The 72,089-nt window shown below is 41.3% G+C and overlaps 1 long non-coding RNA gene across 3 annotated transcripts; it reads left to right on the top strand.

The window, feature by feature from the left end:
* Positions 1-39,955: 39,955 nt before the first annotated feature.
* LOC103099514 (uncharacterized) lies at positions 39,956-59,856 on the top strand. Of its 3 annotated transcripts, none has more exons than XR_459999.2 (6): positions 39,956-40,172; positions 46,324-46,392; positions 49,190-49,329; positions 50,782-50,847; positions 51,477-51,549; positions 59,442-59,856. It is a non-coding gene; the product is annotated as an uncharacterized LOC103099514 (long non-coding RNA). The 3 variants fall into 3 exon arrangements; XR_459998.2 differs by lacking the exon at positions 50,782-50,847 and adding an exon at positions 49,419-49,470; XR_459997.2 differs by lacking the exon at positions 50,782-50,847.
* Positions 59,857-72,089: the final 12,233 nt, after the last annotated feature.

The raw sequence follows: 72,089 nt of genomic DNA, 5'->3' as shown, positions 1-72,089 counted from the left end.
TTGGTTTCCTCATCTTTATAATGGGTATAACAACACTTGTACTCCCAATCTCCCAAGTTAACATAAGGGAAATCTTCTTTTAGTTGCAAAACTTAGTCTGAACTATTGTTTACTTCCAGGATGGTTTGCCCTTTCACGGAGTAAACAGGTCACCAGGCAGAGCTTAAAGACATTTAACCCTCCTCTCTATTTTGGAGGAAAGGGCTTCTCAAAGGCAACCTTACCCACCCTTGGTTAAGCCCATAACCCATTATTCCATGCCCCTCATTCACTGACCATGAATCCTCCTGGTTCTTCAAAAGATGTCCCCTTTCCTATTGGCAACTAGGTGACCAGTGGAGTTAGGAATACTCAAATTCAAACCCTGCTCCAAATATTTCACTAGCTGTGTGGCCTTGGGCAAGTCACTTAATCCATATCAGCCTCAGTTTCTTTATCTGTAAAATGGGGACAAAAGAAGCATCTAATCCATAGGGTTGTAGTGAGGATCAAATGAGCTCTGTGGAATTTAAAGTGTTCTATAAGTATTCACTTTTATCAGTCAATGAAAGATGAGAGGAAGCTGGATGGGAGGAAGCTCAGTCTGTGTTCGTCATGTGGTTAAAGACTGTAAATTTCTTGAAGTCAGTGTCTCTGCCCTATTCATACCACAGACCCCTAAAACATTTAGCACAGGGTCTCTGATGTAGTAGGAGTCCAATAGATGCTTCTTGAATGGATGAGTGGTCAGCCTAGATGTCTAGATGGAAACTTGAGATTTTAAAAATTGACTAGAGATTGGGCTGAATGAATCTCACAAATCTGAAGATAATTTTTTTGACAGAATGATGAGGGTCTACAGAGTTGTCCTTTGGTGCCCCTCCCATCTCTCAGTTCCTGGTTCCTTTCCTAGAACCTGACCCAGCCCCACCCTACATTCAGGAAAAGAATGACCTTGTATAAATGAAAAATAGACTAGGAGTTGGAGGACCTGGGTTCTCGCCCTGGATCTGTCACTAACATATTGTGTGACCTTAAGTGAGTCATTTTCCCTTTAGGACTTCAGGTTCCACACAAGATGAAGGAACTTGAACCACCTCACATCACCTAGCTCTGACAGCCTACGATGACATGGAAAGGATCCTGGCATTGACTTTTAATCCTTGCCTTCCTACTTTCAAGTCAGTGAGCCTCTGTGGACCTCAGTTTCCTTCTCTACAAAATAAGAGGGTGGAATTAACTAAGATCCCTTGGGATTCCACATCCTAGGATTCTAATTCTCCCTCAGGTGTTAGTTGTGCTCCCTTTGTCCAGTCTTTTTAAGTCATGTTCAGTTCTTCATGACCCTATTCAAAGATTTCTTGGCAAAGATACTGGAAGAGTTTGCCATTTCCTTCTCCAGTTCATTTTACAGATGAGAAAGCCAAGGCAAACAGAGGCAAGTGACTCCCCCCTGCTCATACAGATAGTTTGCCATTTCCTTCTTCATTGATTTTGCAGATGATAAAACTGAGGCAAACAAGATTAAGTGACTTGCCCAGGGTCAACCAGCTACACTTAGGTACCTGAGGCTAGATTTGAAATCGGGAAGATGAGACTTCCTAACTCCAGGACTGGTGCTCTATCCTCTGTACCACACTCCCTTTGCTGGGAGTATTTGCTTTGTAACAGAGGATTCAACCCAAAAGAGCGAATTTCTAATGATAGAATCTTTGATACTAGAGATCGACCAGTGAGGGGAATGCTTCTAGTCAGTGGGCTTTCTCCAGATCCCCTTTAACTACAAGCAGCTTCAGGACCCAAGACCAGCCCTGTGTAATGAGGGATAGGGGAAGGAATGAGATGCAGTAGTCTCCCTGGTGTTCATGCCAAGGCCAGGTTTCTGATGAAAGTCTCCAGGACCACAGGAAGGTGTCCAGACATAGCTACAGCCTTTCATTTCTTATTATATATACTGCATATAAAATGCATCTGTAATAAAGCCATGACAGGCACAGCGCTGGATAGATATGAAATAATAGGCAGGTTTGAGTGATGGGTCTATAACTTTGTTCAGAGGACCCCTGAGAGGGTGTCCTTTGCCACTAAGAGAAGCAGGGATTTAGCCCTGAGAAGCTAGGGAGGAGGAGAGCCTCAACTGGGAAGGATGGGACAGGTCTTCGCTCCTGTCTGCTTCTCTTCTTTTTCCCCTTCCTCTTCCTCTTCATCCTCTTCTTAGTCTTCCTCTCTTCTTTCTCCTCCTCCTCTTTTCTTCCTCCTCCTCCTCTTCCTCCTCTTTCCCTTCCTTTTCCTCTTTCTCTTCCTTCTCCTCCTTTTTCTCCTCTTCCCAGCAGTGGGGCCTTTTAATTAACTCTACTCCGCATGCCACCTCCCAAGCAGATGGGCCCAGGGGACCACACCCTCAGCCTGGAGTCATGGCATGGCATAACGATTATTCTGTGGGTGTGTAATAACTTGCTCTTTCTCAGAGGAGGGCCCGGAGGCACTCTGTATATAGTAAGCACAGGGAAGTTCAGAGTGGTTTATTACTAGTTACTCAAGTTACCCTAATCCCCATTCTGGGCCTGGAGACTCCCCCCCCCAGTTGCTAACTCTGGGTCCCCACCTCCTGGCAAGGTTAGTCATTCCAGATTTGCATGGAACCAGGAGCACTGGGGATAGGTCCATGCAGTGGATTAGGAGACAGGAGGCCTAGGAACAAATCCTAGTTAGACTCTCTGTTCCCTCCTCTCTAAAATTAGAGGATTGGATTCCATCTAAGATACCCTCTCAACTCTAACTTTGTTGGTCTACCCTCTCACCTCATTGTAACACCACCTGCCATCTAGTGGAATTTGGCAGAATCATGAGATGTATCTTCTCTTCTCTCTTTTAGCAAGTAGGGAAACTGAGGCCTCAAGAGGAAAGAAAACACCCAGTCTGAAATTATTTGGGGGAGAGGGATGTCATGTCTAGCACAAGCTAGTGAATGGGAAAAGGGAAGACCTCTTTTGGCCCCAAGATGGAAATAGACAGTTGCTTTGCAGTCGTTCTTATCTCCAGTGCTTCTTGACCTTGCCCCACATAAAATCACAGAAGAGTAGGGCTATAAGGGCCTCAGAAGTCATCTAGACTAAACTCTTCATTTGACAGGTGAGAGATGCCCTGATGTCATGGGGGAAAACTCCAAATTGGGAACCATAAAAGCTCGGTTCTCTCTCTTTAATTCAAAGATATTTTTTTCCCAGTTACATGTAATAATCTTCAACATACATTTTCCAAAATTATAAGATCTCAATTGTCTCCCTCCTTCCTTATCCCCCTTTGGAAGTGGTGAGCAATTTGATCTGCATTATACATGTATTATCATGCAAAATATGCTTCCAGATTGGTCATTGTTGTAAGGAAATACTCGCATGAAACCAAAACCCCAGAATAAAACCGTAAATAAACTAATGTGAAAAATCTTCTGCTTTGACCTGCATCCTACTCCAACAGTTCTTTCTCTGGAGGTGGCCAGAATTCCTTGTCATAAGTCCTTCAGAATGGTCCCAGATCATTGAGAACAAAGAGCTGTGCTCTTATACTGCTTCTACCAATCATTAGCTCTGTGCCCTGCCTCAGTTTCCTTACCTGTAAAACCAAGGCTTGGAATATGTGACTTCTGCAGTCCCTTTTAGTCTAAGTTCTATGATCTTATGACCTCACCAGCCCTTAATTTCTTCATCTGTATTATGGGGATAACATTACCAGTCAAATTTATCACATGGGGTTATTATGGGGAATAAGTGAAGTGACGGATGTGTGGGGCTATGCAAACAAAGTTAGACAAGTCTAAGTCTCTGAGGCCCAGAGAGGGCCTTTAGAAGCTTGACCAATGTCACATAACTAGGGACCCCAACTTCAAGTTAGAAGATGCTCAATCTTGAATGACCGCACATGTATAATCCATATCAAATCATTTGTCTTCTCAAGGAGAGGAGAGTGGAGGGAGGGAAGGAATATAGAACTTGACATTTTTTAAATGTTTTAAAATGTTATTTCCATGGATTCGAGAAAAAATAAGATCAGAATTAAAGGGGGAAAAGGATGCTCAACAAAGCCAAGAAGCAGTCCACAGTTCCCTAACTTTAGGGAAGTTTGAAATTAAGTCAAGACCAGAAACACTTATTATGTGCCTACTGTGTGCTAGGTGCTATAGTAAGCAGTGGGAATACAAAGCCAAGCAAAAACCAACTCTGCCCTCAAGGAGCTCACATTTTAATAGGGGAGACAATGCGCAAACAACTATAAACAAAATATAGATATTTCCTGTACATATATATATCATATGTATGTATGTGAGACCTCGACATATGTATGTATATTGTTGTCATTTGTCCTTCATTTCAAAGAGGACCAATATCATCGCAGGATGAAGTCTCAACTCTCGTGAATTAGAATTAAGCGAGGCAGAGCTGTACGAAGTGGTCAGCCTCACTCTCTCATCCAGAGTCATCCAAGTCCAGTGGTAAGACAAGAGTAGGGACTGGCGATGGCTTAGGATGTGGTGGGTGACCTCAGTGTCTTTGCAAGCTCTAAGCACTCCACAGAACCTGCTTCATCCACCTTTGTGGCCATTGAAACAAATTACACTCATCTGCCCATTTTGCTGGGAGAAGTCTAATTGCTTGGGGTAGACACCCACTCATTCACCAATGAGGTTTGAGATCTCTTGGTTACCCTCAGCTTGGTTTAGCCCAACTACTAAACTGATGTGTGGCTACTGTGTCTGCTATAGGTTCTTGGAGCCACAGGTGAGAGTTGAGTGACAGGTGAGCAACAAAAGTGGATGAGCAACCCTGAAATCACACCAGAGATGCCAGTCCTCCCTGCACATCCCACAGACCCCCTCAAGGGTTAACCCCAAAGGTTAACTTCCTGCCATAATGTATGTATATGAGTCCCCAGAACTGGAGCTAGAACCCAAGTGTGGTGACTGGGGCAATGCCCTTTCTGCTGTGCCAAGCAGTTTCCCCCCTTGAGAGTCAAAAACTCAGGTTTGGTAGCCCAGACCTCTTTGTTTTCCTGCAGTCTTCCTAGGAGGCAAGTACTCTGTTCCTGGAAAATAGAATGGGGCTGCCTCAGTGGTCAAGTTCTCCCTCCCTGGAGGTTTTCAAAACTAAGATCAAAGAGCCTCTTTTTGAGACTATTGTGGGTTTGGTTATTGGTTCAGCTATCTCTCAAGTTGGACTCTAGGACTCTGAGATTCCTTTCTCTGGGTCACAAATCTCTCCTCCTTGGGGGGAGGGATGTCCCAGAATCTGGAAAGTGAACAGCACCATCTAAGCCATTTTTCTGTCTGTAAGCTATAGGACTGAGGCCACAAGCTATGCCTCCCTCCCTTCTCCCCTATACCCGAAATGGGGTCACACCACCTGCCATTTGCAGCTGGAAAAAGCCTCATTTGGCTCAGCTTCCCTCAAAATGACCTAGATCCTTAGAAAATTACTGGTTCCATAGAAAAAAGTAGCCCAGATCCCAAAACTGTCTTCCAGTTCAACCCGTGATCCCATCCACAATGACCTTTGTGCTTAGTATCTCCACTTGACATCCGGACAAGACTTGGAAGTAGAGGATGAGAAACAGGGGCCTTACTTAGACTGGAACATCAGGACCTGGGCCTCAATCCCTAAATGAGAGCTGTAGTTACTAGTGAAATCAGATTCACAACGTGTTCAGTCAGAAAGGACCTCAGAGACCATCCACTCCAATCTATATACTTGAAAAAACCCAGCTCATCTTCATTTTCCTTAAGTGGTCCTCCAGCCTCTGTTCAAAGACCTCTAGAGAGAAAGGACTCCATTCCACTGCTCTAATGGTTAGAGTAGGGGTTTTCACCCTTGTTTCCAGCTGAAATGGGAGTCAAGATACCCATCAGGCATCCTGTTTCTGCCATTAAGTCAGTATATGACCTCCAATAGACTATAAACTCCCTGAGGGCAAGAAAGGTTTTCAAGTTTTTTTGTCTTTGTGTCACCATCACCAGGGACAGCTCCTCATTTATGGTGAGTGCTTACTAAAGGCTTGTTAAACTGAATTGAATTTGGGATCCAATTATATGGCTCAAGAATTTTGATCTATGACACTGTGGAGGAAGAAGAGAAAAGAGGAATGAGGAACTCGAGGCCCAGTAACTTTTTGATTTCTCCCAAGCTACATCTCCTGGCCCTCCTGCCAGCTCCACTGAACTCTCCATAGTGCCTGGATGCCAGACCAGCCAATGACATGAGAAACAGTAACTTCATCTTGGTGAAGGCCAGTGTGACTGGTGTGTCAGCAGAGTTTATCCTGAATGATCACTAACATGGAAATCAGGTTGCTGCCCTTCCTTTGAGGCCAACATCCCCTGTGGGGAGGCCACTGATTGGAGTATCTTCATGTTCTGAGTCTAGATAACTTAATTGTAGTGTCTCTCCCCATGGCTCACTTCCATTCAGGATAAAGGGACAGAGGCAAGTGCAGGCAATTATAAAGAGAGTTCTGGACTGCCCTGGAGAGATTCAATGAATAATAATCGACTTCCAGTTGTTAACATGTTTAAGGACTTTGGGACCCTGAAGCACCTAAAAATGTAAGGGACCCAATGTGCATATTTCATTTTCAAGGGCACACTGGGGAGTCAGAGGAGGGGCAAGGTTAGACTTGCTCTGATTTCCTTTCTCATTTTCAGGTGTTCTCCTGGGGGAACAACAGAGGACTTTACTTACTTTATGCTGTTCTATCTTCAGTGCTTCTCTACTGGGTGCCAGTTTTCTAGGTTCCATTTCAATCTAACTCTCCTCCCACACTCCCAGTTCCTATTTGACAGAAAGAACAAATCAGAGAGAAGTTCTAGCTTGTTCAAAGTCATAGCCAAGGAGAGCCAGAGCTGAGATTAGAACACATACCTTTGGCCAGCATGATTTTCCTTAAGAGGGCTGGAAGGGAGCCCCAGCCCTAGAATCACAGAGTCATCAGGACTATCCTGTGCCTGAGCAGGAAGGCTCTTATTCTGCTTGAAGATCTGAGAGGGGAAATTCAGTATTTCCTCATTGTGTCCCTTCTCTTGCTGGATAGCTCCAATCATTAGGGATGTTTCTTACAAGGAGGGGTATAAATCTATTTACAACTACCACTCTTAGCTCCTAGTGCTCAGGCATAGCATGAGACTCTCAGTGAAAGCTCCAGAGATTTATAGCAGGGGCACCATGCCTTTCTGGCCAATTTCCTGGATCGTAGGAAGACAGCTAAGTGCTCTGGATGTTGAAAGCAGGAACTGGACATTGTTGCTGAGATGGGATGGAAGGTTTCTGTGGCTGGCCTCTCCATGAAACTTTCAACCACTCAGAATAGCTACTTTTATCACACCAAGTAAGTTACTACCCAAAATTCACTGCTTACAGGTAACCCTGCTTGCTAACCTGGCATCGAGGGGACCAACATGGCCAACCTTCACTCTCACCAATCATCCTTAAGAGGAGGATTTAAGAGAGCCAAAGAATACATTTTCTTCATTACATCTACTCTCCCATTCACCCTCTGGGTTATCCTACCCTAGGTCCAGTTTGGCAACTCTAGGATAAACTTCTCAAAGTTCATTTGTTTATCCTACATGATATGATGCCATATTTTCATTGTTGCTTAGTTAAAAGAAGACTACCTCAGTTAGAAGAGTATTGGTTCTTAAGTCAGAAGACATGAGTTCAAATCTCATCTCTGATGCTTGGCATGGGCATTGTACTCCCAGAAACTCAGGCAGACTATTACCAGGGAAATTCCTTTGCTCCCTTACATCCTCTTGACTCCTAACCCAAAACATCTAATAACTACTATAAAACCCTGAGAAGATTCTCCTCCTTTGATACTCCTTTAGATTTAAGATGGACAGAGAGATGCACCTCCAGGCTACACCTCAATACTATCAGGCTGTATTTTAGACATCCATCTGTTCCCTAAAATTAAAGACTCTCTTATGAGGGTCATTCCCTACATCTCCAGGCAGACCCCAGTCAGATGACCAACCCCTCCAATGCCTGAGTGGTTACCACTCTAGAGTCATGTCCTCACTGTTGTAAAGAGTATAAAATCCCCAGAATTGATGTCATCTGGGGGGCAGCTTTTCCATCCATGCTGTCCTCCCAAGGAGCAGCCTTCCATCTTGCTGTTCCACCTGTATTATCCTCCTGGCCATTCTCAACATTACTTTCTAAATTAATACATTTCTCTTTTTATTTTTAAGCTAAGTTTTGGAGTCTTGCATTCTTGCAAAAGGTATCCTTCCCAAACCCCAGGGATGCACCTCTTCACCCCCACAACAATGTTTACTATATGTAACATTGGGTAGGTCACCTAACTTCTCTGGGGCTCATCTATAAAACAAAGGGTTGGATCAGATGGCCTTTGGAGTCCAAATCTATGCCTGTGATATTTTGTAATATCTACCTGGTTTACCTAAATTTGGGGCCCAATTTATTCTTGCTTTCCTTTCTTACTCTCTCACTCTCTGCCTCCTATATTAACAACCATAATAGGCACCTAATACGGGCTCATTGATTGACTCACTGACTGGCAGTTAATTATGTAGATTTTATATTCTTTCCATCCTCTAAGTCTCAGATCCAATGGGTGCCTCCTGCATGAAGATTTCACTGCTTCATACCACAACCCTCCTACCCCAAACGGAAAGTTTCCCTTTTCCTTCTAAGCTTTTTATAGAATTTTCTTCTATAATTTCACAGAAGCTCGAGAGTTAGAAAGGACTTTAGAAGCTATCAAGTCTAGGCCCTAAACAAAAATCCTTAGTACAAGTAGCCATCTGTTCTTTCTCTCAATATCATCTGAGAGGGTGTTCACTGCCTCTTAAAGCCATGTATACCATTTTGGGACAACTCTCATTGTTAGCAACTTTTCCCCTTATACACAGTCTAAATCTACCTCTCTTCCACATCTGCCTTTGGCACTTAATTCTCTCTTCTGTGGCCAAGGAAGACAAGCCAAATCTCTCCATCATGTGACAACCCTAGATACTCAAAGACATCTTCCGGGTCCATCTGTCTCTCCATCAATGCCCTACCACCAGCCTTCATCCAAAGCCTGAAGACTTTTATTACATAGCAGCATTGTTTTCTTGGTACTTTGGTGGGTAATTTATTTCCCTATTACACTAGAAAATTCTCAAGTCTCCAGAACCAGGGACAAAAATAGAATTTAACCCTGCTATTGTATGCCAACTGGTTAAGTGTGACTACAAAGTAGGCAAATTGAGCCCAGCACCAGATGCAAATAGGATTTAAAATAAATTTGCATTTAGGGTTAAGTGGGAATTTGAATTCTCCTTCAATATCAACCCCAAAGCTCAAACTATCTTTCCAGAGGTCATCATTGTCATCACCTGGTTAGCTTTGCTGCTATGGTAAAGTGGGAAAAGCTGGGGAAATATCAGGCCAGACCTTTGGAACTATTGTGTTGTCATTCAGCTTTCTGATTCTTCCTGATCTGATTTGGGGTTTTCTTACCAGATACTAGAGTGTTTTGCCATTGCCTTCTCCAGCTAATTTTACAGATGTGGAAACTGAGGCAAACAGGATAAAATGACCTGCCCAGGGTCACACAGCTAATAAATGTCTGAGGCTGAATTTGAACTTGGGAAGATGAGTCTTAATTTGAACTTGGGAAGATGAGTCTTCCTGACTTCAGGCCCTGCTCTCTATCCACTGTGCCACCTTGCTTCCCCTTTATAACTAATCTTTTTGCAAAAATGAATGTGAGGCTTCAGAGTGAAAGACTGGGGACTTCTGTGACTGAGGTTGCAGCATCTGTTGTCACATCTTTCTTCTCTCAATATTTTACATCTCTGGGTCTCAGTTTTCTCTTCTAGACAATGACAATAGCGAGAATGATACCAGGAGCATGAGTCAGACTTGGGATCAGGAATCAACTGTATAACTGATTATATGTATGACCTTGGGCAGGTTCTTTGATTTTTTTCCAAAATGAAGCCAACCTGCCTCTGAAGTCACATACCCTAGGTTATTCCATGGCTCTGCTACTTTCTGCCAGTCAATTTAACCTCCTTAAACTTCAGGATCCTTCACTCTGAAACAATGTGATTGAATTAGACTTCCAAGGTCCTTTTTCAACAGCAAATCCAGAATACTAGGTGCTGTCCAAGGTCCTTCCCAGTTCGAACTACTATGATCCTAAATCACAGAGTCACTGTAAGAATTAAAGGAAAGAATGAATATGACTAATATTAAAAAGAAAGCTCTACACCAAAGATTCTTGATTGGAGTCTGCAGAAACCCTTAAGGAGTCTGTAGGTAGATTTAAAAAGGTCCATAAAGTTGTGTGGAGAAAAAATTACATCTTAATTTTTACTATAATTAACATCCTTTGTAATTCTATTTTATGCATAGTGTCTATGGTCAGACACTGCCCAAGGGGCCTATGAAGCAAAATAGGTAAAGAACTTCTCTCCTATACTAACATCAATCTCTCAGATGATCATCCTGATTCTGGGGGAATGGAAACACCAAGTCAAGCCCAAAAATATGAAAAAGACTGAAAGGAGCAAAGAGCAGAACTCCTGACCCTTCTCTTGCCAATTTACTTCATAGTATAGTTTATTCATATATAGCACTTTAGATTTATGTTCAATTCACAACAATCCCATGAGGTAGGATCTAGAGCTAGTGAATGACTCAAAGGAAGGTGAAGAAGACCTGGGGTCTGACTCTGCCTCAGATATTGACTATCTGTGTAAACTTGGATAAGTCACTGAACCAGTCTGAGTTTATTTCTTCATCTGTAAAATAATACCACTCCCTTTTCCCCAGGTTTATAGGTGGTGTAGTAGATAGAGCATTGGGTTTAGAAGACTCAGAAACATGAATTCAAATCCAGTCTCAGACACTGTGTGACATTGAACAAGTCATTTAACCTACCTCAATTTTCTCATCTGTAAAATGGGGATAATAATAGGGTCTTCTTAAGGTTATTGTGAGGATCAAATGAGGTATTTGTAAAGCACTTAGCACAGTCCCTAGCACATAGTAGGCACTATATAAATATTAGCTATTATTATTGTTATTGTTATTATTATCATTGCCACTATTATTGTAAGGAGCCAACAGATGTAAAATATTCTACAAACTTCAAAGCTCTTTCTATATATGTGAGTTAATACTATTATTCCTTTTTTACAGTTGAGGAAACAGGCTGGAAGAGGTGAAATAAGATTGCTAAGGTCATGGTGCTAAGAAGACCAAATTCAAACCCAGGATTCCTGACTTCACATTCAGTGTTCTTTTCATTATACCACGCTTTTTTGGAAACATTAACACCTCTCCAGTATTATTAAGAGAAGCTGTGATATTGTGATAGGAATTGTAAAGAATACAAATGAGATAATAACTTTGAAAGCTGGAAAGGACCTCAAGTGTCTTGTCTTATAGCAGTATGTTATTCCCATTTTACAGATGAGGCAAATTTACTGCCTCCCCAGCCTATCATTCTTTCTGCTGCATCACAATCTTCTTTCTCCTTTAATTAATTTTTTTGATGAATGAAAATCTTCCTTCTCTTCCTTCCACACTAAGAAAGAAAGATAAAACCCTCGTTACAAAAATGTAGAGTCAAGCAAAACAACTCCCCTCCGCCCTGCAAAATTGACCAATGACTATATGACCAACATGACTATATGAAACTGGAGTCCATTACATCTGTGTCAGGAGGTAGGGTGCTATTTTGTCACGTGGCGTGTGTCCTCTGGAATTGTACATCACAATCTTCTAACATGGGGAAGTCAATTCCAGTAAAATCAGAATGTCCTTCTACTCAGAGAGGTGGAGTATTTCGGGGGCAGAATGTTGCATACACTGTCAGACAGTCACTGGATTGGCTGTTTTGCCTTTTATCCCTTGTTACATAAATAGTTTGATGCTAGAAGATGGTGAGCCTCTGGAAATTATTATGATAACAAAACAAAAAACATCAATTAAACTTTTTTTCCAACAGAGAGAGAGCTGTGCTTTCAAGGGTGACTGCCTCCATCAGGGATTCTGAGCCCAGGGATTCCTGGAGCACTTAAAAAGAAAGACCCGAACTATCTCTGGTAGCCCTCCTGGCCTGGGGAGGCAGATGCTGTAACTTGAAATCTGCAAGAGCTGGCTCTCTCTCATATATACCAAGTGGGTATGTTTACAGAAAAGTACAAAAAATAAAACTGCATTTGCAAGTGGAAGATGGATTGGAGAGCCAGGCTGAGTAATTAGCTAATTAGGGAAGCTGAATAATGAGCTAATTCTCAGGCTTTTATTTACTGAAAGGGAGTTTGAGGATGGCTCTGGATGGGAGCTGGGTGTAATCAATACCCACTCCAGCATGCCAGGCAGGGGGCTAATGGGATTGAGCTTGGAGGAGAGTATGGTGGCCACAAACAGCAGGCTCCAAGCCCAAGGAAGATAAAGGTCAGGGACACATTCTCAGTGCTTGGAGCTCAGTCACTGTCCTCCTCACTAGGGCCCTAGGATAGGCCAATTGCTGACCAGCTGTGATCCTTTTCAGCTTCATCAGGAATCTCTGGGGTTAGACTGGGCCTGACTGGCCTACCTTAGAGATGTTGTTTGCATTAGAATATAAGTTTCTTCAGCACAGGGACTAATTTTTAAATGTTTTCTTCATGACCCTCTTAGTTAGCTCAGTGCCTGGCACCTCGTAAACATTTAATAAATGCTTGTCAATAGCTGTGTGACCTTGGGCAAGTCACTTAATCTCAGTTGCATAGCCCTTCCCACTCTTCTGCCATGGAAACAATACTTAGTAATGATTCTAAAACAGAAAGAAGTAAGAATTTAAATATAAATAAATTGATTAATTAGAGGCAGAGACTACTAGGTGGCACGACCTAGTCAAGACCAACTCCTACACCAGAGTTTCTAGCGATTCAAACCATAGTTTCTCCCTTTCCTCAAGGGAACAGTCCTCGTACCCATTTCTAAAGCACGACGGGCTATACACTTCTGAAACTTGTGAAGTAAGCAACAGCCCTAAGAGAAATTAAGGGTCTTATTCATGGTCCCAGGGCCGGCAAGTTTCAGAGTCATGATATGAAACCAAGAATCCAGACTCCCATTCTCAGAGATTTTCCCACTATAACTCTCTGCCCAAAGGGTCTCCCTGGCATTGCCCCTTTGGGAGAATACCTCCTTGGCCAGGGTCCTTCCCCCTTTGAAGCTGAACTCTTCTCCTTGCCCTCCCCAACCAAGGGCAGCCCCACTCCTCCATCACCTGCACTTGACCAGCTATGACCTCCTTTTTTGTGCAATGAGATTTCTCCAAAGACAGGTGACGGTTTTCTGTGAACCCAAGATTGGTAGGGGTAAGGCAGAGAGCTAGGGTCCAGGAACTTGCTAGCTGTGAAACCCTTGGAAAACCAAGGAACCACTCTAAGTCTCAATTTTCTCATCTGTAAAATGAGGCTTGGGGTTGGACTAGATGGCCTTCCATTTATAGATATGGATCTGTGATCATATTCTCCATGATCCTGTTACCTCTATTCTCTTTTCCAGTGTTGGTTTCTCTAACCTTTACAAATCATCTCTCAGGTTCTTTAATACTTTTCTATTACTCTATACCGGAGGCACCACAAGGCGACTTCTCCATGATACTCTCAGGTACTGTAATCATATGACAACAAGCAAATAGGATGACTGGCAGAACTTGACCCTGCTTCTTGGGATCAATATTTGTTCAAAGGGTTAGGGGAAAATCATAAAGAAGGCTAGAATGCTAGAACCTTTGGGACAGGTGGTGCTGAAATTGCTTCTCTGACTTACCTGGAACAGGGAAGTGATGACCTGGGATTTTCTTCACATTGTTATGGGGCTTCTCGCTTATTGTACAAACATTACTGAACACCTCCCATTCACATGGTTCTATGGGGAATGCAGTTAATCATCACTGAGGGCTAGTGTGGAAGAGTGGCTTGAGAGCTGGCCTCCAAAGCAAAGGCTTAGGTTCCAGTCCTGCTTCTATGACCCTACTAGGCAAATCATTTAATTTCCCACAACAATTCTCCAGTACTTTAGTCTATATTGGTATAGGCTCTATATTGGCATAGGAAGTCCCTCACAAGAACTCTCTACACTGATGACATCATAGTCATCTCGAGTCAAGTCAAGAAGCCTTTATTATATTAGGTAGCTACAGTGTGCCAGGCACTTTGCAAAATGATGAGGACACAAAGATAGGCAGAAGTCAATCCCTGCCCTCAAGGAGCTAGAGTTCATAAGGGAGACAATATTCAAATAACTGTGTTCAAAGAAGACATATACCGTATAAATTGGAGATAAACAGCATATCAAGATAGCATGAAAGCCTCTAGTTCCTAGGGCAAATTCTGTGCTCCTGGCACAGATTAGGCACTCACTATGTGCTTATTGATTGGTTGATGGAAGAGTGCAGGTGAGAGGAACTGAGGTCTGAGTGAAGTTAGTGACAATGGATGAAGAAAGGAGGGGACAGATAACAGAGACCTTAACCATTCATTGAAGAGGGGCCAAAGATAATTCCAAGTTGGAGTAGGAGTGACTTAGGAAGATGGCAGATAGAGAAGTTGGTCTGTAAAATGAGGGGACCAGAGTTTGAAGGTCCCTTTCTGGCTATATGACCCTCTCTTTGGCTTTATAGAAGAGGCAGATGTTCTCAGGCAGATGGATTCAGTGTTGAGATTCCAGAATATGGGAGTATGGGGGCTAAGGGGCATAGGAATATCCAGGTAGAAACGTCTATCAGGCAGCTGGAAATTCAGGCTTGGAGCTCAGTAGGGACATGAGGACTTGAGACAGAGATCTGGGTATCACCTAAAAAGAAGTGATTGCTGAACCTGTGAGGGGGCCCATATTGCTAATGTGGGGAATATATAAATGGTGATTTTGAACCTTTGACTTCATTACCCAGAAGTCCTTAGTATTTCCCCAGATTCCCTATAATCTCTCCTGTGTCTCCACATTGGCGGGTTCACATTATTGGCATTTTACTGGCGGTAACTCCTCCCACATCCTCTTTTTTTTTTGGCAACAATAAGCAATGATGGTGGTGAGTGGGGATGGGTGAAAATGTCTAACCAGCTATGGGCATGTGGTTTTTATTTTCTATCCTCTTTATTCCTTGATTTCTAATGATCCTTAATAAACCTCATAAAATAGAATATTTTTATTATTAGAGATTATAATTAAATTTTTACAGGAAAGAAGAAAAGAGAGCTGAGGGGGGCTGCCTACATTAAGGGGAAGAGAGAAAAGGCAGATAGGTGATGAAGTGGATGGAGTACTGAACTTGGAGTTAGGAAGATTCATCTTTCTGGGTTCAAATCTGTCCTCAGACACTTACTAACTCTGCTGCTGTGGGTGAGTCACTTAACCCTGTTTGTCTCAGTTTCCTCATCTGCAAAATGATCTGGAGAAGGAAATGGTCAACTATTCTAGTATTTTTGCCAAGAAGGCTCCAAATGGGGTCACCAAGTCAGACACAATGGAACATCAACAATAATGAGAAATGGAAACATTCTAAAATAAATTAAATAAATTTAAAAACTCTGAAGCAAAAAGGAAAGAGCTGAATCAAAATTTTATTTTGGAGCTAACCTTTTGGGAGTTTTCATAGTTCCAGATCCTATTTAGTTCAAACTCCTCACTTTCCAGGTGACAACCCTTAGGTCCAGAGAGGCAAATGTTGTGCCTAAGGTCATAAAGGTTATAGTGGGTGGAAGAGTTGGGATTGGCCTGAGGTCCTTTGATGGGAAGTCCAAAGCTCTATCCATCACATCACATCTCATATTATTTTGTTTTAAGAATGGAAATGAGGAGACAAGCAAGGTGAGGTCAACTCTGTGGCAAAACACTTCACCCTGGGATTTTGAGGTTCAGTTTCCAACTCTATAAAAAGAAGAGGCTTAGACCAGACCTTCTCTAAGATCCTCTGAACTATGAACTATCAGATCAATGAGCTGAGAGTATAGAGGATAAACCAATGGATTCTAGAAGTCCCAAAGGAAGGATAATCTTGGCCCTCCTTTCCTCTGACTTCCATCTGTTCCTTGGCTACCCCACCCCAGCTCCTTCCCAAGCAGGAGCCACCAGCTGCCCCCTGCCCTGTGAAGAATGCGGTGGTTCTACCTGTCTTGCCTTTACAAATAGAGGCTCATCAGAAGCCATTAGTGGGGCTCAGGAGGGCCAGTGCCTGAGGGTGGGGGACTAGGGGAAGGTGCTAATGTGGGAGGGGGTGAGTGAGCCTGTAAGCACTGACACTTTACCTGCCTTCTTGGTGGTAATTAACCCTGTGCTAATGAAGTGAGACAGGAGAACGGGTGTCATAAGAAGCAGGCTCATCAAGGAGCTGTACCACCACTAATGAGGACATTCTGGGCTAATCTCTCCCTTGTATCCCCCCTCCCATTGTTTTACTATTGGTTAATTTCACTCTAATGTAGATTAATTGCCAACTTCCCACCTGGCCTGCTTTGGAGTTGAAGTTTGTGAAGTGTTGGGAGTTTTCCTTGGGGCTACGCCAGACCCTGGAATGGGGAAAGGCCTGGGAAGGGGTACTAGGCATCAGGGGCTAGGAAGACTAAAGCTCCCAGGTCCCACTGGGCCTAAACCCTCCCAAAGAGCCATCTAGTGGATTTGGAGAGAGGTTAGAGGGCCATAGATTTAGAATTGTAAGGGATCTTGGAGGCCATTTGGTCTCTTCATTGTATTGAGGAAACGAAGACCCAGAGAAAGGCTAAATGATGCCTGAGGTCACACAAACAGCAAAAGCAGGATGGGAACACAGAAGGGCTTCAGAGATAGGGATCCCTGCTACAGGGTCAGAGATCCAAGTAAGAGGGAAAGTCCTCCTGGGAGGATAGAGGGCAGAAGATCTAGCTCTAAGGCCATTTTGTCTATGGCCATCCATCCCTAGGCAAGTCTCTTCTCTCTGGCTTCCAATTTCCTTGACTGTAAAATGAGGACACTGGAGTAGATGTGTCCAGTATCTCTCCTCAGCTCCAAGATCAAAGGCTTAGGGAATTGTTTCCTTCTATCTAGCCCAATTGCTCTTGTTTCTGCAAGAATTCAGGAATGGAACTTTCTTGTTCTGTCCTTGAGGTCCTTAGAACACTGTTCATTGCTCTCCTCCTTTCCTGAGGTCCCTGATCATTCCCTTCCAGTCCTTTTCATCCTCAAGCTTAAAAACCCACAGGACAGTTTGGCAGTTTGTTTCTCTGTCTATCCAGCATTTCAGAAGAAATGACTCCAAACCAAAAAAGGCAGTGGTTGAAAGGAGCCTGAGGAGTACCCACACTCCTCCCCCTACTCCTGTCAATCATTCAATCCACCAAGATTCTCCGAGCCCAGAGCAGGACAGGAAACCATGGGAGGAACACTTTTAGGAAGTGATACCTGATAAGAAGATTCCAGTCCATGTATCAATGTGCAAGGGTAAGAAACCCAAAGACGACAATAAAACAGCCTCTGCCTTCAAGAAGCTTACAGCCAATGGGAGTGAGAAAAACAGCCAATGAACCGAAAGCACAATTAGTCAGCATTAATGAAGCACCTACTATGTGCCAGGCACATTATGCTAAACTCTAGCAATACAAAGGAGGCAAAAGGCAGTCCCTGCCTTTGAGGGCCTCACAGTCTAAAGGGAGAGACAACAAGAAAACAAAAATATACAAACAAGTCACGTAACAGCCTTGGGAAACAGGTAGCAGAGATAGGGATGAGACAAATCGGAAATAATTAACAGAGGGAAGGTACTAGACAACATTTTCTGCTTCAGCATCTTGTGCTCCCAAGCCAATGCTCTGTCATCTAAGCCAATTCCTGCATGATTCCAGTGGTTCTTCCATAAAACCTCCATGGAGGATAATAACAGTAATACACATACACAACGATTTAGCTTTACAAACCAATTTCCTCACAAGAGCCTTGGGATACAAGTAGTAGAAGTGGGGACTGGACCTGTGAGTTCATTGGCAGAGAGAATTCCCTCTACCAACTCATGTGTTGGCACCTTCTCTGCAATTTACAATCTCAGAAAGTGGCTGGGAGCACTAAGAGGCTGCTGGACTTGTCTAGGGTGGCACAGCTTTGATGAGTTTGCACCATCTCTTTTTAAAAAGAATTTTAATTCATTGATTAAGAATATTTTTCCATGGTTACATGATTCACGATTTTTCCCTCCCCTCTTCCCACATCCCTCCCAGAGCTGACAAGCAATTCCACTGGGTTATACATGTGTCATTTGAACCCAGCTCTTTCTGGCTTTATGGTGAGCTCTGTACCCACTCTGCCAGAGTGCCTTCTGAAGTAGGGCATGCCAGTAGTAATTTTCCTTTTTGACAGATGTGGGAAGCGATTCTCAGAGAGATTTAGTCATTTGTCCAAGGACATACAGCTAATAAGTCTCAGAGCCAAGCTCTGAAGCAACATTTTTCATTTCCCAGCACTGACTCTACTATGCCATAAGACCAGCTTTCCTCCTGTTCTTTTAATATTTTTGTGGCTACCTGTGCAACTGTCAGGCTGTCCATCTGTTTTCCCTCACTCTTGTTACATATGGAGGCCACCTCCTTTTCCTCTCATCCATATCCTTGAAACCACTTCAAGAATGCAAATCATTCCTGGTAACAGGCTGCAGCCTCCTGATGCCCAGCAGGCCTCTCTTCATTGCCCTCTGGGTCACCTGCAATTTGGATTCTTCTGAGACTGTGATGCTCCATGGTTCCTAGCCTTATGGCACCAGAAAGAAAATATTGCTGGTGAAAAGATGGGCTTTTGTGGCAGCAAGCAGCATGGAATCACCGTGACCGCTGGACCAGTTCCCAAATGTGGTCCAGTCTCTGGGCTTAGCCTCTTGTTTAATTCTGGACTCAGTTAACTTTCCATCTGCAGGATCTGCCCAGTGTTTATATAGTTATTGATTCACTCAATGGGCTGCTCATCCACCAGCATGCCATAAGCTGAGCTATACACATTCTTCAACCTCTAGTTTTTGACCTCTCTGAACTGCTAGAATAATCTCTTCTGGGTGGCCAAGATGGTCCTGTAGCATCCCAGAGCTAAGTGATGAGAATAATGATAACTGGCCACTTATCAAGCTTACAAAGCATTCCACAAGCATTTGAGTCCCATTACAACCACATAGGGTAAGTGCTTCAGTTACCAATATCCCCATTTTACAGGTAAGAAAACTGATACTTGGGAAAGGCTAAGTGATTTACCTAGGTCATACAGCTAATAGATTTCTGAAGCAGGATTTGAGCCTAGGTCTTCCTGAGTTCAGGGGTCCTTTCCCACAACACATTGTTTCTTACTGTAATCACTACAATGTCATCCAATAAACAAGAATATACTGTGGCCCATCACATGCCAGAAACAAAAATACAAAAATGAGACAATTCTTGGTCCTCAAAGAGCTTATACTCTTGGACCATCCACACATAAGAATTTCTGGAAAGTCCCAGTCTCTCATGAATTCTTCATCTATTTGGACTCTATGAGACATCCTTCATGATAACTTTAGAAAGAAAATGTCACCCTAGTTGATGCCTTACTTGCTACTGACCCCTGAACAATGTCTTCTTTGTATTTGCCCCTTCTATGATCAACCAAATCCATGGGAGATGCCATGTTGGAAAAGAGACCTTAAGGTTGTTTTACTTTAATGATCAATTTTTGTTTAACATTTTTTGCCTAATTCCCCCACCAAGTTCTGGTTTTATAGATTATTCACTTACAAAAATGAACAATACAGAAATGTGTTTTGCATGATAATACATGTATAACTCAGATTGAATCACTTGCTAGCTGGGGAGGAAGAAAGGAAGGAAGGGATGGAGACAAGTTCGGTCATATAACTTAGGAAAACTTATGTGGGAATTTGTTAAAATATGCAATAGTATTTTATTTTAATTTAAATAATTTTTACTTTAATATAAAAATAAAATAAACTTAACATGTTCCACACCCCCCCCCAAAAAAAACCAGTGATTTTCTTTCTGCTGCACTTCTCTGAGAATTGTATGACTATTCTGTGTGGCTTACTTTTGGAGTATGATCTACCAACGGCTATGTAATACAACATTTACATAGCATTTTCTTTGCAATAGCCCTATGGCTTCCTTCCTTATTCTTTCATCAAAAATGTCAGTAATACAGATGTAGGCCACTCTTGGAAAAATATTAAGGAGGTAAGAAAGAGGGTTTTGTCTTGGGAGCATGATTAAGAGAGGAATCCTTTGCCATGGACTCTTCAGGAGGTTACTAAAGCCTAGATTATAAAATAAAATGTATGCCTTGTATATCAGTGCGTAATACATCCTTCTTGACTGATTGATTCTCTTATCATGAGTGGCAGGGATAGAGAGTCATCAGATCCATCCCTGTGTATCCAGCAAAGAGCCCTCTAATTCCTCCTCCCTTATCTTGGAGATATGGCTATCGATGTCTTCTATGAGTGTGGAAAAGATATTTCTCACCTACTAAGGACTCGTGGTGATGAAAATTGTGCCTTAAGTCATCCTCACTCTTGCCTGCCCCATTTGTGACTAGGCTCTCATGTTTATGAAAGGAAGGCTGGGTAAAATGTGCAGCCTTTGTCCAGGAAAAAAAAGAAGACCATGGACTCCAATGGAAGGTCAAACATGTGGCTTTGGCCTCAGTGTTTCTTTATTATAACATAGAAATGATACTTTCCTGGGAATGAGTTATAGGTCAGCCATCAGTTCTCAACTCTGACATTCTATGAGACTTTGCAGGATGCTCATCTAAGCATGTGCGTGTTTTGTCATTATGTGTATCTTGCCATTAGTGTTGGTGTGGGTTTCCCATAGAATTTAAGAGGGAAGGAATCTTCTCTTTCCGTAGCTGCTGGAGCCTTGAGCTGGGGAAGAAGGTTCTCTGGTTGACAGTCCCACAGAGCCAGGGCTGAGTGCCAAGGCTGAAGGCAAATTCTCTTCCCTTGTCTCAGTGCACACATCCCCTCTCCAACTCCCATCCCCACCCCAGCCGGAAGGAACTGGCTGGTGTCCTGGAATCTGTTTCCTTTCTGCAAATCAGGCAGTGGTGGCCAGGTGGTCTTCCCCTCCTTTCTGACCTCACCAGGAGGCTTTCTGTGACTGTCTGAGACTGTCTGGGACCAGGACACCAGCAGGTCAAATCCCCAGATATGGAGATCTGACTCTCTCTCAATCAAGCAAGCAACGATCAAGTATTTTTTTCAGTATCTATCCAGTATCTATCAGTATCAGTATCTAGCCAGGCACTCTTCTAAGTGCTGAGGATACAAGGTAAAGGGAGGCAGTCTCTGACTCAAGGGACTTATATTCTAGTGGCAGAGCTAGCATCAACATATTTGTGTGTGTGTATACATGTGTGTGTGTACATAATATCGATGAATCCCAGGTAGTTTGGGGAAGGCATGCAGAGTGATGGAGGGGTGCAGGTGTCAGGAAAGGCTTCATGTAGATGGTAGGCTTGAGATGCAACTTAAGGAAACAGGGATTACAAGAGTGGGAGGGCATTTCAGGCATGGGGGAACAGCCAGTGGAATGTCCTATATACAAAATAGCTAGATGGCCAGTTATGGTGGCATCACCAAGTGTAAAAGGACTGGCAAGGTTTGGAGTTGGGAGGACCTGGGTTCAAATCTGGCCTCAGATACTTCCTAGCTATGTGACCCTGGGCAAGTCATTTAACCCCAATTGCCTAGCCCTTACTGCTCTTATGCCTTAGAATCAATACTAGGTATACCGTGTATTGATTCTAAGAGAATTTAAGGATTTTTTTCTTTAAAAAAAAGAATATTTAAAAGGTAGAAAAGGATCAGGTTACAAAAATTTTAATCTCAAAGATTATATTTGACTCTAATGGCAACAGGGATCCACTACAGATCAATACATCAATATAATACAGACTTGCTCCAACCTTTACTTCTGGTGACCAAGAGGTGCAGAGGAACAGGTCATTGGGATATCTTTGTCTTTCTCAAAACTTCAGAGCTGACCCTAGGCAAGACCCTGAAGTCAATGATATTGACTTCCCTGGACTCCCAGAATTCCCATAGGCATTGTCCCCATACCAAGGACACAGTCCTCTCAGCTCTCCACAACCTCCAACCCTTTCCTACCTATCAAAATCTGCTTTCAGTGATACATAGAAGTATGTAGGACAATTTATTTACATCTTTTCTTGGTTTTAGTTTCCTCGTGAATAAAATGAGAGGGATAGATTAGATAGCCACTAACGTCTCTTTTAGTTTAAAATATGACCACCACAATCTAAAGAACTGAGGTCTTTGTTAGGTTGTTTTTCAATCATGTCTGACTCTATGTGACTCCATTAGGAGTTTTCCTTGCAAAGATACAGGAACAGTTTGCCATTTCCTTCTCCAGCTCATTTTACAGATGAGGAAACTGAGGCAAATAGGGTTAAGTGACTTGCCCAGGGACACACAGCTAGGAAGTATCTGAGAGTGGATTTGAATTCAGGAAGATGAATCTTCCTGACTGCAAGTCCAGAGTTCTATTCTCTGTATCACCTAGCTGCCCAGCTAAACTCAGGCATACTACCATGTAAATGACTGACAACATAGTATCCTCACGAATGGAAGTTGATTTTATAGGTCATTTGGATGAAGGAAAAAAACCACGATGGAGTTTCCAACATTCTTTAATGGAATGGGACAGGTATTCTGAAGGCAGCATTAAAGGCTCTCATTCATACAACCAAATGAAATATTATTTATAAAGCATTTCACACAGTGCCTAGGACAGAAGAGTTGATTCATAAATAATTGTTGCCCTCCTCTTCCTTCTTCCTTACTGCTAACCCTCCCACCCAGCATATGGGTAAAGTCAGTCTATTGGGAATTGTAAAGAAATAAGTTTTCTTTGTATACCTCAGGACCCTTGGAGAGGACTTCTGAATGTAATAATAGTCCTTGTGCTGTGCACATTTTTCTGAAATAATTTCCTAATCGGGAGGGTGGGCCATGGCAGAGGCTTGAAATTGTGGGAGGGAAGGAACTAAGGCAGGGCCAAGTATGGAGGGAGAGAAGCTGAGCACTTATTTTTATCTATCTATCTATCTATCTATCTATCTATCTATCTATCTATCTATTCATTCATTCATTTATTTGTTTATTTATTTATTTGATTTTTTTTAATTTGGTCATTTCCAAACATTATTCATGGGAAAAAAAGATCATTTTCCTTCCCCCACACACACCCCACCCATAGCCGACACGCGATTCCACTGGGTATCACATGTGTTCTTGACTCGAACCCATTTCCATGTTGTTGGTATTTGCATTAGAGTGTTCATTTAGAGTCTCTCCTCAATCATATCCCCTCCAGCCCTGTAGTCAAGCAGTTGCCTTTCCTCCATGTTTTTACTCCCACAGTTTGTCCTGAGCACTTATTAAAGCCTTGAAATGGGTTAAGGGAGGGAAAGCAGAAGAGGCATAGAGCCAGGGGCAAAGGTTCTGGGCATCAAGACATACTTGAGAATTTTGTACAGCCATTTGAATCGGTCAATTAATGTTCACATAACAGAAAAGAATACTAGATTTGAATTCTATACCAGTCACTTACTTGCTAGGTACCACCCTTGGCCAAGCCATTGGCTAAGCCTCAGTCTCCTCATCTATAAAATTGGGGTGGGGAACAGTTGGACTTAATAACCCTTAATTCCTCTTCCATCTTTGCTCCTCTTTGTTTCATTTAGATAACTGAACACATTGATTATGCCATAAATGTAATTCTTCCTTTGCAATATTCCTTGGTAGGTTAGATTTTGAAAGGGAAGGAAAAAAGTATACATATATGATCCAAGAGATATCCACAGTGAAAACTGGGGCACAGAAAGGGACAAGATTCAGTGAGTCCAGAAGTGGTCAGACTTACTTAACCATAGAAGAGAAAAGGTTAGAGACATAGTTATAGAATAGAAATGGGACATGGAGATCATCTAGTCTCACTCTCCCATTTTACAGATGAGAAAATTAAGGCCCAAAGAAATTAATTCAATTTTACAAGATCCCAGAAACAGTAAGTGGTACAGCTGGCTCTTAAAAACATAACCTTTCGAGACTTCCGGTTAAGATGGCGGCTTAGAGAAAGCTGAAGTTCAGATCTCCGGAAAACCCTTCCCGACCGATCTCAAACTAGAAGCTCCTAAGGCGCCGAAATTCAAAACGATCAACAGCACAGACCCTGGGAACCCTCCTCCTGGACCTGGACCCGGTTCAAAAGGTACGGCTCCCCTTAAAAGCCAGAACCCGAGATCCCTCGGACCTCAGGGGTAGGAGCGCAGAGTCCAAGGCTCCCGGAAGCGGCAGCCGCGCCGGGCTCAGAGAGCAGGGTCTGAGGAACAACAACCCTCAGGGTCTTCTACCCAAGTCCCAGTCCGGGTGAAAGTTACTGCCTGGGGCTTCCGCTGCAGAGAGCCGGTCGGTCTGGGTGAAAGTTACTGCCTGGGGCCTCCGCTGCAGAGAGCTGGTCAAAACAACAGCAACCCTCAGGGCGGGCAAGACAGCCTCACGGGCTGGATCCTGCTATCCAAGTCTCAGTGAAAGTCTGTGCTCTTGGAGCTTGGGGAAGCGGCAGCCCATCCCCCCGCAGGCCGACGAAACAGCCTCACGGCCAGCGATTCTGAAGGCAACTTCCGGAAATCGAGCCAGGGGGAGAGTGTGGCTTCGTGGTCCGACCCTTCCATTCCAGTTCCAGTGAGGCATATTCAGTTTAACCCAGGGAAAGCTCATAGAACCATCTGCCCAGGACTGCCTCTGAACACCAGACAGAGACAAGAAAAGCCAATCCTCCACGTTCAGAGATGACAAACTCTACAGAAGCACAGAAGCCCCAAAATACCAAGAAAAATAAGAAGAAAGGGGCGACTCTGGACACATTCTATGGAGCCAAAATACAAAATACAGAGCAGATAGAAGAAGATATACAAGAAAATTCTCCAAAATCTTCCAAAGGAAATAGAAACTCTCCACAAACACATGAAGAATTTGAATCAGAAAGGACCAAAAATATGGAAGCCCTCTGGGAGGAAAAGTGGGAAATGATGCAAAAGAAATTCACGCATCTACAAAACCAGTTTGACCAAACTGTAAAAGAAAACCAGGCTTTAAAGCAAGAACTAATAAAGCAAAGCCAAAACACCAAGAAATTAGAAGAGAACATAAAATATCTCACCGACAAGGTGATAGATCTGGAAAACAGGGGGAGAAGAGAAAATTTAAGAATAATTGGACTCCCAGAAAAGCCAGAAATAAACACCAAACTGGACATGGTGATACAAGATATAATCAAAGAAAATTGCCCAGAGATTCTAGAACAAGGGGGCAATACATCCACTGACAGAGCTCACAGAACACCTTCTACACTAAACCCCCAAAAGACAACTCCCAGGAATGTAATGGCCAAATTCCAAAGCTATCAAACAAAAGAAAAAATCCTACAGGAAGCCAGAAAAAGACAATTTAGATATAAAGGAATGCCAATCAGGGTCACACAAGACCTTGCAAGTTCTACGCTGAATGATCGTAAGGCATGGAACATGATCTTCAGAAAGGCAAGAGAGCTGGGTCTCCAACCAAGAATCAGCTACCCAGCAAAACTGACTATATACTTCCAAGGGAAAGTATGGGCATTCAACAAAATAGAAGACTTCCAACTTTTTGCAAAGAAAAGACCAGAGCTCTGTGGAAAGTTTGATACCGAAAATCAAAGAGCAAGGAATACCTGAAAAGGTAAATATTAAGGAAAGGGGAAAAATGTTATCTTCTTTTACTCAAACTCTCTTCTATAAGGACTACATTTATATCAACCTATGTATACTAATATGTGGGGAAAATGTAATGTATAAATAGGGGGTAAAGAAAGACCAAATAGAATAATGGTTCTCACACAAAGATTCACAGGGGAAGGGGAGGGGAAGAAAACTCCTATAAGAAGGAGAGGAAGAGAGGGGGGGGTTTACTTAAACCTCAATCTCAGGGAAATCAACTCTGAGAGGGAAAAACATCCAGATCCATTGGGATCTTGAATTCTATCTTACCCAACAAGGGTAAGGAGAAGGGAAAACCAAGGGGGGGAGGGGGAGAGGGAGAACAAAAAGGGAGGGAAAGAGAGGGGGGAGGGGGAGGGAACAAAAAGGGAGGGACTAAAAAGGGAAACATCAAGGGAGGGGACAAGGGGGACTGATTCAAAGTAAATCACTGGACTAAAAGGTAGAGCCGAAGAAGAAAAGGTTAGAATTAGGGAAGGCAATCAAAATGCCAGGGAGTCCACAAATGACAATCATAACTTTGAACGTGAATGGGATGAACTCACCCATAAAACGTAGACGAATAGCTGAATGGATTAGAATCCAAAACCCTACCATATGTTGTCTTCAAGAAACACACATGAGGCGGGTTGACACCCACAAGGTCAGAATTAAAGGATGGAGTAAGACCTTCTGGGCCTCAACTGATAGAAAGAAGGCAGGAGTGGTAATCATGATATCTGATAAAGCCAATGCAAAAATAGACCTGATCAAAAGGGATAGGGAAGGTAATTATATTTTGTTAAAAGGGACTCTAGACAATGAGGAAATATCATTAATCAACATGTATGCACCAAATAATATAGCACCCAAATTTCTAATGGAGAAACTAGGAGAATTGAAGGAAGAAATAGACAATAAAACCATACTAGTGGGAGACTTAAACCAACCATTATCAAATTTAGATAAATCAAATCAAAAAATAAATAAGAAAGAGGTAAAAGAAGTGAATGAAATCTTAGAAAAATTAGAATTAATAGACATATGGAGAAAAATAAATAGGGATAAAAAGGAATACACCTTCTTCTCAGCACCACATGGCACATTCACAAAAATTGACCATACATTAGGTCACAGAAACATAGCACACAAATGCAAAAAAGCAGAAATAATGAATGCAGCCTTCTCAGATCACAAGGCAATAAAAATAATGATTAGTAATGGTACATGGAAAACCAAATCTAAAACCAATTGGAAATTAAACAATATGATACTCCAAAACCGTTTAGCTAAAGAAGAAATCATAGAAACAATTAATAATTTCATCAAGGAAAATGACAATGGCGAAACATCCTTTCAAACCTTTTGGGATGCAGCCAAAGCGGTAATCAGAGGCAAATTCATATCCCTGAAAGCTCATATTAACAAACAAGGGAGAGCAGAGATCAATCAATTGGAAATGCAATTGAAAAAACTCGAAAGCGATCAAATTAAAAACCCCCAGCAGAAAACCAAATTTGAAATCCTAAAAATTAAGGGAGAAATTAATAAAATCGAAAGTGATAGAACTATTGATTTAATAAATAAGACAAGAAGCTGGTACTTTGAAAAAACAAACAAAATAGACAAAGTACTGGTCAATCTAATTAAAAAAAGGAAGGAAGAAAAGCAAATTCACAGCATTAAAGATGAAAAGGGGGACAGCACCTCCAATGAGGAGGAAATTAAGGCAATCATTAGAAATTACTTTGCCCAATTATATGGCAATAAATACACCAATTTAGGAGAAATGGATGAATATATACAAAAATACAAACTGCCTAGACTAACAGAAGAGGAAATAGAATTCTTAAATAATCCCATATCAGAAATTGAAATCCATCAAGCCATCAAAGAACTTCCTAAGAAAAAATCCCCAGGGCCTGATGGATTCACCTGTGAATTCTATCAAACATTCAGAGAACAGTTAACCCCAATACTATACAAACTATTTGACATAATAAGCAAAGAGGGAGTTCTACCAAACTCCTTTTACGACACAAACATGGTACTGATTCCAAAACCAGGCAGGTCAAAAACAGAGAAAGAAAACTATAGACCAATCTCCCTAATGAATATAGATGCAAAAATTTTAAATAGGATACTAGCAAAAAGACTCCAGCAAGTGATCAGAAGGATCATTCACCATGATCAAGTAGGATTCATACCAGGGATGCAGGGCTGGTTCAACATTAGGAAAACCATCCACATAATTAACCACATCAACAAGCAAACTAGCAAGAACCACATGATTATCTCAATAGATGCAGAAAAAGCCTTTGATAAAATACAACACCCATTCCTATTAAAAACACTAGAAAGCATAGGAATAGAAGGGTCATTCCTAAAAATAATAAACAGTATATATCTAAAACCAACAGCTAATATCATCTGCAATGGGGATAAACTAGATGCATTCCCAATAAGATCAGGAGTGAAACAAGGATGCCCATTATCACCTCTACTATTTGACATTGTACTAGAAACACTAGCAGTAGCAATTAGAGAAGATAAAGAAATTGAAGGCATCAGAATAGGCAAGGAGGAGACCAAGTTATCACTCTTTGCGGATGACATGATGGTCTACTTAAAGAATCCTAGAGATTCAACCAAAAAGCTAATTGAAATAATCAACAACTTTAGCAAAGTTGCAGGATACAAAATAAACCCACATAAATCATCAGCTTTTCTATATATCTCCAACACAGCTCAGCAGCAAGAACTAGAAAGAGAAATCCCATTCAAAATCACCTTAGACAAAATAAAATACCTAGGAATCTATCTCCCAAGACAAACACAGGAACTATATGAACACAACTACAAAACACTTGCCACACAACTAAAACTAGACTTGAACAATTGGAAAAACATTAACTGCTCATGGATAGGACGAGCCAATATAATAAAAATGACCATCCTACCCAAACTTATTTATCTATTTAGTGCCATACCCATTGAACTACCAAAATACTTCTTCACTGATTTAGAAAAAACCATAACAAAGTTCATTTGGAAGAACAAAAGATCAAGGATATCCAGGGAAATAATGAAAAAAAACACATATGATGGGGGCCTTGCAGTCCCAGACCTCAAACTATATTACAAAGCAGCAGTCATCAAAACAATTTGGTACTGGCTAAGAAACAGAAAGGAAGATCAGTGGAATAGACTGGGGGAAAACGACCTCAGCAAGACAGTATACGATAAACCCAAAGATCCCAGCTTTTGGGACAAAAATCCACTATTCGATAAAAACTGCTGGGAAAATTGGAAGACAGTGTGGGAGAGACTAGGAATAGATCAACACCTCACACCCTACACCAAGATAAATTCAAAATGGGTGAGTGACTTAAACATAAAGAAGGAAACCATAAGTAAATTGGGTAAACACAGAATAGTATACATGTCAGACCTTTGGGAGGGGAAAGGCTTTAAAACCAAGCAAGATATAGAAAGAATCACAAAATGTAAAATAAATAATTTTGACTACATCGAACTAAAAAGCTTTTGTACAAACAAAACCAATATAACTAAAATCAGAAGGGAAACAACAAATTGGGAAAAAATCTTCATAGAAACCTCTGACAAAGGTTTAATTACTCATATTTATAATGAGCTAAATCAATTGTACAAAAAACCAAGCCATTCTCCAATTGATAAATGGGCAAGGGAAATGGATAGGCAGTTCTCAGATAAAGAAATCAAAACTATTAACAAGCACATGAAGAAGTGTTCTACATCTCTTATAATCAGAGAGATGCAAATCAAAACAACTCTGAGGTATCACCTCACACCTAGCAGATTGGCTAACATAACAGCAAAGGAAAGTAATGAATGCTGGAGGGGATGTGGCAAAATAGGGACATTAATTCATTGCTGGTGGAGCTGTGAACTGATCCAACCATTCTGGAGGGCAATTTGGAACTATGCCCAAAGGGTGCTAAAAGAATATCTACCCTTTGACCCAGCCATAGCACTGCTGGGTCTGTACCCCAAAGAGATAATGGACACAAAGACTTGTACAAAAATATTCATAGCTGCGCTCTTTGTGGTGGCCCAAAACTGGAAAACGAGGGGGTGCCCATCAATTGGGGAATGGCTGAACAAACTGTGGTATATGTTGGTGATGGAATACTATTGTGCTCAAAGGAATAATAAAGTGGAGAAGTTCCATGGAGACTGGAACAACCTCCAGGAAGTGATGCAGAGCGAGAGGAGCAGAACCAGGAGAACATTGTACACAGAGACTAATACACTGTGGTATAATCGAACGTAATGGACTTCTCCATTAGGGGCGGTGTAATGTCCCTGAACAACTTTCAGGGATCCAGGAGAAAAAAAACACCATTCATAAGCAAAGGATAAACTATGGGAGTGGAAACACCGAGAAAAAGCAACTGCTTGAATACAGAGGTTGAGGGGACATGACAGAGGACAGACTTTAAATGAACACTCTAATGCAAATACTATCAACAAAGCAATGAGTTCAAATCAAGAAAACATCTAATGCCCAGTGGACTTACGCATCGGCTATGGGGGGTGGGGGGGAGGAAAAGAAAATGATCTATGTCTTTAACGAATAATGCTTGGAAATGATCAAATAAAATATATTTAAAAAAAAAAGAAAAAGGAAAAAAAAACATAACCTTTCCCCCTTTCCATCATTGCCCACTACAGGAGGAGACCTCAAAGAGTGCTAGAATGCTCGGGTCCTGCAGGATTCCTTCTCTGGAAGTTGGTTCTCTCTAATTCCCCTTCAAGAGTTTATTCTGTGCCAAGGACTTTGTCTTCTTTCTCCTTCTCTGCACCTCCTCCCATCCTGCTCTCTAAGAATTTCTTGCTCCCCAGGGGGAAGCAGGAGAAGATGGACTATTGAACCAAAAAGGCCCCAGGAGCCATGCAGAACCAAGGGTTTTCACAGACCATGAAGTCACTCACTGACACCTCCGGGAATGTGCTGGGCTTGTTGGAGGGATGTGCGAATGATGGATGGCCTGCCTGTCACCTCTGGGAACCACTCACCTCTAACTGTCTCTGGGCACTTCTTTGCCTGACTGCTTTGTGTCTGACTACCTGCCTTAAGTTGCAGAGAGTACCTGGGCTCCTGCAAGGAGACTGGAGCTGGGAGGAAGGGCTGGAGAAGCTGACAAGAAGCTACACCAGGAAACATTAGTGGAAGGGAAGGTCTTGTCCAAGTGGAGCATCAAGTTTGTGTTCTGGAGACATAGGCTGGTAATTACAGGCACAAATTTCTAGTGCCCGGTTAGTCATTAACCATTTGTGTAATTTGGGATAAATCACTTCTCTTTCCTGGCTTCAAGTTCTTTTCTCAACAAAATGAGGAGGTTGGACTAAATGGTCTCTAAGGTATCCTTCAACTTGGAGATTCTGTGACTCAAAGATCACTTCTGGTTCTTCTCTCTTCCCAATCTACCTCCAAATAAAACCCAGCAAACACTCGTTCATTAAGCTCCAACTATGTGTCAGGCTCTGTTGTAGATGCTGACAGAAATGAAACAGTTCCTGCTCTCAGGAAACTCCATCCTAAGAAGTATATTTTCTTCAGGGAGACTGGGTGCAAGCATCTAAGTATATGCAAGAGAAACACAAGGTAGAGTGAGGGTGCCCTAACATCTGGAGGGATCCAAAAGGGCCTCATGTAGGAACAGAACTCTGAAGGATACTAGGGATTCTAAGAAGAGGGTTGAGAAGGGAGAGCCTTCCAGGCATGGGGAGCAGCCTCTGCAGAAGCACAGTATCAAGAGATGGAATGTTGAGTGTGAGAAGCAACAAGAAAGCTAGTTAAGATAGATACTTCATCCTACGCTTTCCTAACATATTAAGGCTCCAAAACCAAGAGCTCTGTCTCCAGCTAAGTCTATCTAGTTTTCCAATTTGACAAATGAAAAAAATGGAGAGAGAGTGACTTGTGCAAGACTGACCAAACTGTAGGGTTGAGATTTGAAACCAAACCCTGGGACTTAAGCTCTGGGACCTCCAACTTCACCATCCTTCCCCAGATACTATTACCTTTGTCCAGTGATGTCTGCAAGTTCATTCTTTTTTATTTTAAAATTTTTATTTAAAATATTTTCCCAGGTTTACATGACTCATAATACCCCCTCTCCTGCTCTCTCCTCCCCCTTCCCAAAGCCGACAAGCAGTTCCACTGGGTTATACATGTATCGTTCTTCAAAACATATTTCTATGTTATTCATATTTGCAGTAGAGTGATCCTTTAACATCAAAACCCTAATCAGATCCTTATCGCACTACATGATCGAGCATATATTTTCCTAATGCATTTCTGGTTCCACAGTTCTTTCTCTGAATGTGGATAGCATTCTTTCTCATGAGTTCCTCTGGATTATCCCGAGTCATTGCATTGCTGCTAGTAGAGAAGTCCATTACCTTTGATTGTGCCATAATGTATCAGTCTCTGTTTACAATGTTCTCCTGGTTGTGCTCCTTTCACTCTGCATCACTTCCTGGAGTTTGTTCTAGTTCACATGGAATTCCTCCATTTCTTTATTCCTTTCAGCACAATAGTATTCCATCACCAACATATACCACAATTTGTTCAGCCATTCCCCAATTGAAGGGCATCCCCTCATTTTCCAATTTTTTGCCACCACAAAGAGCACAGCTATGAATATTTTTGTACAAGTCTTTTTCCTTATTGTGTCTTTGGACTACAAACCCAGTACTGGTATGGCTGGGTCAAAGGGCAGGCATTCATTTAAAGCCCTTTACACATAATTCCAAATTGCCCTCCAAAATGGTTGGACCAATTCACAAGTCCACCAGTAGTGTATTAGAGTCCCAATTTTGCCACATCCCCTCCAACATTTATCACTTTCCCTTGCTGTCATATTGGCCAATCTGCTAGGTGTGACGTGGTACCTCAGAGTTGTTTTAATCTGCATTTCTCTAATCAGGAGGGATTAAAACACTTTTTCATGTGCTTATTGATAGTTTTTATTTCATCATGTGAAAACTGCCTATTCATGTCCCTTGACATGTCATTTGGGGAATGGTTTGATTTTTTGTAAATTTGACTTAATTCCTTATATATTTGGGAAATTAGACCGTTGTCAGAGAGTTTTGTTATAAAAATGTTCTCCCAGTTTGTTGCTTTCCTTCTAATTTTGGTTGCTTTGGTTTTGTTTGTACAAAACTTTTTTAATTTGATATAATCACAGTCATTCATTTTACATTTTGCAATGTTCTCTATCTCTTGCTTGGTCTTCAATTCCTTCCTTTCCTACATATCTGGCAGGTATACTAATCTATGTTCATCTAATTTATTTATGATTTTACTCTTTATTTTTTTTAAACCCTTACCTTCCATCTTGGAGTCAATACTGTATATTGGCTCCAAAGCAGAAGAGTGGTGGTAAGTGCTAGGCAATGGGGGTCAAGTGACTTGCCCAGGGTCACACAGCTAGGAAGTGGCTGAGGCCAGATTTGAACCTAGGACCTCCTGTCTCTAGGCCTGGTTCTCAATCCACTGAGCTACCCAGCTGCCCCTGATTTCACTCTTTATATTTAAGACATTTACCCATTCTGAATTTATCTTGGTATAAGATGTAAGATGTTGAAACTAATTTTCCCCATATTGTTTTCCAATTTTCCCAGCAGTTTTTGTCAAATAGTGAATTCTTGTCCCAAAATCTGGAGTCTTTGGGTTTATCAAACACTAGCTTACTGAGGTCATTTACCCCTAGTCTATTCAATTGACCCATCCTTCTGTCTCTTAGTCAGTACCATATTGTTTTGATGATCACTATTTTGTAGTACAGCCCCCATACTTCAATTTTTTTAATTTTTTCTCTTGATAATCTTGATCTTTGATGCTTTCAGATGAACTTTGTTATAATCTTTTCTAATTCTGTAAAAAAGTTTTAGTTAGATAGGTATGGCATGAGTTTATACTTTTTAAGAGTAACTGTTGAATCATTAATTTAGGGAGGAAGAGATCTCCAGGGGCATCTAGTCTAACCCTCTCATTTTATGGGTAAGAAAACTGAGTTTCACTCAGGTAACTTGCCTAAGATTAGTAAGTACTTAAGAACTACTTAAGTCAGTACGTAAGTGCCAGTTATCCATGTAGTAAGTGGGAACATTGGTATCGGAACTTTTGCCATTTGTCTCTAAATCCCATTGGCCCATTTGTCTTCCTGGGGAAGAAAGGTGATCAGCCACCCCCTTTACAGATGCTCAGTGATTAACACTTTGAATCATAGCAGATACTTATCGTGTTGTCTAGTCCAACCTCTCCTCAAGTACAGGCTTCCTATCAAAGGGCTTTCTCATGTATACACACAGTCACAATATACAGTCTCAACAGCACCATGATATAGGCATTGGGGATCATTATCCCCATTTTACAGGAGAAACAAATGACTTGGCAAAAAAAATCACTCAGGAAATCAGTGGCAGAGACAAAGACCAGAGCTCTAAGTTCTTGGTTTTTGTGTTTGGTACCTTCCCACCATGCCACACTGAGAGTACATCCAACTACTTTGGGGATAGAAGATAGTTCCTGACTACTAGAAGATTCTATCTAGACTGTTAGAATGTTAGAACTGGAAAGGATCACAGATATCATCTCATTCAACCTCCTCATCTTAAAAATAAAGAACTTGAGGCTAAATTTTTACCCAAGATCCCATAGCAAGCAAATGATAGAGTTGGGAGGAGAATCCAAGTTCTCTGACCTCTTAGTCAAGTTCTTTTTCCCCTAGACTAAGTAGACTTAAAAATCTAGAGTTAGGTAGAACCCCTCTTTCTATATGTGGGGATTAATTGGCTAATTAATGGCCAACCCGCCAGGCCCCAATCTCTAATCACTCTCTGATTGGTAGATCCATGAATCTTGTCTCAAGATATTCTTATCTAGAGTTAGATTGGAACTTAGAGAACTTGTCCCTTTTTTATGAGCAATACTTGGAACACTTTAAGGTTTCATTCAGTATACTTAATACATTTCAATACAACAATGTTTGTTAAATGTCTATTGTGTGCTGATCAGTGGGGAAGAACCTTCCCTCCCTTGTTATATGGAACTTGTCTTATACATGTACTTACTTATGTATGTGCCATATTCTCCTACTAGACAGTAAGCTCCATGAGAGCAGGACCATGTATTTTTTTTTACTTTGTACCTTCCCCATTCCCTAGCAGGAAACTCTGAGTCCAGAGGGTCCTTTATAAAGGCTTGTTGAATTAAATCACTGCTTTAGTTGGATTCAGAAGCAAGGCTTCAGGTGTGGGTACTTTTGGCATTGGGTTTTGGCTGGGTCTGTGGGGCCTGGGTTGAAAAGCTGGCCCAGGGCATCTTCCATGTCTTAAGCCTGGGGACCTCTCCTCTCTCCAACTATGAGCCATCCCTTTCCTGACTCCCTGGTAAATGTCAAGAAAAGCATTTGCTGATTACTTAGATTTACATAAATGTGTCCCATGCCAACAGCTTAGGGGCACATGTACCGACAAACAAATTAACATTCACAGAGCTGGCTTTCTTTCTCTTCCTGAATAACAGCCCTCTTGTCTGTTTATGCAAAGCCTGGAAGACCAAATAGTTCCTTCCAAGGCCCAGAATACACCAGGGTTCTTAACCATATACATCCTCACTGCCAATACTTCCCTTAGTCTGAACACTGCCAGTACACCCCAGTATCCCCCATTCCCCACACTGCCAACATTACGCATATTCCAAACACTGCCAACACTGCCACAGAATTACAAAATTAAAGAATCTCAAAATTGGAAGAGACAACAGAGGACATCAAATCTAATCAGTATCTGAGAAATAAATGACCCGCTGGACAAGGGATGACTCATCCTTTGCCTGGAGGTCTCTAATGAGGAGGATCCTACTACCTGCTGAGGTAGTTCATTCCAATTTTGGGTCACTCTAATCATTAAGAAGTTTTTCCCTTACCATGAATTTAAATCTGCCTCTTCACAACTTCCAGTTTTACTCTTAGTTTTGCCCTTTGGCAGCCAACCAAACAAAACAAGTCAAATTCCTCTCCTGACTCATAATCTCTCAGAGCTTCTTATCTCTTCTATATTCTCTCTTCTCCAGTCTACACATTTTCATTTCCTTTAACTGATCTTCAAATGGCCCTCCATAACCTAGTCATCCTCAATTGAGTGGCCTCCAGCTTGTAAATGTCATTCCTAATGTAGGGCATAGAACTGAACATGATTCTTCAAATATGATCTGACCAGGGCAAACAACAGTGGGAGTCTCATCTCCTTTGTCCTGGACATGATACTTCTTATCACATAACCTGTATTATTTTATTGGCTGTTATATCAGAGGACTGACTCATATGGAGTCTGGAGTCCAATAAACCCTCACTCCCCATCAGCAATTTCAAAAACATGACTGTCTAACTATGCCTTTCCCATCATGTACTTGGTGTTTTGAAATCAAGTGTGAGACTTTACATTTATCTTTATTAAAAATTCATCCTATTACTTTCAGACCAATCTTCTAATTGGTTTAGATGTCATTGGATTGTGAATCGGTCTTCCACTGTGTTAGCTATCCTTCCTAGAACTGGGTCATCTTAAAATCTGCTAAATATTCCATCCATGCCTTTATCCAAGTCATTAATAAAAATGCTCACCAGCATAGGATCAAGTACAGATCCCTGCAGTACTCCTCTAGAGACCACTTTCCAAATGATAGCAGATCATTGATAACTCATTTTTAACTCTATCCTTTCAACCTGTTCCCACTTAACCTAACTCTACTGCCATCTTAGGTCACATCTTTTCTTCTCGTCCACCAAGAAGACTTTGTCAAATGCTTCACTATGAATGGGAAACTCTGCCTATAGAGGTTCCTATATCCCTACATTTCCAATACTCCATTAGAAAATGGAAAATACATAAAATTTCAGGTCAAAGAAGCTGATTTCCAATCCAAGCTCTTCTTGCTCCTGCCCTGAACAAGTCACTCTCATTTACAAGTTGAGAATGTTGGATATGGTATCTCTAAGGTTTCTCCCTGATCCATATTCTATGCATGTACTCTAGTCAATGCCAGCACTCACTATATTTCCAATACTGTTTATTCTGCCCATCACCTCAGCCTCTTGGCCAGAAAAGCTTTTTTGTCTTCCCTGACATACCCATTGGTCAGGGAACCTCCTTAGGGAGTTCCTTTGGCCAATGACAAGGGGATGCTGAGCTGTGTGTGTGGATGAGCTTCCCCTCCCTTCTTGCCATCTGACTCCACCAACCCTTTCCAGTACCCTATCAATACCAAGCTTAATTTACAGAGGCCATAAAGTTAATTAATGCTGTAGTTACAAAGCCATTACAATGTAATTATTGTTTAATTGGATTATAACTTATGTAATTTCCGACAAAGTGCTTATTGCTTATGTAATAAAGCAGGGGATATTTACAAAGTGATGAATTGGGGCATCAACAACTGGATTGTGCTGCTTAGGAACCTGGGAGGTAAAACTCTGAAGGGTTCTGCCTAGGGCAAGGATACTGGCCTTTGGGGCTCTGTCCAGGGTGCTGAACGCTATTCTAAGACCTAGGTGGGAGAGACTGATCACTGAGTCAAGAAGCTCCGGACCAGGGGAGACCTGTCCTAATGGTCATAATTTACCAGTCTCCTGGAAACAGGCTTATAAGCCTAGGAGGAGGAAAGTAGCAGTATTTTTCCCACCCTTATTTTTTCTACACCTGTCCCTAGTGGTGTACCCAAGACTCCACAGTGTCTCCTGCTATAACCTATCCCCAAAATAGAATTGCACCCTCCCAAACTGGTCCTGAGATACTTTCCAGCTAATCAACAAGGACTGAAGATCTGACATATGCCCAACTCTGAGCTAGTCACTAAGAGATATGAAATCAGAATTTCAGATCTAGAAGGAACCTCAGAGGCCAAAACCTCCAAGCCAGACCTAAGTAGGGATCTATTCTCCAAGAAACATATCTGGCATTCATTTGAAGACCTCTTTTAAGAAGAAGCCATGGCCTTTTCAAATCATCCATTCTGCTTTTAGCTATTCTCTTATCTTTAGACTGCTTATACTCATAGAATACTAGAGACTTTCCTTATGAGCAAAGATCACCCCCTCATAAAATCATAACTGTAAAAGGCCCAAGAGGTCATTGATATTAAACTCAACTAGAAACATATCCCTGTGGGGGTATATTGACTTAGAATATAACAAATTAGCATTAGGTGTGCTGTTTTATGCTTTTATTTATTTTGTTAAGCATTTCCCATACACACACACACATATAAAGCCCTGATCTTCTATATTAGAATCGATACTGCATATTGATTTCAAGGCAGAAGAGAGGTAAGGGCTGGGCAATTGGGGGTTGTGATTTACCCAGGGCCACACAGCTAGGAAATGTCTGAGGCCAAATTTGAAACCATAGCCTCCCATCTCCAGGCCTGACTCTCCATCCACTGAGACACCTAGCTGTTTCTCCCAATTATATTTTAATGTGATTTAGGCCACACTAAAGAATGTTGGGGGGTGGGAAGGAGTGGTTGAAAGCCTGCAGACTGGGTGCTTGATGCCTCTGGTTCAATCCTCTCATTCTATACTGTAACAAGACCTAATCTGGAAGACTTGAATTTGATTTCTTTCTCACTTACTGTGTGACCCTAGACAAGTCATCTAACCTCTAAGTTACTCCATTTCCTTCTCTGTAAAATGGGAGTGACAATAGCAGCTACCTCACAATGATGTGAAGATCAAATGAGTTTATACATATAATGTTATCATTCAGTTGTTTCAGTCCCATCCAATTTATCATGACCTCACATGCTTTACAAATATTAAAGTGTTATTTTTATTAAATGGTTTATCCAAGACCACAGAAGCAATAATTGGTCCTCTGACTACAAACAGCAATTTTTAGACTGCATCATGTTGTCTTCCTACTTTCCCATTTTGTAGATCAAGAAACTGAGGCTTATGGAAATTAAGCAACTTATCCAAGGTCACAGAGTTAGCAAATGTTTGAGCTAGGACATAACCTAATTTGCATGATTTCTAGGCTCCTGATCTATGGAAGACACACATTGGAAAATACAGCCAACAAACTCTGAAAATATTTGATAAATTCGAAATGAGTGGTCTGAACAATGAAGTGCTATGGGAGAGATTCTTTGACTGGAGGTGGTCAGACAAATTGGGGGAGCATTGTTCTTAGATTCTGGAAGATATGAGTTTAAATCCTTCCTCAGACCCAAGTCAGCTATTCTCAGCCTCGTTGCCTCATTTTCTTTTCTGCAATAATAATAACACCAATATCCTACAGTGTTATTGTGAGAATCAAATGAGTTAGCATGTATATAGTGCTTGGTAATTATTAAGATGCCATGTAAATCCAGGCTGTTTTTATTTTTATGGAGAGGGTTTAGCTAGGCAGAGGGGATCCCATCAATCTCTTCGCATTACTACCAGCCACAGGAATTCTCATTACCTGAGACCTTGGAGATCTCTCAGGCTTGCCAGTTTCTGATACACCCTAGTATGAAAGGTGGTGTTGGATATACTAAGCCATCCCTAGGCGACCTGACCCTATGTAGAGCCCATCAGAATCCAGAGTGGGGTTCTCTAGCAGTCTCTTCTCTCTCTTTGCTAAAACTCTGACACAGTACTAATTTGCCATTAGAAAGCCCTAGGTCTTGAGTGGCAATGGGGGGAAAAGGAGGCCTGAGCTCTTAAATAAGATAATTACATGAAGTTCCTTAGGCTCCCTAGACAGAGTCCAGAATACTGGGAATGTCAAATAAAGAGTCTGGGACTGGGAACTCAAAAACCATGATTTGAGGCCCATTCTACCACCAACTACCTGTGTGACTTCAGGCAAGTAATTTTTCCCTCTAGGTTTGTTTCCTTTACCCACAAAACAGGAATGTCTCCAGCCAATTGGGTAGAAGCATCAGTGGTGAACTAATGGGAAGCCATAAGTGAGAGTCCCATTGGATGGGCAGGCATATATGGGTAATGAGCTGCATTGTGGCAAGGATAATCCAAAGTGATGAGATCATAGAACCATGTAAGTATTTGAGGGAAGCAGGAATGATCATTTATGCCTTCTTCCTTGGGGAATTTGTAAATATTACAACAATAACACAAAGAGGACTATGTCTTGGGAGATAGGGTTTTCCCCATCTTCCAAATGGAACAGTGAAGTCTAGGGGTAACCACAATCCTTAGGAGTGCCTCTCCCTAGAACCCAGACACCATGCTGAATTGGTATTCAGCTCCATTCCTTGGTTTTTACTGTCACAGAAAGCAGTAACCACATACAAAGGAAGCTGAATTGGTGAGTTACAAGACCTAGATTCTAGTCTTGGCTTTGCCTACTTTCCCTTGCTTGGTCTCAGTTTCCTTTTTTGTAAAATAAGGAAAAGCAGAGATGGTGGGGACCATAAAGCACACTGGATTTAAGGTCAGAATCCTAGTTCTGCTATTTGCTATCCATGTCACCCATGGCAAATCATATAGCTTATCCTGGCTTTAGTTTCCTCCTCTGTCAAATAATGGGGTTAGACTAAACAATCCCTAAGTTCTCTGCTAGTATATAATATCATGTTCCATAATGAGAGGAGCTCCAAAGTGCCTTGGAACTCTGACATTCTGTGGCTTTCTGTGATTCAATTAGATTGTAGTCTTCATAAGGACAAGGTATGGATCCTATCTATCTTTGTAACTTCATGCCATTTAGCAGTGGAGGGGGGGAGGTTTACACATAGTAGGTGGCTCATCAACACTTTTTGAATTAAATTAAATTCTCTGAGACAAATGAGGGAAGCCACTGGCTGCTGGGTACCAAGTGTGAGGTCTCCTGACTGGAGTCCTGACCTTGGAATGAGCCCAATGTTGACTGAGCTGGATGGCTGCCAAGGGTGGTTGGCATGTTCCTCTTCTCCATTCATTGCCAACCTGTCAATTATCCATTCCTCAAGGGGAATGAGGAAGGCTGAGATGTTGGGAATCCATGCCTGAAGCCCCAAACCTCATCAGAACCAGAACTTTTCCCAGAACTACCAGGCAAATGGACAGACGAGGCTGGCTGAGTGGCAGTTCTGGTCTTTTTCCTTCTAAATGCTCCCTGAGGTAGGGTTTAATGGGAAATGGAATGTTAGGAGTTGGGGGGAGTCGGGACACTGGCTGAACCACAAACTGGATAATTGGTCTCTGGATGTTATAGGCTCATCAGTCAATCAATCAGCATTTATTGCATGACTTGTGAAGGGTAGTGTGGAAGATATGTCTGATGGGGAGACATACAAGATACAGTCTCTGCCCTTCAGAAGCTCACAGTCTAGTTGGGGAGAGAACATCATATATTCAGAAAAACAATGCCAAATGGTCAAATGAATGATATAGACTGTAAGGTATATATAGAAGGGCCAGGAAGGGAAACAGTCATTCACAGTGGGCTGGGAAGAATCAAGGAAGCCTTCCTGGTGGAATTGAGAATTGAATTTGACCATGAAGACATTTAGATTTTGCCATAGATAGAGCACTGGACTTGGATTGGACATTGGATCAAGATTCAAATCCTGCCTCAGGCACTTGCTAGCCCTGTGACCCTGTGCAAGTCACTTAATCTCTTCAAGTCTCAGCTGCCTTTCTAAAAAATGGGAATAATGATAATTCCCTCCTCATAGGGTTGTTGTGAGGATCAAATGAGATAATATGCATAAAGCATTTTGTAAACTTTAAAGTCTCTAAATATTAGCTTTATTATGGCTATGCTTGAAGAATCAGTAGGATTTGATCACAGGGAGAGCAATCTGAGCAGGGGGATGGGTGTGATCAAAGGATGTTGAGTTCTGGGCACTGCAATAGAACAGTCTGGTAGGAGCAGAAAGTTCAAACAGATCTCTAGAGGGTTTAGATACATAGCTCCTGGCTGACAGATCTTTAATGAACAAGAGACTCACACTGAGCTTGGAGTCAAAAAACTAAGACCTAGGTCTGAGCGCTGACTCTGCGGCACTAATGTTGAGTTTCCATGTTGCCACTAACTCACAGTGTGACTATGAACAAATCATTTCCCCCTCTGGCCTCAGTTTCCTCTTGTATAAAACAAAATGATTCAATGGCATCATCTCTCAAATTCTGTGGTCAATCTAAAGAAGAAGGCTTTGTCAAACAAATATGAATGGAGTGAGGGGGGAATGCCCCATCTCTCAGCATTACCAGCCTTCATGGTCAGGCAGTGCCCAGTAGGCATTGGTAGTGGTAGGGTCACAAGCACTTCCTGCCTGCATTATGGTCCAGTGGTGAACAATGGATGAGCCTTTCTTTTTGCTCCTCACCTTCCCCTCAGTGTCAAAAGAATCAGAGTGATTGTTGATGTGGAGATGGAAAGAGAGAGGGTAGAAGAGGAAGGAGCCAGAGGAAAAAGCAGGAAGCTGCCTTTGATTCAGAGCCGGCTCTGCCAGCTCTGGCATCTCTCAGGGAGGTCAGGGAAGAAAACAGCCAGCTCTCTCCAAACCAAGCAGCCAATGGAGCTGGCCTGCTTGTTCCCCCAGCAATCCTTTCATGTTCCACAAAGCTCAGCAGCCATGGCAGAAGCACCTCCCATCTCAGGGAACAGAGAAAGGGCAGCTCTTGCCCACTCAGCTAGATTAGCACCTGAGGCTATGGGTGACTTTCTTGTCCAGCCTCAGCAAGGCTGGCCAGGAATTATTTTCTTCCCTGCCCCCTCTCTACCTTCTGCTCAAGCTATTGGGCTTCTATATGATCCAAGGCCTGGGGACCCCAGCCCTCTAAACTCAGCTTGGGGAGTTTGGGGCGGCAATGAAGAGGCAAGAGGTCATAGACAGAAATGGAGCAGGACGGGGAAACAGAGCTAAAGTAGGATGAATGATTTAGCTGCCAATGACCTGGAGAAAAGAGCTCTAGATTAGGACCTTGGAAAGCAAGAAAGAAACCCCTGATGTATAAATTACTCACTGAGATGACCTTGGATAAACTGACTGTTAGGTGCCTCAGTTTGCTCATTCCTACAATGGGTCCAGAAATCCCAATGGTGTGAAGGGAAAAATATGAAATCATGGAGAAAAAGTGCTTTGGCAGAAATGAAAAGCCATGTACAAATATGAAATGTCAATGCCATTATCAATGCTACTCACACTATATATACTGAGAGGGCAAGTGAAAGGTCCCAGATATCATTCTAAAGAGACCCAATCCTCCAATAACAAGCCCTTACATTCATATATCATTTTATATTCTCTGAGTACTTTCACACATAGTATTTAAGCGAGTCCTTGGAGCCACCTTGAGAGTGGGACAAGACATGGATTACTGTCATCCCTAAATGAGGAAACTGAGGCCCAGAGACTATACCAAAGTCAAGTACCAGTGGAACACATACTCTTCCATCCAGTGATATTAGCTTCCTAGTAATTCCATAAACAAGACTCTCCATCTCTAGGTTCCAGGGATTTTCTGTCTTCCATGCCTGGAACACTATCCTTCCTCCATTCAGACTGCTGACCTTCCTGCCTTCCTTTATTTATCTATTCATTCATTTATTTGTTTGTTTGTTTATTTATTTATTTATTTTTAGAGGGAGAGATTTTTTTATTTAGAATATTTTTCCATGATTCCATGATTCATGATTTTCATCCCCTCTTCCTTCCCCCCTCCCAGAGCTGACAAGCAATTCCACTGGGTTATCCATGTATCATTGTTCAAAACCTATTTCCATGTTATTCACATTTGCACCTTTGATCTTTGAATACCAAAACCCTGATCATATCCCCATACAATCATGTGATCAATCATATGTTTTTCTTCTGGGTTTCTACTCCCACAGTTCTTTCTCTGGATAGTGGATAGCTCTTCCATAAGTCCTTCAAAATTGTCCTAGGTCATTGCATTGGGGCTAGTAGAGGAGTCCATTACATTCAACTGTACCACAGTGTATCAGTCTCTGTGTACAATGTTTTCCTAGATCTGCTCCTTTCACTTTACATCAATTCCTGGTGGTCATTCTAGTTCACATGAGATTCCTCCAGTTCATTAATCCTTTGGGCACAATAGTATTTCATCACCATCAGATACCACAATTTGTTCAGCCATTCCCCAATCAAGGGACAACTCCTGTTTTCTGATTTTTTTGGCACCACAAAGAGCGCAGCTATAAATATTTTTGTACATGTCTTTTTCCTTAGTATCTTTTTAGGGTACAAACCCAGCAGTGCTATGGCTGGATCAAAGGGCAGACAGTCTTTTAGGGCCCTTTGGGCATAGTTCCAAATTGCCCTCCAGAATGGTTGGACCAATTTACAACTCCACCAGCAGTGTATTAGAGTCATTTTGCCACAGCCCCTCCAACATTTATCACTTTCCTTTGCTGCCATATTAGTCCTGGCTTCCTTTAACTCCCAAATAAAATTCCACCTTGTACAGGAAGCCTTCCCAGACATTCTGAATTACAGTGCCTTCTTCCCTCTGTGAATTATTTCCTATTTATCCTGCATGTATTACATTTATTTGCAAGTCTTCTACTCTATTAGATGGTGGGCTCTTTGAAGGCAGAAGTTGTCTTTTGTCTCTTTTTAAGTCTCTTTTAAGTCCCCAGGGCTTAGCACAGTGCCTGAAACATAGTAGGTGCTTAATCAATGGTTATTGATTGATAGAATTAATGAACTGGATCAGAACTTGGATCTAAAGACTGCAAGTCCAGCCTTCTTTCCATGTCATCCCCAGGCTTCCATTTCCTTTCTATTTCTCCTGAAATGAAAAATGTCTTCCTCTGTTAAAAATATATTAAAATAGGACACACTACAGGTCTTCTTTGTCCCCAGGAAGAGGCCTGCTTTGATGTCCAAATAGGAAATTATTGTAATTAATCCATTCAAGAGGTGGTGAGCTCTTAAACTGAGGTGGTCGCCAAATGAGTGGAGGGAAGGAGGTATTTTGGGGAGACGTCATAGATATAGAAATGATGAGATTTAACAACTGATTGGATATGTGGGATGAGTGAGAATGGGAGTTTAGGTTTTGAAATTGTGTCAAAAAACAGAAGAAAGTGAGAGTGATATTTTGGAAAAGGGAGGTGATGTGAAAAGATGACTATAGGGAGCAGCTAAGTGACTCAATAGATAGAGAGTCAGGCCTGATGATGGGGGGTTCTGGGTTCAAATTTGGCCTCAGACATTTCCTAACTATATGATCCTGGGTAAGTCTCTTAACCCCAGTTACCTAGCCCTTACCACTCTTCTTCCTTGGAACAAATATATAGCATTGATTCTAAAACAGAAAGAATATAAAGGTTTTAAATACATATATTATTTATTTATTTATTATATTTTAATTACATAGAGCAATAAAATGCATTTTTAAGGTTCTGTGTTGAGAATAATAAAATGGAATAATGTAATGGGCACTGAATTTGGAGTCAAAAGGACCTGAGTTCAAATCTTTACTACTCAATGGGGTTGCTTATCTTGTCCTTCAGATGAATGGTCTAGTTTGGAGGGGCTGAGGAAAGAGACATTATGAAAGAAGGTCTGCTTTATCCAGACCTTATCTAGCAATAGCCTTCAATCCCTAGGGTTTGTGCAATTCCCCAAATCACTCACTACCTGGGTGATCTTGAGCAACCATTTCTATTTCTTGTGCTCTACTCCCCTCATCTAGAAAATTAAAAGATAGAACTAGTCCAGAGAGGGTCACAAAACTCTAGAGTCCTGCTCAAACCAGATTAAAATGGAATTGGGGAATATTTAACAAAATAAATAAAAACACAATAAAATATAAATGTTTATTCATAGTTTTCTTCTGCTGGGATCTTTTTCTATTTGAGTTTAGTATTCCTTGACCAGATGATTTCTAAGGTCCCTTCTCGCACTGAAAATAGATATCTCTTCCACATTGCTGGGGTTAGGGGCACAGAAGCCCTATGATCTGGAAGATCTGCACAAAAGTTTTTGGCCCTCTCTTACTATCAGTGAAGAAGTGCAAATCTTTTCTTTTTCTGTTTTGTTATATTTACAACACCTTATTGTAAAATTTGGGTTAAGTATTTGGTCATAAGCCATATATACATAGGTCAATATCAAGTGTCATCTGTCTGTAACTTACAACCCCCCCCAATTCCCATTTTATCTCTTATGCCAACCCAAGTTGTATTGAAACCGTGATAAGGAAAGTAACAAAATAGGAATATCCATACTTTGGTTCCAATATATGAAACTGACTCTTGGGTAACTAAAATAACCATTCTTGATCCTAAAAAATAGATAAGGAAATACAGCTCCCTTCTTTTGTTGGAAAGGTGGGGGGGCTATGGGTGGAAAATGTTGTATATGATGTGATCAACATATCAGTTGATTTTATTTAGCTATTGTATCTTTGTTATAAAGGAACAAAATAAATTAATTAAGTATTAATCAATTTATTATTATTATTAAATAAATAAAATGCAATAAAATGTAATCCTATTATAGCTAGGAAATGGCATGACATGAAAACAAAAGACATCAACTGAGACTTAAATTCCACAGTTCTGGGAGAAGGTAAGTAGCACAGTGGATAAAGTACTAGCTCTGTAATTGGGAGGACCTGGATTCAAATCTGGCCTCCAAACACTTCCTAGCTGTGTGACCCTGGGAGAGTCACTTAATCCTGTTTGCCTAGCCTTGGCCCTTCTGTCTTGGAGTTATCACTAGAACAGAAGGTAAGGGCTTTTTAAAAAAAAATCCTGCAGTTCTGTAACCCTTGGTGGTAGAAGGGGAGAAAGGGGAGGAGTCACAATTTCCTTTTGGAAGAGGCAAGGAACTTGGGACCTGAAGGCTGTTTCCTTCAAAGGAAGCAAGTCTCTTCTCATGATGTCTCCTTTCCCAGTCTACTGAGGCTGGGGTATTTACCTGAAGGGCAAGGGAGGGCTTCCCAGTGGACACTGGGGCTTGAACCCTGGGATTGGGGAGAAGTTTCTGCTGCTTGTTCTATTCCTGGACAAGGAGTAGACAGCAGCCAGGATGTAGACCCCTGCACACTACCCTATAGCCTGGTTTCTTCTGCTGGGATCTTTTTCTATTTGAGTTTAGTATTCCTTGACCAGATGATTTCTAAGGTCCCTTCTCACACTGAAAATAGATATCTCTTCCACATTGCTGGGGTTAGGGGCATTAAAAGGTCTAACTTGGCCACTGGGGCTATAGAGAAAGTCAGAGAAGAAGAACCAGAGGTCTAGGTCAACAACTTGAGCCTTCTTAACCAAGGGCTATTTGGGGGCCATCTTGAAGAGCCGCTGGTCTGGTGCTGAGTGAACAACAAATAAGTTATGGGAACTAGTGAAAAGACCCTAGGACTGGCAGTGCTGAAATCTTGGTTCTAATTCTGCCTCTGCCACTAATTTGGCTAGGTGGTCTTGGATAAGTTATTTTAGGTAATGGTCTTAAGTAGACAATTGGTCATAAGAAGACTTAATGATCTTAAGTAGACTTACGAAGACCATTCTAATCTTCAGTTTATAAAATGAAGATATTAATACCTCTGTAGAGTAAATGGCATCATCACAGCTCATATTTATATGACATTTGAAAGCTTATTCTGAGAGAAGCAGCATGACCCCTGTCATCCCTATTTTATGGACGGGAAAACCAAGGCTCAGAGATGTTATGATTTCTCCAAGGTCAGTTGTCTCATAAGTGGGAGAGACAGGACATGATTCCAGAAAGATGAGGGTCCCAGGCCAGGGCATTTTCCTCTACCCCAAGCAGTTTCTCTTGCCTATAAAAGGGATTGAGCAAATTAAAGTCACCCTAGAAATATGAGGCAGGATTATTGAAATCTCTCCCCTTCCACTGCCCCTTGTTGCTCTTAACTTCCAATTCAATCTGCCTTGAAATTGTCTGGCTCCTGGCCACACATGGCCAGCCCTGGAGTAGCAGACCGATGTTTGCCCATCTGATAATTGAGCAAATAGCAAAGAGTCCCCTCTGCCCCTTGGAAATGGAAACATCTGAGCCCACTGGCCCAGGGAGCAGGGCAAGGGAAGAGTCTGGGGAGAATGAGGACCCAAACCCTCTCCCCATATCTTGAGCGAAGGGGCCGATGCCCCCACGTATGGTCCTCTGGGGCAGACGCTCAAGACTTCAGCCCAAGAGCCCTTAATGAGGTGGGTCCAGTGGTCTGCTCCACTCAGCGTCCCCTCTCAAGAGCTTTCTCGTTTCTCTGGCCACTGGCTTCTGTAGTTTGACTTTGGCCTCTGTCCCACTCGGAGCCCATTCCCCATCCAGCTGGGTCTGGATAGTTTATAACAGCTCCAAGCCTTGGCCTCATTCAGGGACTCTGGGGCTGGAGGTTAGAATCACACAATTTTCACATGTTAAAACCAGAAGGGCCCTGAGAGTTCATCTCTGGCCCAGCCCACTCATCTTACAGGGGAGAAAAGCAGAGCTCAGAGAGTGCCAGAGATGGGCCTGATGTTATTCAGCAGCATGTGTCCAAGCAGCCTCAGGGACAGTTCCTGGGGCCAATTGTTCAGCCAATAAGCTTTCACCAAGAACTTATTACAGGGTAGCTTGGTAGCACAGTGGATAGAGTGCCAGGCCTGGAGCTGGAAGGACCTAGATTCCAATCTGACCTCACACACTCCCTAGCTGTGTGACCCTGGGTGAGTCACTTAATTCTGTTTGCAATGGGCAAATCACATAACTCTTGTTGCCTAGTCTTTGTCACTTTTCTGTCTTAGAATCAAAACTAAGAAAGAAGGTAAGGGTTTAAATGGGAAGAAAAATTATTGAGTGGCAGACACTATGCCAAGAGCTGGGAACACAAAGAAAGGGGAAAACTGTCCCTGTATACAAGAAGCTTCTATTTTAACAGGGGAGACCACACATAAGTAATGGGGTTCATACGGGAAATATACAGTGTACGGAAAAGGGGATCTAAGAGGGGATTGGAGGAGGAAGCATTGCCAAGACAACATCGGGACCATTCTAACTCTGATCCATACCTAGGACACCCAATAACTAGACATTCTACCCCATAGTGCCTTTACCTTCTCATCCATAGACCCATTTTGCTCACAAGACATGACAGTCTCAAAAGCTACCACTTTAGCATGTGGGTTCCTAGAAGGACATCTGTCTTGGTCAGACATATCTGGAGTGTTGTGTTGAGTGGCGGACCTCACATTTGTTGTTGAAGTTTTTCATACCTTTACCTTCTGTCTTGGAATCAATACTGTGTACTGGTTCCAAGGCAAAGAGAGCTAAAGGCTGGGCAATGGGGGTTGTGACTTGCCCAGGGTCACACAGCTAGGAAGTAATTGAGGCCAGTTTTGAACCCATGACTTCCCATCTCTAGGACTGGCTCTCAATCCACTGAGCCACTTAACTGTCCCCAATGGACTCCACATTTTAAGAACATTGACACACTGGACTGGGTACCAAAGAAAATTAAGAAGATGATGGGAGGACCAGAGTCAGAGCCAAGGATAACTCAAAGTAAGTGGATTTGTTAATCTGGAAAATGGGATCCTGGGATTTGAAATGGTTATTGGAATCTTAGCTAGTCCATCCCACTTCCTTTTCAGATGATGAAAATGAGCCCCGAAGAGGCTAAGATGTTTAGCCAAGGTGACCCAGGTAATAAATGGCAGTTCCAGGACTCAAAGCTAGGGCTTGTGACCTTAAACCTAATATTCATTATGCAACATGGCATAGTATACAGAATGCTAAATTGGGAGCCAGGAAGAACTGAGTTCAAAACCTGTGTCTGACATTGATTATGTGACCTTGGGCAAATTACTTACCCTCTTGGTATGGCATCTACCAAATGAGGGGGTTGGATTACTTGGCCTTCTAGCACTAATCTAGAATTTTCTGATTGTTCCCCACAGTGCACCAGGGTCTTTCATGTCACGAGAGGGTCTCTAATACCTTCATTAGAAAGCATAGACATTTTGTTCTTCCCAATTTGGAGCTGCCCTGAGCCAGTAATTCTGTGTTTTTACTGTGATCCTGTGATTCAGGGACAGAGCCAGCTGTCTATCACACAATTCTCGTCCCCCGCTCCCCCCCTTCACTCTCTACCTGGGGCTATCACTCTCTGCTTGGTTTTGCAAAGCTCATGTTCATCAGTCACCTTTCTACAGTCTGAGCTGGCAAAAAGAAAAAAAAAAGGCAACCAGGCTGAGCTCCAGAGAGCTTTGATTCGTTCCCCAGGCAGATGGGAGGGCTTTGACCAGGAGGGCAGCTAGGAGACACACAGCCTCCTTCTTCATTAGGTTAGCCAGAGTGCAGACGTCTAATAGCGTTAAGGGCAGAAGGGGCCCTGGGGATGGAATGAATGCGAAATGATGCAGAGGTGCTAGAAGGGTGAGTCCATTCAAGCAATGTTAAAAGGACACTCACAGGTACTTTGTAATAAAAAAAAGAAAGAAAAGACAAAGAAAAAGACCCAAAAATCTGGCTTGTTAGAGAGAGAGAGAGAGAGAGAGAGAGAGAGAGAGAGAGAGAGAGAGAGAGAGAGAGAGAGAGAGAAGAGACTGACCCTGAATCATAGGAACCCCAGTGGTCTCTGGCCAACAGAGTGGGGTAAAAAGAACCCTCTTTTCAGAGTTAGAAGAGCTGAGTTCCAGTCCAAGCTGCCCTGGACACAGGGACAGACATTTAGCCTTTGGGCCCTTATTTACTCATCTGTAAAATGGGGGACTTGGATTATATCAGGGATTCTTAACTGGTACTTCATAAGCCTCTGATCGATGGATAGATTTCAAGGAATCAATAAACATGGATGGAAAAAATTCATCTTTTTATTCATGAACCTCTAATTAAAATTTAGCATTTCTTCCCATCATTCTGAGAAGGAGGTTCATGGACCAGACACTGTCAAAATGGCACCAGGATACATAAAGGGTCTCAGAGATCATCTAGTTCAAAACCTTCCTTTTACAGATGAGAAAGCTGAGGTCAATGGAAGTTAAATGACTTGCCTAGGTCATGCAAGCAAGAAGCTAAGAGGTAATATTTCAACATGGGTCCTCTTATTCCAGAACCAGTGTTCTTTCTCCTGAAGCACTCTATAAAGTCCTGGATGGATGGATGGATGGATGGATGGATGGATGGATGGATGGGTAGGTAAGTGAGTGAGTGAGTGAGTGGGTGAGTAAATGGATAGATGAGTGAGTAGATGGATGAGTGGGTGAATGTGGATGGTTAGGTGGATGGATGGATGGAATTAGACCTGAGATTTCATTGGTATCAGGAATTTCTAATAAGGTAACTCCTTCTACCAATGCAGAACTGAACCATTTTTTCAATTTATAGACTTAAAGAGTAGTTTGGGGCATGTAGAGGTTATGAGATTGGCCTGGGATCTCATAGCTTTCTGTTTCAGAGGCTTGGACCCAGGCTTTCCTGATTTTTAAGTTAGCCTTCTATGCTTTATACCACACATATTCTGTGTGTGTGTGTTTCATGACCAGTGGCAGCTCAATTTTTTTTACATGATGAAAACTGAAGAAGATATTCCTAGGTACTCATTTGGAGTAGAGTCTTCCAGGAGGATAGTAGGGTGGGGTTAGGAAGGAGGGAAAGAGGAATCAACTTACCTCAGGGTGAAGTCTCTTCTTTCCATGATTCCTCTTCAGGCTGAGACCAGAGTGAAGGAAAGAAGTAGGACCTGGCTGATGCCCAGTACTACAGCTGATAATATCCATAATGGTAATACTATTAATTTATATTTGTAAAGTTTTTGACAATTCTTCCATGACCGTGATAAGAATCATTCCCATTTTCTATCTCTCTCTTCCAACTCTTTTTCTTTCCCCATCAATTATGACACACACTGGATATGGATCAGAGATTTAGACCTAGAATAGAACTTTAACAAGTATTCCAATTTGTTCATTTTACAGATGAGGAAACTGAGGCCTAGAAAGGTTAATTGTCTTTCATTCTGTTTTCATGGCTCTCCAGAATCCATGATACTGCATTTTTCTCTGCCACTCCCCTACTCTCCTTTTGAAGCAAGGGCAAAACTTTCAGACTCTTTTCCCATCCTCAAGACCCATTATTGGCTCTCTAACCTTTCTTCTCCCACTTATAACCCTCTTGCATTTTTTTAGAAAAGAAAATGTTTATTTTACCCAGTCCCTCAAAGAATTCACACAGGTAGTAAGCAGCACAGTGCCTGGCAAACAGTAGGCACTCACTAAATGTTTATTGACTGACAGACAGCTGGGAGTGGAACCAGTCCTCTGACTCAGATCTAAAACACAAAGCTGTATTAACTACAAACCCTGGTATAGACTCAGAGAATTCAAGATTGACAGGCTTTAATTACTCAAGAAGACAGAATATTGGAGCCAGGAAAGGTCTCAATCCTTAAATGAATAAAAGGTGCCTTCCTTAAAGGATGCTATAAATAGGAGCTAATCTCATTGCCATTCATTCAATTATCATTTAGCACGCATTTTTAAGCACCTACTGTATTCATGATATCTATTGGATAATAGAAATGTCCATCTGACCCCAATGAATGGACACATCACCTAGTGCCTCACCTTGATATTGCTTGACTTTCCTTTGTAGCTGGAAAGCCACATCTATGATGACAAAGAACTTTGGATCTCAGTTCAAGAGCCTTGGGTTCGAATGCTGTCTCTATCACTTACTTGTACAGATTATTTCCTCTTTCTTGTCCTCAGTTCCATCATCCATCAAATGAAGGGTTTCTGCAAGGTCTCTATCAGCTCTAGGGTCTGTGATCCTACTGTGTGTTCTACAAGTTTCTGATTATTGAGTCTCATTGAGAAGTCAGGCATAGTGGGAAATGTATTGGATTTAGGATCAGAGGCCTTGAATTCAAATCCCATGTCTGTACCTAGAATTCATGTGACTTTGTCATTTAAGTGACAGTCATTTAAACGTACCTCAGTTTTCTTATCTATAGAAAGAGTGGTTTGGAATGGATAAACCCTGGCTCTCATTTGGCTCTAAATCTATGACCCTAGGATGCAAGGTCACAGAAAATTCACAGAAACCAAATCTCTAGATTTAGAGATTGTTGATATTTTCTCCAATGGCTTACAAAGGTTTCATTCAGGCCATTAAATGCATCAGCTCCAAATAACAACCTTGGGATGTAGGCATTAGATAGTATTGTCTCTGTTTTATAGATTAGGAAACTGAGGCTCAGAGATGTTGACTCATAGCATTTGCTAATGATTTTTCCCCCAATATAACATTAGCCACTGCTCTGATTCAATCCACAACCTGTCTTATGTATACAATAGACAAATACAGCCAATAGCAATAACTGAGTTCTTTGGAGAAAGAAACTTTAGAAAGTCACTGTGTAGACAGTTAGTCAGCTTTGGAAGTGGTTCCCCTTTCAGTGGATCCAAAAACACTTTTTAAGCTGCAGAGGCACAGCCTTGACTCATCCAATACGGCGCCTTATATAAAGGGTCTCTCTCTCTCTCTCTGTCTCTGAGACTAGCCAGTGGGATGGATTTGTGCTGAGCGTTCAGATTCATCCGCTTGGGAACAGACAGCTGGCCAGAGGTAGAGTTATCATCCTTGGTCAAGAACAGAGCAAGGTTAATTGATGCATATGGTAACGGGATCCTGAATGGTATCTTCATTAAGCCCAACGTTCTAACTTGCTAAACTCCCCAGTTGCCCAGCAGTGAGGTAGATGAACAATGTGGAAGTAGGTGTGTTCTATGGCCAGAACAATGGTCTTAGAAAGCTGATCTAGACCTGGAATGGACTCAGGAGTCATATAATCCAACCTCCTTATGGAAAAGCCCAACTTTCCATATCATTTTAGAGATGAGGAAATTTAAGTGACTTATTCAGTGTCACCAAAGTAATAAATGGCAGCAACAGAATTGGAACTCAGGTCCCATGACTTCATCATTCTTTCTATTACATTGAAGTAGCTGGGATAAGCTATATACAGGTGTCTCTCTTTAGCCATCTCATTTCTCCCACCACAAAAGGTGGCAGATTGCCTATGACTTCCAAGATTCAGGAGGCAACATAAAGTGAGACAATGTGATTATGGTTGTAGTTGTCCAGAGTACCCTGGAGACCTCAGTTCCAGTGTGAGCTTTGCCATTTCTGTGGGACCTACAGGAGATCATTCACTTACCTGAGCCTCAGTTTCCTCAGATGGATATAATCATTCTTGCACCATCTATCTCACAGAACTGAGGAGAGGCTTACAAGAAATCTTGTATGTGAAAATACTTGGAAATACGGGTTCTCTTCCAACTGCTTTGAGGTCCTTAGGACCAAGAAACAAGGTTCTCTTGCTTTCCCTAAAGGCCTTTTGGTTCTGCAAGTCCCATCTACCCAAAGGGAACATCTGTGGAAGGGTTTTGGCTCTGCCTCAAGCCATGTTCTGGCGGCCACTGGCCTCTGTCTCCATGAGTCTAGAAGGACTGCTAGGATGGACAGAGAAGATGGATTAGAAATGACTGAGCACCTCAAGAACCATCACCTGATGGAAAGAACCCTGGATCAAGAGGGAGGGGACTCAGGTTCTCATTCATACCTTATGCTTGACCTCCTTGTTGAGAGACCTATGGCAAGTCAACTAACTTTTGGGGGTTTCCTTTTTAGTTCTCCTTGGTTTTCTGTATATGTATGTATATATATGTATATATATATGTGTGTGTGTGCACATGAATACACATATGTGTATATATTAATACATAAAAATATAAATGTATATATCTATATATCACAGCTAAGTTGCATAGTGGTTAGAGCACTGGCCCGAGAACCAGAAAGACTCATCTTCCTGAGTTCAAATCTAGCCTCAGCCACTTACTAGCTGTATGACTCTGGGCAAGTCACTTAGCCCTGTTTGTCTCATTTCCTCATCTGTAAAATAAACTGGAGAAGGAAACAGAAAATTACTCTAGTATCTTTGCCAGGAAAATCCCAAATAGGGTCACAGAGAATCAGACACAACTGAAACAGCTGAAGAGCAAATATACACAATATGCTTGAGTATATACACAAACAGGTATTTTTCTATAAACATACATGTATGTATATAAATGGCGGGGGATCTTTTATCCTTAAGTAGATTGAGTATATGGAGCCAGAACAGAGATTATTCTTTTTTTCAAATGAGGAAACTAAGACTTAGTCAGATGACTTGTCCAAGGTCACACAGCAGAGGCAAGAAGAGATCTCAAATCTCATTCAGTGTCCTTTCCATTGAAACATGATTCTCTGCTACAGGTTTCAATGGCTTCATTTCTGGACCTCTAGACCCTGGCTTGAAGTAACTGCCTTGTCCTTGTCCATTTAGCTCCTACACTCCTTCTTTTTTGGAGGGGAAGGATGCCAGGGAGGGAAGGAGGTAGCTAAAGGGACTTAGTGGATTTCATAGGATAATCATTGAATTCCAGAGCTAGAAGAGTCCAGGGAATCCTTTGTTCTGCCATGAACTCATTATATGACCTTGGACAAGCTAATTCCCATTTCTGAGACTGTAAAGTGGGAGATTCCCATCCCCCAACCCATCTGTGACCTTCTATATTCTCTGTCCTCTCAGTTTTAAGACAGCAAAGCAAATGGAACATTGAACAGGAACCCAAGACAGAATATGAACCCAGGACAGAACCGGAATTAGCTGAGTGCCTATAACTGTGTATGTGTTTATGTGGCTTGCAAAAGCTCATTCCTGTACCTATCTGGAGGTATGAATATGTGTCACTATTATACATGCCTGTTCCATGCAGGTGCATATGTTGTAGACATATGTGAACGAAGGAAGGAAGGAAGGAAGGAAGGAAGGAAGGAAGGAAGGAAGGAAGGAAGGAAGGAAGGAAGGAAGGAAGGAAGGAAAACATTGTCCCCAAAAGGGAAGAGATAATAAAGCAGATTAGAGCAGACCTCTTCTGGCTGTGTGGGCCACCAATACTCAATTTCAGGGTATGTCTCTTCCTCTCTGGCTCCCTCTTGGCAGCCAGCCTTCTCCCTTGGTCCTTTTCATTGTTGTGGCCACACTAATAGCATGGCATAATGTGGCCAGATGTGAGGCGTGGAGTAGCCACCCAGTCCCCACGCTCTCCCTACTATGGGGCTCAGGTGTCCTGCTCCCCTGGTACCACAAACTGTTAAAAGATAGAGCAAGAAAATACAGAGGAGGTTTTGTGGGTGGCTGTGAGTATGGAGGGTGAGCTATGTGTGGGGACAGTGTCCAGGCAGATAGTCCTGGGCTTATATGTATAGCTTGTATGTTTGTATGGGAGGGGTAGGGAGAGGCTTTTATAAGCACATCTCTGATCTCATGGATATATTTCATGGGGTAGTTATCTGAGTGTCTGTCACTGTGCATGTGTTGAAATGGTTCGCAAAGGCTCATTCCCATACCTATCTGGAGATAGAAATCTATGTTGTGGTTATACACACATGTACCATGTATGTGTGAATCTTATAGACATACATGAAGGAAAGAAGAAGAGAAGGAAGGATGGAGGAGTCATGGAGGAAGGAAGAAAGGAAGGAGAGAGAGAGAGAGAGAGAGAGAGAGAGAGAGAGAGAGAGAGAGAGAGAGAGAGAGAGAGAGAGAGAGAGAGAGAGAGAGAGAGAGAGAGAATGTCCTGGGTACAATGCCAAGTAATTTAAGAGACATAATCCCATTTAATCCCCATCACAATCCCAGAAGGTAGGTACAATTATACCAATTTTAAAGTTAAGGAAACTGAGGAAGACAAAGATTAAGTGATCAGGGTCACCAGATGTCATTATGTGGCTCTTAGCCAAGGTCATATAGCTGGAAAACATCTGAGGCAGAATATGAACTCGGGTCTTCCTGCCTGCAGGCTCAGCATTCTATCCAAAGCATCACCTAACAAACAAAACAGAGAATTAGTCTATTAAGGCCTGAACTAACCTTTTATTTAGATCATAGAATCTGACACTGGAAAGGATCTTAAAGGCCTCTCAAGTCCAACCCCTCACTCTACAGATGGGGAAACTAGGGCTAAGAGTAACTTGCCAAGCATTTGGCATTAATTAATTAATTAGCATTAGAGTCCATGGTCTTAAGATTCTGAATTCCAGCTTTGACTGCTGTGGACAAGTCATAACCATTGGGTCAATTGACCCAAATGGAGATGGAGGAAGCAACAGAGGACTTGCCTACGAATATGAAGAGGCCCAATTGACTATGGTGTTTTAAGATATAGGTTGGTGGTGACAGAAGAGTGAGGAAAACACAGGCAAGGCTCAGACAGTTCCTCTCAATAGATGTGGTCTCTAGTCTGGTCCCTCTCCTTCAATCAACCTCCACTCCATCTTTTATTAATGATAATGAAGAAGTGAGGAGGGTTTATGACTGACCAACATCGAGAACTCAATCAGGAACCCTCATAAGAAACATTAAACAGCATCTAGACTCTTCTGGCATCGGGCTATTCATTCCTATTGGAGACAGATTGGGGATCTGCCTGGCATCCAATTGTGCCTGGGTGGAGAGTCAAGGAACTGAAGAAGGAAATGTGGTAGGGTGTGTGTGTGTGTGTGTGTGTGTGTGTGTGTGTGTGTGTGTGTGTGCATGTTTGTGAAAGGAGTTACATGAGATGTTTTGAACTGTGCACTTCAAACATACAACATAAATAAAAGAACATTTCCATCAATAACAATGAGAAGGACTTTTCCATCATCTATAAGTTTAGAGGATTTGAATGTGAATGCTATAGCAATAAACCTTTGGTGCAGCCTGGGAAGGCCAAAGTCTTGAATCAATGAGCAAAAGGCTTTCCTAAAATGGAGAGTAGGGTCTGGGGGAAGAGCAATGTCTATCTACCATGATCCAAAGTTGGCACCTCATTTCAATGAAGAGATCTTTGCACATCCTTATTGGCATTTTAGTTCTACCTACGGGAATCAGGTTTATGCCCATCTACTTGACCAAGAAAAGACATAGCATCATTAAAAAAATCACTGGGCTAGAAAACTCAGAGACATGGATCCTAGTCCTAGCTCTGGCATTAACATCCATTTTGCCACAAGGAAATCACTTTCCCATTCTGATATTCAGTTTCTATTTTTCTCTGGCAAGGGTGACAGACAGAGCATCATAGAGAGCTGATCTTAGAAAATGTACTTAACGATTGATTAATTACTAAATGATTGATTGATTGATTGATGATTGGCTGTTTGAGTAACAAGATGGAGAGATGTGAGCTTAGACTGATTCCAAACTGGTTGAATGGATGGAGCCAAAGGATAGTTACTAATGCTTCAATGTTAGCTTGGGAAAAGGTCTCCAATAAAGTGCCCCAGGAAACTGTGATTGGTTCTCTGCTATTCTCACATTTTTAGCAGTGCTTTAGACAAAATCACAGATGGCATGCTTACCTAATTATCAGGTGATTTGAAATTGGAGAGTCTAGCTAGCATACTGGATGAGAGAGTCAAGAACCAAGATAAGGCAGAATGCTAGGCCAATTCTATGAAATCTTATAATATAAAGTTTTACATCTTGGTTCAAAATCTCAGCTTCATTACACAGGGTAAGGGAGACATGACTAGACAGTAGTTCATCTGAAAAGAAGTAAAGATTTAAAGGCATGTAAACTAGAATGGTTTGACACCCAAACTACGTGATCTAATATGATCTCAGACCAAAATAAAAAGCTCAGGGTTTCCAGTCTGGATGAGAGTCTGGACTTAGAAGTCGTATGTATCTTCAAGTATCTGAAGGTCTTCTCATGGAAGAGGGATTAGACTTGTTTTCTGTGGCCCTTGAGGGGAAAACTAGGCTCAGTAGATGGAAACCTACAAAAGGGGGAATATAAGAAGTCCCTAACTATTATAGCTATGCAGAAGTGGGATGGGCTGCTTCAGGAAGGAGTAGGCTTTGCTAGAAGGGGTTCACTAGATATCTCTTAGCAAAGCCTAGATGATCCTACCACTTGGATGTACACAGGTAATGCTCTAGTATGTGCTGCACCAGATCCCTCTTCTAACTCAGACTCTGCTAGGACCTGTCCAAGGTTCTGTTCCACTCCATAGATTTTTGAGACTGTGTCATCTCCAAGCCATGAAGAAAGATCAGAACAGGCAGTTATTCTTAAAAGATCCTGTGATAAGGACCAAGAGCCTTGGATTGCTCTCCTTTCTTGTTGTGGCATTCGTTCCTCTAGAGAAGCTGCTACCACGGGTGATTCACTCTGATTGGATAGACCAACTCTCCCAGGTCAGCTTTCTCATAACTGTCTTGGCCAGCCTGCCCGTGCCTCCATGATTCATCATCCTGCTGCAGTGCCCTCATGGCCAGCTGCACAGTAAATGGAGCTGCTCCGGGGCCCAAGCAAACTTTGTGAGAAGGTCAAAGGCTGGGAGTGTTCCAGATAGAGGAAGGAATTGACAGACCAATCACACACAGCCATCTTCTAGTCCTGAATGTGTCCCTGGTCCATTACTCAGAAAACCTGTTGTTTTTCCCTTGTGTACCCAAACCCTGATTAGCCCTGCTCCGATCCCCTCCTCCAGGGTCCTTGGCAGGCGGCTAGCACCCTGTGGTAATTCTCCCCACTCTCTGGTGAGACAGGTCCTGATTTTTCATCCTCTCTTTGCAGATGGAGAAAAGCAAGAGATAAATTGAGTTCATCTGTCACAAAGCTGGCGGTTGGCAGAAACAGACGAGAGGAAAATAGTCGTGCACCTGAGGAGTCAACTCTAGCAGAGTGGAAGGAAAGGCACTCGTGGTGGGGAGACATGGGAAGACAGGGAGAAAGGCTTAGGGCCAATCATGTGACCCCAAATCCTATCTCCATAACCACTAGGTGCTTTATTTAAGACTCAGAAGATGCAGCTGGAAAGAACTCTAAGCCACAACCTAGAAAGATGTTTCCCTTTGCATATGGGAGTCAATCAACAACCACTGATTAAGCAATTACTATGAGCTGATAACTATGCTGAGTTCTCAGAATTTTTTTTAAATGATCCCTGCCCTCAAGGAGATTACATTCATAAATCAGCACATACAAGGCATTCATCCTTCATTTTTCATAAAGGACCAACAAGAGGGCAACTAGATGGCTAAATGGATTAGAGCCAGTCCTAGAAACAGGAGGTCCAAGGTTCAAATCTGTCCTCAGACAATTCCTGGCTGTGTGACCCTGGGCAAGTCATTTAACCCCCATTGCCTAGCCCTTACTGCTCTTCTACCTTAGAACCAATACACAGTATTGATTCTAAGATGAAATTTAAGGTTTTTTTAAAAAAGGTCCAACGAAATCATGGGGGTGATGCCATGGGAATTGAATTTAAGTGAAGCAGAGTTGCACAAAGTTCTGAGACACTAATGTCTGCTGACAAGAAAAAAGTCAAGACAACTGGTGGTGACCTGAGATGCAGTAGATAATATTGGCATCTTCTATGTCTGAGCAAGAATTAAGTCCTCCACAAAGTCTACTTCAGCCACCTTCATGGCTTGTGGAACAAATTGTTCTCATCTATCCATTGCACTGGGGGAAATCTTCACATGCCTGGGGTACACCCCCCCTAATTCACTGATAGATTTAAGGGACCATCAGTCACCCTCAAACTTATTTGACCCATCTGTCAAATCTGATTTTACCTGGGTATGGGAGGCACAGGTGAACGTTGAGTGAAAGGTGGACATCAAAAATGCATGAGCAGCTCTAAAAACAGTTTAAGCCCTCTCAACCAGATGCTAGTCCTCCCTGAACATGCGAAGTACCCCCTCCCAATAAATTCCATATGTAATTCTTCACTAAAAATCATAGAAGTAACAAGAACAAAAAATAAATCCATTAAAGATAATCATTGTGTAGCTTTAGGGCCTGAGGTACCCCCAGGCCCAAACACAATAAAAACAGTTTATAGATAGCCTCCAACCCATGAGTTCTAGGCATACAATTCAGAGTTTAGATTAGAGGGGCCTAAATGGCTCTGAATGGCTCACAAAATTCTAGAAGGGAGGAAAAAAAAGAAGGAAGGAAGGAAGGAAGGAAGGAAGGAAGGAAGGAAGGAAGGAAGGAAGGAAGGAAGGAAGGAAGGAAGGAAGGAAGGAAGGAAGGAAGGAAGGAAGGAAGGAAGGGAGGGAGGGAGGGAGGCAGGGAGGCAGGGAGGCAGGCAGGGAGGCAGGGAGGAAGGGAGGGAGGGAGGAAGGGAGGGAGGAAGGGAGGAAGGAAGGAAGGAAGGGAGGGAGGGAGGGAGGAAGGGAAGGAGGAAGGGAGGAAGAGAGGGAGGGAGGGAGGAAGGAAGGGAGGGAAGGGAGGAGGAGGAAGGAAGGAGAGGAAGGGAAGGAAGGAAGGAGGAAGGGAGAGGGAGGAAGAGGGAAGGGAGGAAGGAGGGAGGAAGGAAGGAAGGAAGAAAGAAGGAAGGAAGGAAGGAAGGAAGGAAAGGAAGGAAGGAAGGAAGGAAGGAAGGAAGGAAGGAAGGAAGGAAGAAGAAGGAAGGGAAGGAAGGAAGGAAGGAAGGAAGGAAGGAAGGAAGGAAAGAAAGAAAGAAAGAAAGAAAGAAAGAAAGAAAGAAAGAAAGAAAGAAAGAAAGAAATGAAAGAAAGAAAGAAAGAAAGAAAGAAAGAAAGAAAGAGAAAAGAAGAAGGAAGGAAGGAAGGAAGGAAGGAAGGAAGGAAGGAAAGAGAAAGAAAGAAAGAAAGAAAAAGAAAGAAAGAAAGAAAGAAAGAAAGAAAGAAAGAAAGAAAGAAAAGAAAGAAAGAAAGAAGAAAGAAAGAAAGAAAGAAAGAAAGAAAGAGAAGAAGAAAGAAAGAAGAAAGAAAGAAAGAAAGAAAGAAGAAAGAAAGAAGGAAGGAGGGAGGGAGGAGGAAGGAAGGAAAGGAAGGAAGGAAGGAAGGAAGGAAGAAGGAAGGAAGGAAGGAAGGAAGGAAGGAAAGGAAGGAAGGAAGGAAAGAAGAAAGAAAGAAAGAAAGAAAGAAAAGAAAGAAAGAAAGAAAGAAAGAAGAAAGAAAGAAAGAAGAAAGAAAGAAAGAAAGAAAGAAAGAAAGAAAGAAAGAAAGAAAGAAAGAAGAGAAGGAGGGAGGGAGGGAGGAAGGAAGAGAAGGAAGGAAGGAAGGAAGGAAGGAAGGAAGGAAGGAAGGAAGGAAGGAAGGAAGGAAGGAAGGAAGGAAGGAAGGAAGGAAGGAAGGAAAGAAAGAAAGAAAGAAGAAGAAAGAAAGAAAGAAAGAAAGAAAGAAAGAAAGAAAGAAAGAAAGCAAGAAAGAAAGCAAAGAAAGAAAGCAAGAAAGAAAGCAAGAAAGAAAGCAAGAAAGAAGAAAAAGAAAGAAAGAAAGAAAGAAAGAAGAAAAGAAAGAAAGAAAGAAAGAAAGAAAGAAAGAAAGAAAGAAAGAAAGAAGAAAGAAAGAAGGAGGAGGGAGGGAGGAGGAAGGAAGGAAGGAAGGAAGGAAGGAAGGAAGAAGGAAGGAAGGAAGGAAGGAAGGAAGGAAGGAAGGAAGGAAGGAAGGAAGGAAGGAAGGAAGGAAGGAAGGAAGGAAGGAAAGAAAGAAAGAAAGAAAGAAAGAAAGAAAGAAGAAAGAAAGAAAGAAAGAAAGAAAGAAAGAAAGAAAGAAAGAAAGAAGAAAGAAAGAAAGAAAGAAAGAAAGAAAGAAAGAAGAAAGGGAGGAGGGAGGGAAATTATGATCTCATTAGATCTATGCAACAACTTTGGGAGGTAGGTGCTGTTATTATCTCCATTTTAAAGTTGATTAAACTGAGGCAGACAAAAGTTAAGTGACTTGCCCAGCGGCACACAGCTAAAAAGTGTCTGGGCTGAATTTGAACTCAGGTATTCTTAACTCTAGGCTCAGTGCTCTATCGACTGTACTACCTAGCTTTCAATACACTGAAGAGGAGAGACAGACAGAGAAAGAAAGAGAGGAGGGGAGAGAGAGATAGGAAGGGAGAGAGAGAGAGGGAGAGGGAGAGGGAGAGAGAGAGAGATTCATTTATTAAGCACATACTATGTGCAAGGCACTGAACTACATGCTGGATTTATAAATTCAAACAAACAAGGCAATCTCTGCACTCAAGGACATTCCATTCTAATGAACAAAGACAACACCCAAAGATGTGCCTGGTTCCCCTGACAATCGGTAGCCCTGAACCCAACTCTTCACCCCTTGAGAGGAGAAGTGATTCCATATACATTGCTCTGATACCATATTTCATTTTTAAAGTAGTTTAAGCTTTCCCTACATCCACAAAACCCTTCTTTAATTTTCCCCCAAGCACACGTTTTGACATTCATGTGACATAGGAAAACTATAGCAAGACACAGTGAAAATCTTCCCTTTGAATTCCCTATTTATACCTGACTATTCTAAGAAGTGAGAGCCGAAGATGAGCTTCTGTCCAGGGGAGTGTACAGCACCCAAGTCCAGAAATACTGTAAGTCATCTTACCCCATGCATGCTATTTATACTGACTAAGAACCTGTAGAATCACCAAATATCTAAGATGGAAGGACCTTCAAGAATTATGCAGTCATAGAAACATAAAATCAGGGCTATAAGATACCTTAGAATCAGAGAATGCAACCTCATCTTTTACAGATGAGGAAACTGAGTCCCAGAGAATTGAAAGGACTTATCCAAGGTGACACGAGTGGCAAGTTAGTGGGAGGGTTGGGATTTGACTCCAAATTCAATATTCTTTCCATGAGATTGGATTGCTTATAAAGATACATAGGAGACTTCCAGATAAACATGGTGGCAGTCTAGATGCAGGACTCTTCCTCTCCTTACCACGTACTGATATAGACTACCTCAAAAAGCCAAAACACCCAAATTCATATGAACAAAGGGACTCTACAGTAGGGTGCAGCATTGAAGGTATGTGGAATTTGGCTATTTCTACACCATAAGGGGGTGAAAAAGCTTCCATCAAAACATGAGCTAATCCACCCGCCCCCACCCCACTACAGAGCCAGAGTCAGAGCCTGTGTGTGCTAGAATCAGTGAGTGATAGAGAGGCACCTCTGGGTCCTTTGCAGCTGACTGAGACCACCGAGGACCTACCATTGAGAGCAGCTAGTCATGAGGCCCTAACAGGCTGAGAAGCAGGGACCATGGGCCCCTACAGGGGCAGCAAACAGCAGAAGCTACAGAGACTCGAGAGCTGGCCTCAGCCAAAATCCTTGCTCCTTAGCTCCATACACAGAGAGCCTGCCCATCTCACTCAGATTTCTAACTTGGAAGGGAGGGGAAAACCACCAAAGTAATGGAAAATATTGCTCAGGAACAACAACTTCCCAACACCAAGAAAAACAAGAAGAAGGGGTTGTCCCTGGATAATTTTTATGGACAAAAAACCCAGACTACAGAAGAAATAGAAGAGGAAATCCAAATAAATGTACCAAAACCTTCCAAAAAATGGAAATTGTCCACCAGCTCTTGAAGACTTTAAATTGGAGCCTATCAAAAAGATAGGCTTTTTCTTGCCTCCTGGCAAGAAAAGTGGGAAATTGTTCAAAAAGAAAATAACAGTTTAAAGGATAAGAACTTTCAATTGGAGAAACATCTGGAAGCCATGGAAAGCAGGATAGACCAAACTGAAAAAGGAAAATCAAAAGATTATTGTGGAAAATCAGTCCTTAAAGTCCAGAATTAGGCAATTAGAAGCCAATGACCTTCCAAAACAGCAAGAATTAACATAGCAAAGACAAAATACTGACAAAAATAGAAGAAAACATAAAATATCTCATTGAAAAGATGATGGATCAGGAAAACAGAGCACAAAGAGACAAATTGAGGATCTTCGGTCTACCTGAAAAGCCAGAAATAAACAGAAATCTTGACATCATACTACAAGACATTATCCAAGAAAACTTCCCTGATGTTCTTAAACAAGGGGGAATAATAGACATTGAAAGAGTTCATAGTACACCTTCTACACTAAATCCTCAAAAGACAACTCCCAGGAATGTAATTGTCAAATTCAAAAGCTTCCAAGCCAAGGAGAAAATTTTGCAAGAAGCCGAAAAGATACAATTCAGATATGTAGGAGCACCGATCAGGATTACACAAGATCTGGCAGATTCCACACTAAAGGACTGCAAGGCTTGGGATATGCTATTCAGAAAGGCAAGAGAATTGGATCTTCAACCAAAGATCACCTATCCATCAAAACTGACTATATACTTCCAGGGGAAAGTATGAGCATTCAAAAAAATAGAAGATATCCAAGTATTTGTAAAGAAAAGACCAGAACTAAGTGGAAAGTTTGCTATCCGAAAACAAAGATCAAGAGAAACATGAAAAGGTAAATAAGAACGGGAAAGGGGAAAAATGTTTTTTATTCAAACTTTCTTCTTTAAGGGCTACAATTAGATCAAATTATATATACTAATATATGGGGAAACTGTTATTTGTAATTCTCAAAAATTATATTCACTATTATAGTAATTAGAAGAATCATTCACAGGAAGAGATTGGGGCATTAAGGTTTATAAGATGATATGCAAAAAAATAAAAAAGAGAGGGGGGAATTGAAGATGGCACCAAGAGATACTTGAAGAAATAAATTAAATAGGATAATCTTTATCACACAAAGATATACATGGGAAGGAGAGGGGAATAATACTCTTATAAGAAGAAGAGGAAGAGAGTGCTAATAGGTAATACTTAAACCTTACTCTCAGTGAAATCAACTCTGAGAGGGAAGAACATCTAGATCCATTGGGATCTTGAATTCTATCTTATCCTACAGGGAGAGTGAGAAGGGAAAACTAAGGGGGCGTACAAAAAGGGAGGTAAAGAGAGGGGGGAGGGAACTTAACAAACCCTAAAAAACAAGAAGGGAACAAAAAGGGAGGGGCCATAAAGGGAAGCATATTAAGGGAGGTGATTAGGGGGATTGATTAAAAGTAAACCACTGGTTTAAAAGGATATAGCAAAAGAAGAAAGGACAGAACTAGGAGGGGATATAAAAATTATGGGGAATACACAAGTGACAATCATAACTTTGAATATGAATGGGATGAACTCAGCCATAAAATGAAAACAAATAGGAAAGTGTATTAAAATCCAAAATTCTTCCATATGTTGTCTATAAGAAACACACCTGAGGTGGGTAGATACTCACAAGGTTAGAATTAAAGGTTGGAGCAAAACCTATTGGGCCTCAATGGATAGAAAGGCAGGAGTTGCAATCGTGATGTCTGACAAAGCCATAGTAAAAATAGATCTGATTAAAAGGGATAGGGAAGGTAAATACATCCTGATAAAAGGGAGTATAGACGATGAGGAAATAGCAGTAATAAACATATATGCAGCAAATGGCATAGCATCCAAATTTCTAAAGGAGAAACTAGTGGAGTTGAAGGAGGAAATAGATAGTAAAACTATACTAGTGGGAGACATGAACTTACCATTATCAAATTTAAATAAATAAGAAAGAGGTAAGAGTTGTGAATGAAATCTTAGAAAAAATAGTTAATAGATATATGGAGAAAAATAAATAGGAACAAAAAGGAATACACCTTCTTTTCAGCAGCACATGGTACATTCACAAAGATTGACCATCTACTAGGGCATAAAAACATGGCAAACAAATGCAAAAAAAGCAGAAATACTAAATGCAACCATTTCAGATCATAATGCAATAAAAATAATAATCAATAAGGGCACATGGAGAGTCAGATAAAAAATTAATTGGAAATTAAACAATACGATTCTGCAAAATCAGTTAAAGAACAAACCATAGCAACAATTAATAATTTCATTGAAGAAAATGACAATGTTGAGACATCCTTTCAAAATCTATGGGATGCAGCCAAAGCAGTACTCAGGGGAAATTTTATATCCTTGAGTTCATATATTAACAAATTAGGAAGGGCAGAGGTCAATGAATTGGATATGCAAGTAAAAAAAACTTGAAAGCAAACTAATCAAAAATCCCCAGGTGAAAACTAAATTAGAGATGCTAAAAATTAAGGGAGAAATTAATAAAATGGAAAGTGAAAGAACTACTGAAATAATAAATAACTCTAGAAGCTGGTATTTTTAAAAAACAAACAAAATAGACAAAATAGTGGTCAATCTAATTTAAAAAATGAAAAGAAGAAAACCAAATTAACAGTATCATAAATGAAAAAGGAGACTTCACCTCTAATGAGGGGGAAATTCAGGTAATCATTAAAAATTATTTTGCCCAATTATATGGCAACAAATATGGCAATCTAGGTGATATAGATGAATATTTACAAAAATATAAATTGCCTAGATTAACAGAAGAAGAAATAGATTTCTTAAATAAACCCATATTGGAAAAAGAAATTGAACAAGCCATCAAAGAATGTCCTAAGAAAAAATCATCAGGGCCTGATGGATTCACAAGTGAATTCTATCAAACATTCAAAGAACAACTAATCCCAATATTATACAAACTATTTGACATAATAAGCAAAGAGGGAGTTCTACCAAATTACTTTTAAGCCACAAATATGGTACTGATTCCAAAGCTAGGCAAGTCAAAAACAGAGAAAGAAAACTATAGTCCAATCTTCTTAATGAACATAGATGCAAAAATCTTAAATAGAATACTAGCCAAAAGACTCCAGCAAGTGATCAGAAGGGTTATTCATTATGATCAGGTGGGATTTATACCAGGAACACAAGGATGGTTCAATATTAGGAAAACCATCCACATAATTGGCCATATCAACAAGCAAACAAACAAAAATCACATGATTATCTCAATAGATGCAGAAAAAGCCTTTGACAAAATACAACATTCATTCCTATTGAAAACACTAGAAAGCATAGGAATAGAAGGCCTTTCCTAAAAATAATAAACAGTATATATCTAAAACCATCAGCAAACATCATCTGCAATGGGGATAAACTAGAAGCCTTCCCAATAAGATCAGGAGTGAACCAAGGATGCCCATTATCACCTCTATTGTTTAACATTGTACTAGAAACACTAGCAGTAGCAATTAGAGAGGAAAAAGAAATTGAAGGTATTAAAATTGGCAATGAGGACACCAAGTTATCACTCTTTGTGGATGATATTATGGTCTACTTAACGAATCCTAGAGAATCAATTAAAAAGTTGGTGAAATAATCAACAACTTTAGGAAAGTCGCAGGATACAAAATAAACCCACATAAGTCATCAGCATTTCTATATATCTCCAACACATCTCAGCAGCAAGAATTAGAAAGAGAAATTCCATTTAAAATCACCCTAGACAATATAAAATACTTGGGAATCTATATGCCAAGACAAACACAGGAACTATATGAACACATCTACAAAACACTTTTCACAGAATTAAAACTAGATATGAACACTTGGAAGAACATTAACTGCTCTTGGGTAGGACAAGCTAACATAATAAAAATGACCACCCTACCCAAATTAATTTACTTATTTAGTTTCATACCCATTTAACTACCAAAAAACTTTTTTACTGAATTAGAAAAAATCATAACAAAGTTCATTTGGAAAAATAAAAGATCAAGGATATCCAGAGAAATCATGAAAAAAAATGTGAAGGAAGGAGGCCTTGCAATCCCAGATCTCAAACTATAGTATAAAATAGTGGTCATCAAAACAATATGGTACTGGCTAAGAGACAGAAAGGAGGATCAGTGGAATAGACTTGGGGTAAGTGACCTCAGCAAGACAGTCTATGATAAGCTCCAAATTCCCAACTTTGGGGACCAAAATCCACCATTTGATAAAAACTGCGGGGAAAATTGGAAAACAGTATGGGAGAGATTAGGTTTGGATCAACATCTCATACCCTACACCAAGATAAACTCAGAATGAGTGAATGACTTGAACATGAAGAAGGAAACTATAAGTAAATTAAGTGAACACAGAATAGTATACATGTCAGATCTTTCAGAAAGGAAAGATTTTAAGACCAAGCAAGAGTTAGAAAAAAAATCACAAAATGTAAAATAAATAATTTTGATTACATAAAATTAAAAAGGTTTTGTACAAACAAAACCAATGCAACCAAAATTAGAAGGGAAATAACAAATTGGGAAACAATCTTCATAACAAAAACCTCTGACAAAAGTCTAATTATTCAAATTTATAAAGAGCTAAATTAATTGTACAAAAATCTAGCCATTCTCTAATTGATAAATGGGCAAGGAACATGAATAGGCAATTTTCAGTTAAAGAAATCAAAACTATTAATAAGCACATGAAAAAGTGTTCTAAATCTCTTATAATCAGAGAGATGCAAATCAAAACAACTCTGAGGTACCACCTCACACCTAGCAGATTGGCTAACATGACAGCAACAGAAAGTAATGAATGCTGGAGGGGATGTGGCAAAGTTGGGACATTAATTCATTGCTGGTGGAGTTGTGAATTGATCCAACCATTCTGGAGGGCAATTTGGAACTATGCCCAAAGGGCCCTAAAAGACTGTCTGCTCTTTGATCCAGCCATAGCACTGCTGGGTTTGTACCCCAATGAGATAATAAAGAAAAATACATGTACAAGAATATTCAGAGCTGTGCTCTTTGTGGTGACAAAAAAATTGGAAAATGAGGGGATGCCCTCCAATTGAGGAATGACTGAACAAATTGTGGTATCTGTTGGTGATGGAATACCAAATGCCCAAAGGAATAACAATTATTATTATAGTAATTAGAAGAATTCCATGTGAACTGGAATGACCTCCAGGAATTGATGCAGAGTGAAAGGAGCAGAACCAGGAGAACATTGTACACAGAGACTGATACACTGTGGTACAATTGAATGCAATGGACTTCTCCATTAGTAGCAATGCAGTGATCCTGAACACCCTGGAGGGATCTATGAGAAAGAACACTGTCCACATTGAGAAGAAAAACTGTGGGAGTAGAAACACTGAAGAAAAACAACTACTTTACTACATTGGTTGAGGGGGATATGATTGGGGATATAGACTCTAAATGAACATCCCAGTGCAAACATCAACAACATGGAAATAGGTTCTGATCAAGGATGCATGTAATATCCAGTGGAATTGCGCATTGGCTATGGGAAGGGTGGGGGTAGGGGAGGGAGGGATAGAATATGATTCTTGTAACCAAGAAATAATATTCTAAAATGATTAAATAAAATTTTTAAAAGGGAAAAATACATAAATAAAAAATTTAAAAACAAAGATACATAGGGGTATCCAATGTGGGGCTTAAAGTGACAAAACTGAGGTAACAATTTTCATGTTCTGACAATTAACCTAGCTGGGGAAACCAAGGCTCACAGAGGGGAAGTAAGTTGACCAAGCTCATCCTCAGCAAAGTCCAAATGAGATATCAGTATTCTAGGACTCTTCTCCCCAACCCCTTATTTCCCCTACCAATGATCTCACATATTTATTAAGGGAATATTTCAGGCCAGTAAGATTAACTGATATGACATTGATAAATAAAGTTTTCCATCTCCCAGCACCAGGGAAAAGAAATTGATTTGCTTCAAATAGCCATTTAAAGCTCTAATGGGGAAAACTTATATGAACTGATGCAAAAGGAAGTGAGCAGAACCAGGAGAACATTGTACATCATAACAGCAATACTGTAGCAATGATCAACTGTGAATGACTTAGCTATTTTCAGTAACACAGTTATCCAAGACAATCCCAAAGGACTCCTGATGAAAAATTCAATCCACCTCCAGAGGAAGAACTGAAAGTGTCTGAATGCTGATCAAAATATACTTTTTTTAAAACTTTATTTATTTCTCTTTTGCTTTTTCTGCATTTTCCTTTGCAATATGGCTGATATGGAAACCTGTTTTGCACAATTGCACATGTAGAATCTATAGAAAAAGTGCTTGTCTTCTTAAAGAAGGTGAAAAGAGGGAAGGAGAGAGAATTTCGAACTCAACATTTTTGAAAAAACAAATGTAAAAATATTTTACTTGCAATTAAGAAAAAATAAAATAAAAGACCAAAAAATGCTGTAATGGGGCAAACTTTGTTTTTCATTTGCTCTTGAGAGTCATTTGTTAGGACATTTCCCCTGGTATCTGCATCTTCCCAAGCCCAACTCACTTTTCTCAGTTCCTACTCAGAGATACCTCATTGGGAGATACTATAATGCCTAGATATGGCATCATCCATCACTAGCCTAGAAGAGCCCAGAGGTAGCAGAAACCCACAGTTCATAATAATCATTGGAACTAACCTTTATGGTTAAAAAGCACTTGGTAGAAATTTTTTGATCTGAACAACAGCCATAGAGGCTAGTGGGAGGAAGGGTTATCATTATTATTTTTATTACTAGCCCTATTTTACTGATAAAGACTAGGTGGCATAGTGGATGGAGCACTGAACTTGGAATCAGGAAGACTCCTCATCCTGAGTTCAAATCCAACCTCAGATGTGACCGTAGGCAAATCCCTCACCCCTGTTTGCCTCAGTTTCCTCATCTTCAAAATAATCCAAAGAAGGAAATGGCATACCTTTCCAGTGTCTTTGCCAATAAAACCCCAAATGGGGTGCCAAAGAGTTGGACATGACTGAAACAATTGAAAAAAAATAATGAAACTCCTTCCTCACAATCACCACATGAGGCCAAATTGTAAATATTATTCCCATTTTACAGATGAACGAACTGAGACCAGACGTAAAGTTATTTTCCCATGGTGACATGGGCAGGATATTGCAAAACCTGGAATAGAAACCGTTCTAACACCCAGGCCAATAGGTTGTCCACTAGCCTAGATGATAGGAGCTACTTTCTGCTGAGAAAGAAGAAGGTGAGTAGGCAAGTTGAGCTGTCACAAGACAGTAGAGATAAGTCAGGATTGGAAGGGATCCTTGATGTTAATTGGTCCTACCTCTCATTTTACAGATCAGAGAACTGAGACCTAGAAAGGAGAAATGACTCATTCATATGTGCCCCCTGGGCTAACTTGATTATGGGCAAGTGGGGGGCTCAGAGTAGAGAACAGTTGTAATTTAAATAGGAGACTTGGTAAAGAAGGGGTTGTTGGGGGTAGCTAGGTGACTCAGTGGATTGAGAGCCAGGCCCAGAGACAGGAGGTCCTGGGTTCAAATTTGGCCTCAGACACTTCCTAGCTGTGTGACCCTGGGCAAGTCACTTAGCCCCCATTGCCTAACCCTTACCACTCTTCTGCCTTAGAACCAATACACAATAAGGTTCTAGGACAGAAGTTAAGGGTTTTTTAAAAAAAGAGAAGGGGTTGTTGTCCATCAAAAGGGTGAAGGGGAAAGGCATGTCCAGGAAAAGAATTCTTGGAACCTTCCCAGATGTCTTCACTCTCCTCCCTGGGTGCTTATTACAGCTCT

This window comes from Monodelphis domestica, chromosome 1, assembly GCF_027887165.1.
Source record: "Monodelphis domestica isolate mMonDom1 chromosome 1, mMonDom1.pri, whole genome shotgun sequence".
In the NCBI taxonomy this organism is placed as follows: Eukaryota; Metazoa; Chordata; class Mammalia; order Didelphimorphia; family Didelphidae; genus Monodelphis; species Monodelphis domestica.
The sequence above is the reverse complement of the archived record's forward strand: the minus strand, read 5'-3'. Positions and strand labels throughout refer to the sequence as shown.